Raw genomic sequence first — 69,864 nt, 5'->3', positions numbered from 1 at the left:
CCCAATCCTCATCAAGTAATCCAATCCCTAGCTTGCTTGTATATATAAAACACCAATCCCCAACTTGAGAAATAGCTAGACATACACCCATACTTGCATATTGTATAAAGCTCAATCTCTCTATCAAACTCTCTGTCAATTGTCATGGTTTGCCCGGCTCCTCAGCCTCTACTTCGTCCAATATCACCATCACCATCCTTAGAAACAATAGGTCATCACGATTCTATGAGAATAGGCATCCTTTTTTTAATCATTCTTATAGTCGTCATCGTCACATTATTTTGTTGTCAATGGAACATATTCCACATCTTGTCCTGCGTATCAAGTTTCATGATCGTGATCCAACTCATCTTCTTAGGCTCTTAGCTTGTTTCTCCGCTTAAAATCTTAGAGTTAAAACCTGCACCAATTTGTTTACCAGCTTTTTGATTTCTTGGTTTGTCTTAATTAAACCTTAAAATACATCTTCATCAATAATGAGAGACAACCAATCGTACTCCTCCATCCAGAGTACATCTTTATCCTATCTCACCTTCCCACCTTCCCACCTCTTAAACCTTTGTACCACAAATCTGTTCCTTTGGCAGAATCTTTCACTCTATTTTTCTCTGTTTTTAATTTCACTGCTGGGTTTATTAAAAGAAAAAATAACCACAGATGAAATTGTAATTGATTGGAGGGACATTTTGTATTGTTTCATGGGTCCTGAGCCACTTGATCCTCAAGAATTGCCTGTGGTTTGCAGGTATTATACCTTAGAATCTTGCATGATTTTAGCAATGGAAAAACTTGTGCGTAATGGGGTATATCCCTTTACTCTCATAATAAGTAGTTACATAACTAGTAACTAGTATGGAAGGTAATCTTCTGCCAGTAAGGGGTTATATCCTCGTTACACACAAATTTTTTTTATTTTTTTATTTGGAAATTAGAACTTGATTGATTCAAGTTGGTGGATGATTTTCTTATCGAATTAGCAGAGACATAACAATAGAATACTCTGACAAAGTTCAGAAACCAAAGTGTCACTTTGTTTGAAGTTTGACTGCTATCCGAGGCACTTGGGCTCAAATCTGACCACCTTATGGGCTTGGATTGTGCAAAGGGGCTTCTTCTAATTTCTCTTCCTCCGATATTCGCTCAGAATATTGACTTTTATTTTTCTGTTCATTCTCTTCTTTTTCTGGACGGGGCTGGAAAAAATGGAAGGGGATGTTGGGGATTCTGTGTATGGGGCATGGGAGCTGATGGTTTTATTTTTTATTTTATTTATTATTTATTCTTAAATTAAAATAATTTTTTATGAAGAAGATAAGAATTTTTTATTGTTTAGTAATTATCATTTTAAATATTTGAATGCATTTATTGTATGGGGTTAACAATAGTTCATTTAGAATACATGTGGCCTGTTTTGAAATAGGTAGTGAGCAAATTTGCTCTCTAAAATATATATATATATATATATATGCAAATGTAATTTATAAGGAAGATGATGAAAAGCTTGTTGAGATGAGGAGGTACTAATTTACTCATACATTTATTGGATTAAAAAGGATTTAGGTTAATTATAGATACCACACCAAACTATTTTCTTTTAACACTTTGCTCTTTAGATTAAATTTTTTGACACTTTAACTCCTAAACTCAACACCTTATACAGTTTATTGCAAAATCGTTAAAAATTTAATTTATTATTTAAATTTGTACACGTGTTTTTCTATTTGAGGGCATTTTCGTATTAATCATTAATTGAAGTTGAAGATGACATCATGCAGAAGGCCATGTGGTTCCATGTATGCATACATAAAGAAATTAATTTTTGAACGATAAAGTGATTTAACGGAAATAAATTTTGGGTTAAAGTGTGAAAAATATTTGTGTGGGGGACAAACCGTATCTGTAATTAGCCCAAAAAAACTGAATCCAATTTATTTGAGCCGAGCCCTTCTGGGCCACAAGGCCCACAACCTTTGACCCTTGTCCCATGGCCACGCATTGGCCAAGCAAACTAGCCAGCTAAGCTAGCTAGAGAGAGATTAATGTACAAATGAGAAGATTAATGTACATAGATAATTCATAAATATCTGGTTGTGTAGATACATAAATTGATAAATATCTGTTGTGCTTAATAGTGCTAGCTTCAATTATTAATCGGACAAGACTTTGACTCGGGTGAGCTTTCTCTGTAGTTGATCCTTGCAAATCAGACAAAGAAAATGGTGATCACAACTAGCGGAGTTGATCACGACTACCACCGCAAAAGTGAATTAAAAGCATTCGACGACACAAAAGCTGGTGTGAAGGGACTCCTCGATGCAGGCCTCACCAAAATCCCACGTATATTCTACTGCGGATCAAAACCAAGCATCGACCCGAGGGAGGAGAGACCAACTGATCATCATTATGCCAAATTCAACATTCCAATCATCGATATCAAAGGCATTCATGGCGACTCAGCTTCACGGGCTGGAGTGATCCAGAAAGTTCTATATGCACAAGTGGGGCTTCTTTCAGGTAGTGAACCATGGAATTCCTGGGGATGTTTTGGATGGAATGATCCGAGGAGTACGAGGGTTTCATGAGCAGGATAGTGAGGTTAAGAAACAATTTTATTCAAGAGATTTTGGGAATAAGAAGGTGTATTATATGTCCAATTATGATCTGTACCAATCTTCAGAAGCCAACTGGAGAGATACGTTTGTTTGTTGTGCGGCTCCTGATCCACCCAAACCAGAGGAATTACCTTCAGTCTGCAGGTATCATGCAATCTTGGCCCTTGCTTCATCTATTTAATAGCTCTATTGCTTATCTGCTTTAATTCATCAACCATCTCTGAGAGACTTTAAATTACACTTTAAGTACGTCCCCATTTTTTTTTTTTTTTTTGAGATTTTCGTTTTGACCCTTATAGTTTAAAGACCAACAACAATCATACTTTTGTAGTTTGCTTTCAGTTGCAATTAAATCTAAATTACTATAATTTGAGCCCTGAACAAATTCACACATGTTAATGGTGGGTCGGTGGTTTTAAAGGCATACGAAAGGACATAAAAACCCATCCCCATAGCAAGCAAATGGTTGACAAAGCTAACAATTGGTGTTCGATTGCAACCTAAAGTATGTTTGGTTTCAAAGAAAGTGACAAAGAAAATGTAAAGCAAGAGAAAACAAGAGAGAAACTGCTTTGTGATTTCTTGATTGATGAGCCAGTACAGAGTGAGCCTTATATAAGCTAACTGATAACAACCAAGCAAGAAATTATAGTGTGTCCGTAACACTACCACGTGACATGATGATTTGGTGTTACCAATCCACTTAAATTATAACATGTGTACAATAATTAATTTCTAAAACCCTAAACTCTAGGAAATACCCTTAAAATTGCACACGTGTTATAATCTAATATAACACGTATTCTGCCTCTGTTGATGACCTGGAGACAGTAGGCTGCTTCTTTGAACACCATGAGATTGGATTGGATCCCACAAATATAAGATAGCTGTTGTGGATTTCCTTTCTATGGGATCTCCTCCCCAATCAGCATCGCTATATGCTGTAAGATCCAAGGAACCTAGCCTGAACTGAATGCCAAAGTCCATAGACCTTTGAGATACTGAAAAGGTAATGTCTGGCCTGGTGAAGGTGAGATATTGAAGACCTCCAACCAAGCTTCGATAGAGAGAAGGATCTGAGAGAGGAATACCATCATCTTTGAAGAGAATGACATTATAAACTACAAAGGTATAATTGTAAACATTTAAATTCTAGACACAAATGAAAATCCAGCAAACTATAAGGACTATAGTGTAAGTTCACGTACTATATAACTGTAATGCCTCTTTCTAGGTAATCTTCTACTAGAGTAATATTCTTGTTCGATTTTAATTAGTTGCCAATCTAAAATGTTAGACTGTCTCATGTTTTTACTTTAATTCACAATAAATGTCATAGTTATTTGCATTTTCAGTCTTTTACCATAAGAGAGTTAGCTACTTTAACTTAATAAATGAACTTGATGAGTTGGAGTTGCAGAGAAATAGTGACCGAGTACACAGGGCAAGTGATGAAGTTGGGAATAGTATTGTTTGAGTTACTATCTGAGGCTCTTGGGCTTAATCCAAACCAACTTAAAGACATGAACTGCGCTGAGGGGCTTCTCCTTCTGGGTCACTACTACCCTGCATGTCCTGAACCAGAATTGACTTTGAGCACTAGCAAGCACACTGATGGCAGCTTCATCACCATTCTTTTACAAGACCAAGTGGGTGGTCTCCAAGTTTTATTTGAGAATCATTGGGTAAATGTTCCTCCCATGCATGGTCAGCTCTGGTTGTCAACATTGGAGACCTTATGCAGGCATGTACATATTTATTAGATCATTAATTATCTTAATTTAATATGGTATTTGCTTAACTTATAATAAACTTTTTTCTGTGCTGTTTTAATTTGTGCAGCTCATCACGAATGACAAGTTTATTAGCTTGGATCACAGAGTTATAGCGAAGAATGAAGGGCCAAGAACTTCTGTGGCAAGCTTTTTCAGACCATATCTTAAGGAAGGTAACGCAAAAGTTATTGGACCAATCAGGGAGTTGTTATCAGAAAAAAATCCCCAAATCTACCGAGAAACTGATGTTAGAGATTATATGAAGCACTACCTCTCCAAAGGGAAACTGTTCTGCCCATTAGAACATTTCAAGCTGTGAAGTTGATATGCCCATGAAATTTTTATTTAATTAATAAGCTTTGTTGGTCATCAAAGTGGTGGCGTTTCACTTTTTCAATGTACAAGTTATATAGATTTTCATTTATTTTTTCCGAATTTTATTTCATAAGGAGAAATACTTAATGTCCCAACTGTTTTATAATGCACCTCTGGTCACTTAAAAGTGTTTGTGATCAGAATTTAATCCCCTTTGTTATGTACTTACAAGTTCTTGTTTTTAACATAAGTAAAATCTTCAACTATCATATAATAGGTGTTAGGGTACTGATTCTGCAGAAAGGAAAACAGCAAACACAAGAGAGAAAAAGAAAAACTAAACTTTCATTTAATTCGATGATGGCTCTATTGGCCCACAGAATACACTTATATACTATCCTTCAGTAAAAATACTCAATAGCTCAACAAAAGAGCTGAAGTGGACCACTACGTAATAAAGACACATGTCAATGAGGCACTGGCTCAACTAACACAATCAGCAACTGACTAGTATACTAATAAAGAGAATAACAAATTAATAATGGGCTAACTCGGGTATCTCAACAACTCCACCCCTCTTAATAAAAACTAGCTACCCCTCAGCCTTTGAAGTCTGGATAACGGGCAAGAATCTGATCTGCTTCCTCCCAGGTTGCATCTTCAACAGAGGAATCATTCCACTGAATTAACCACTTAGTGACTGCCACGTTGTTCTGCTTAAACATGCCTCTATCTAAAATTGCAGCAGGATACCAATGAGGACTCAAGGGATCCTTCATTGGAGGAAGATGAGTGGAAGGCACAACACTTGAACCCAATTTCTTCTTAAGCAAGGATACATGGAATACTGGATGAATCTTAGCAGTGGGCGGCAATGCTAATTTGTATGCAACACTGCCAATCCTTTCTAACACCTTGAATGGACCATAATACTTTGGTGACAACTTGTGTGAAATTCTTCTCTCAACAGATTGCTGTCTATATGGTTGAAGCTTCAAATAAACCAAATCACCTTGCTCAAAACTTCTCTCAGTATGTTTTTTGTCATACATCACCTTCATCCGAGCTTAGGCCAACTGCAAGTTTTGTTTCAGCTCCCCAAGTAAAACATCTTGATCCCTCAGTTGCAAATCTACTTGGTGGACAGCAGTTGTACCAGGTAAATAGGCCTGTATTGGAGGAGGACTATAACCATAAAGAGCCTGAAATGGTGACATTTTAATAGCATAATGGTAGGTAGTATTATACCACCATTCTGCCCAAGGAAGAAGTGGAACCCAACTAGATGGTCGATCTCCAATAACACATCTGAGGTATTGCTCCAAAGTTTTGTTCAAGTTTTCAGTTTGACCATCTTTATGTGGGTGATATGCAGAGCTTTTACACAACTTAGTCCCTTGCAAGGTGAAGAAAGCTTCCCAAAAGTTACTGAGGAAAATAGGATTTCAATCGCTAATGATGCTTACGGGCATCCCATGCAATTTGAACACACTATGCACAAAAGTTTCTGCTACAGTCTTAGCAGTATAAGGATGAGATAATGGTAAAAAGTGTGCATACTTGGTAAATCTATCAACTACCACCAATATAACGGACCTCCCAGCTGAACTAGGAAGACCTTCAATGAAATCCATGGATATGTCCAGCCAAGCACGGAACTGGGTTTGGTTGCAACTTCCCCGGTGGAAGAATTGCCTCATAGTGGTTCTGCTGGCAGATGGTACATTCAGCCACAAAAGTCTTCTCATCTCTTTTGATACCAGGCCATAAAAAACTTATGGAAACTCTCTTATAAGTCCTAAGATAGCCTGAGTGACCTCTTGTAGGGCCCGAGTGAAATTCAGCCATAATCTTATTTCTCCAGTCATCAACAAGAGGTACAAAGACCCTATGCTTGTAATGCAGAATGTCATTATTGAAGGTGTAATTTTTAAGAGGACACTGTCCTTGTTTGACTTCCTCTACCAACTTTGGTGTCTCTCCATCACTAAGGGCAGCTTGCTTAAGTGCAGAGATATAGCTGCTTATGGGCCTGGAGATTCCCATTATTTGCTTAAACTCTCCTTGCCTGGATAAAGCATTTGGAACAGTGTTGTTGGATCCAGCTCGGTACTGTATGGAATAATCATATCCAATCAACTTTAAAAGCCACTTTTGTTGCGCTGGAGTAGTTATCCTTTGACTTAGGAAATGTTGGATTGTCCTATGGTCAGTGAGGATTTTAAAATGGTTTCCTAAGAGATATGGCCTCCATTGTTGCACTGCATAGACCACAGCTAGCATTTCCTTGTCATATACAGATAAAGCCAAATGTCGTTGTGCCAATGTCTTACTTAAGAATGCCACTGCATGTCCCTCCTGAGATAATACAGCCCCAATACATGTGCCTGAAGCATCACATTCCACTACAATATCTTTGGTGAAATCTGGTAAAGCTAGGACAGGTGTAGAGACCATAGCCATCTTCAAATTCCCAAAGGCCTGTTTAGCTGCCACACTCCATATAAATTGATCCTTCTTGAGCATGTTGGTGAGTGGTTTAGCTATAGTACCAAAGTTTTTTACAAACTTTCTATAGTAACCAGCTAAGCCAAGAAATCCCCTCAAAGCTTTCAATGTGTTGGGCTTAGGCCACTGGTGAATTGCAGCAATTTTAGAAGGATCTACTGCCACCCCAGCTTTGGAAATGACATGACCCAAATATTCCACACTAAGGGTTCCGAAACTACACTTACTCATCTTAACCTTTAGAGAATGTTGCTGCAGTAGTGAGAAGACCTATTTCAAATGACACAGATGATGTTCCATATAAGAACTATAAATGAGTATATCATCAAAAAAGACCAACACAAATTTTCTAAGAAAATCTCTGAAAATATCATTCATAAGCGATTGAAAAGTGGCTGGAGCATTTGTTAGCCCAAATGGCATTACAAGAAACTCAAAATGTCCATCATGGGTCCGAAATGCAGTTTTGTTTATATCAGCAGGATGCATCCTAATTTGGTGGTAACATGACCTTAAGTCCAGTTTAGTAAACACCACTGCCCCATGCAATTCATCTATAACAGGGATAGGATACTTATCTTTCACAGTAGCTGCGTTAAGTGCCCTGTAGTTTATGCACATGCGCCATGTACCATCCTTCTTTTTAACCAATAGTACTAGTGAAGAAAAATGACTGACACTTGGTCGAATAACGCCACTGTCAAGCAACTCTTGCACAATCTTTTCTATCTCAGTTTTTTGAAAGTGGGGATATGTATATGGACGAACACTGATGGGTGCAGTACCAGGGGCTAGGATAATTTTGTGATCTTGAGCTCGGTTAGGCGGTAGAGACTTCGGTGGTTCAAACAATTCTGAAAACTCAGTCAACAGTGCTTGAATGTCTGGATGAGTTGCAGGCAATACCCCAATATTAGGCAAAGGTTGTATCTGAATAAACATGGCTTCTTTCTCCTGATTCAAAAGCCTTGTCATTACTCTACAACTAACTAGCTCAGTTTGAGCAGCCAATATTCCCTGTAAGCTATGTTTCTGTCCCATGTACTGAAACTTCATCACCATGGTGTCAAAGTTCCATACAATATCTCCCAGTAATTTCAGCCACGCTGCCCCCAATACTACTTCACAACCTGTGATAGGTAGGAGATAAAAATCAGTTTGGAAATGGAACTGTTGAATACTCATTGCTAAACTAACAAGTCCCTTGGTCTTCATTCTTGTACCACTGGCTACCAAAACATTCAGGGAATGGAGAAGATTGATTTTGGTATGGGTGTGCTTAAGCAAACTAGGGTGTATGAAATTATGTGTAGCACCAGAATCCACCAGTACATGAACTTCCTTTCTCATAAAAATACCCTTAAGCTGCATAGTCTCAGGCTTGGTGGTCTCATTAGTCAACACATGCAATGACATTAAGGGTTCCTCCTGAACAGCTATAGCTGGCTCCAGCTCGCCACCCATGTCTAGTGTTATCTCGGACGGCTCCGACATCTCTTCTTAGGTAATACCTCCATCAATGAGTAAAGCCTTAGCCCCTCTTCAGCAATTATGGCCAGGTTTGTATTGTTCATCACAAAAAAACATTGGTTCTTGGCTCTTTTCTCCTAGTATTCAGCTTGAGTGAGTTTTTTGTTGGCCAATGTAAACCCACTTTCATTCATAATGTTTCGAGTCAGCCCCGGCATAGAATTGGTCACACCACTAGCAGTTCTTTGAGACAAGGGCACCACTACTGCTTGACTTCTATTGGTATTCATGGGTGGTCTTTGGACCACTGTTCTACTACTCATCTGATGGCCTAAATGTCTCTCCTCATAAACTTTGGCTAACTCATATGCAGCCAACAAATTGTGAGGGTTCATTGCCCTTACATCTACCCGTATGTCTTCCTTCAACCTTCCAATAAAACAGGCCAACAATAATTCTTGAGAAAAACCGGGGGCTCTACATGACAATTTGGTAAACTGAGATTTATAATCAGCTACCGACCCTGTCTGAGTGAGCTTAACCAAGGCAGCCTGATAATCCATCCGGTTAAATGATCCAAATTGTCTCATTAATAAATTAGCAAAGCCAGCCCAAGTTCTAGGTTGCTCATGTTGGAATAAATGCCAAAGATCAGCAGCTTCCTCAGTTAAATGCATGGCAGCAATAGTCACCTTTCTATTCTCTGGAATCTGATACAACTGAAAATATTGTTCATCCTTATTCAACCATTCAACAGGATCTCCACCGCCAAATGTACCAAAGTCAAGTCGCATTTGTTTCATGGTAGGAAGGTTAGGGTCTTGATGGTAATGAGGTTCAGGTAATTGGTATTGGTGGTGAGTCAAATGAGGGTACAACATTTGTTGCTGGTGAGCTAATGGAGGTAGGCAAGTTTGGGGTTGGGAGAAGTGTGGGTAGTGGGTAGGAATTTGGGAATAAGTAGGTGGTGCTGTATATGTTGAGTGAGAGGTATGAAGATTTCCTAAATAAGGAGATGAGTACGGGTGCTGATATGGTAATGGGTATGGTGGAATTGAATAGGCTTGGTGGTAATTGGAGTGTGATGGTGGAATTTGTGGGTGAATGGGTGTTGTAACTGGTGGGACAAAGGTCTGATGGGTATGAGAGGATCCAATTGGTTGTTCACCAGCCGTATGCAGCATGTGAGTGTCCTGCATGAAGATATAGGCCCAGTATAACCAAGAGAAAATGCAACAGGACCAGAGTTCACAAAAGGATGTGCAGTATAACCCAAGAATTGAGAACTATCAGAAGGCCTTACCATAGGATGAAATTCAGGAATAATAGGGTTAAGACTAACAGAACTCTTGGGAGATGGTGGAGGTGGTAAATCAACGATTCCCGATGGTGGAGTTGTAGAGATTGGTGGTGTTACTGAAATTGGTGGTGCTGGCAAAGATCCACCGACATTCCGATCGTCCTTGGACTTCCCACCCACACGGATTTGCCAAATTTCCTCCAATAAAGTGGCTTGTTCGCGAGAATAACGGACATCCAAGTTATCCATGGATTGTTGTAGTGCCTGGATCTTAGCTTCGTAAGCATCCCGCTGAGATTGGAGCTTAAGCTCAAAAGGATGGATCTCATGGTGAACCAGAGGCTACGAAATCGGTGGTGGCCGCTGACCCCCTTTTTTCGGTCCCATGACATAAGGGCTCTGATACCAGATGTTAGGGTACTGATTCTGCAGAAAGGAAAACAGCAAACACAAGAGAGAAAAAGAAAAACTCAACTTTCATTTAATTCGATGATGGCTCTATTGGCCCAGAGAATACACTTATATACTATCCTTCAGTAAAAATACTCAATAGCTCAACAAAAGAGCTGAAGTGGACCACTACGTAATAAAGACACATGTCAATGAGGCACTGGCTCAACTAACACAATCAGCAACTGACTAGTATACTAATAAAGAGAATAACAAATTAAGAATGGGCTAACTCGGGTATCTCAACAATAGGCTAACAACGATCTTGTTAGGACTAGAAATGTTACAAGGGTCATCTATTCCAATGTAACACAAACTATAAATTGTACATGAAATTTCTGGTATCAATTTTTTGTTTGTTTGGTATAATAGAGGCCCAAAAACAACAAAATTAACCAAGAACGGTCCTGGGCTTAGATAAGCCTAAACAAACAACCAATCTTAAGATGGCTCACAACCGGTGAGGGAAGGGAACCACACAAATGGTAACCTTTCTACAATTTCTGGTATCTATATTATGTTTTCTAAAATTAAGTTACTTAACAAAGACGGTCAAAATTTAGAGTCATTATTGGAATACAGCGTAAGAAAAATAGATTAATATTTCCTAAAATTTGGTACAAGATGAGAAATATACCTGGTTTGCCTTAACTTTCTTTGGAATCTTTTAATAATAGGAATTAATACCATTTTGCTCCCCCGACTATTACACTTGTATCAGTTTGCTCCCCAGATTTCTAATTTGGAAAATTAAGGACTCTGACTTTTTCAATTTTGCCAATTGAGGTTCTTTTGTCAATTTACACATTTTTTATCCAAATCTTTGAGGGCAAAATGGTCCCTTCCAATTAGATCTTATCATTTTTTCCTCATGCATCATTTTTCCTCTTTTATTTCTTGCTAAATTTTGCTTGATCATCTCGACATTTTAGATGAAAAATGTATAAATTGACGAAATAACCTTAATTGGCAAAATTGAAAAAGTCAGGGTCCTTAATTTTCCAAATTAGAAGTCTGGGGAGCAAACTGATACATGTGTAATAGTCTGGGGAGCAAAATGACATTAATCCCTTAATAATATGAAAATGACCAAGTTGCAGGGATATAGTGCTTGATTATTCGGACAAAAGTCAAGGCTTTAGGAGTCACGTTATTTGAATTGCTGTCTACACTTGGGCTCAAGCCCAACCACCTAAAGGACTTGGGCTGCGCAGAGGGGCTATTTTTCTGGGCCATTCCTACCCAGCATGGCCAGAACCAGAACTAACAATGGGCACAAGTCAACATTCTGACAGTAGCTTCCTCACAGTGCTCCTATAATTCCAAATTGGTGGCCTCCAAGTCCTCAGCACGTAAACAGAAGAATAAATGGAGGGAGATACCGAAGATTGTTGAATTTTCCTAGAAAAAAAGGAAGATTGTTGAATTTTCTTATAAAAAAAAGGAAGATTATTGATTTTTCTTAGAAAAAAAAAAAGGAAATCTTAGCAAAAAGAAAAGCATTGTTGAAATTTTCTTAGAAAAAACAAGATTGTTTAAGATTCTTAAGAAAAAAAAGAGATTGTTGAATTTTCTTACTCAATGAAAAATAATAAAAATAGATGCTAACATCTGATACCAACAGAACCTTCTGAAATGCCCAAGAAAACCAATCAGAATCAGCCAACTACTTAACAATTTAAGACACTAATTAATCTTTAATTATTCCAATAAACAGCCACTCTACAAGACTACAACTATATAACGTACAAGATCATTTTGTGAAGTCTGGTGTGTCCCAACTTGTGAATGCGTGTGTGTATCCCACTTTGTGAGAGTGATCTTTGTACTTTGTAACCTCCTTTTGTTAGTGAATTTGTTCCTACTGCTCCGTGGACGTAGGCATATTGCTGAACCTACATTTAATCGTGTGTACGTACTTATTTTCTTTCTCTATTCTTGCATCTTCCTGTTCTTGTTTCGGTACTCTAAGCACAATAGTACATTGATTCGTGCGTTTTTCTTGTGTACAAAGAAAATGGTGCTCACTACTGATCATCATGATGCCCAATTCAGCATTCCAATCATTGATCTCAAAGCCAGTCATGGCGACTCATCCAATTTACACGCTGGAGAGATCGAAAAAGTTCGGTATGCATGTGAGAAATGGGGGTTCTTTCAGGTAGTGAATCATGGAATCCCTGTGGATGTTTTGGATGGGATGCTCCGCGGAATACGTAGGTTCCATGAGCAGGATAGTGAGGTGAAGAAAAAGTTGAATTCAAGGGATTCTGAGAATAAGAAGATGTCTTATACATCCAATATTGATATGTACCAATATATAGAAACTAAGAAGAGGGATACATTTTCTTGTTATGTGGCTCCAGATCCACCCAAACCAGAACAAGTACCTTCTGTGTGCAGGTATATATGTGGTAATTAACATATATACATATGTTACGTAACCGTACATTTAGACATGATTTCGATCACCTGGTCAATCATTCTGATTCATGATCACAATCTAGTTAGTCATATATAACATGTCGTAATATCTAATATATAACTTCAATTTACACAAAATTTTCTCATGCATGGTATAAATTATTTGCACTTGTAAGTCTTATACCATCTGAAAGCTACTTTCACTTGATAAATTAATGAACTTGATGAGTTGGAATTGCAGGGAAATAGTGACTGAGTACTCAGAGCAAGTGATGAAGTTGGGATTTACTTTGTTTGAGTTACTATCTGAGGCTCTTGGGCTTAATCCAAACAAACTTAAAGACATGGGTTGCGCTGAGGGGCTTCTTCTTGTGGGTCACTACTACCCTGCATGCCCTGAACCAGAATTAACTTTGGGCACTGGCAAGCACACTGATGGCAGCTTCATCACCATACTTTTACAAGACCAAGTGGGTGGTCTCCAAGTTTTACAAGAGAATCAATGGATCAATGTTCCTCCCATGCATGGAGCTCTAATTGTCAACATAGGAGATTTAATGCAGGTAATTAAGTACTTTTCTTTACTATCATTCATTATAAGCTTAATTTGTAATAAGTTTCTTTTTCTGTGTGATTTATACTTTATTTTTGTGCAGCTCATCACCAATGACAAGTTTATTAGCGTGGATCACAGAGTTATAGCGAAGAATGTAGGGCCAAGAACTTCTGTGGCAAGCTTTTTCAGACCATATCTTAAGGAAGGGGATTCAAAAGTTTATGGACCAATCAAGGAGTTGTTATCAGAAAAAAATCCCCAAATCTATAGAGAAACTGATTTTAGAGATTATCTGAAGCACTACTTCTCGAAAGGGGAACTGATTCCCTCATTAGAACCTTTCAGTCTGTGAAGTTGATTCCCTTTTATGTAACAAATAAGCTTAGTTAGTCATGAAAATGGTGATGGTTCACTTTTTCAATCCTATGTATACTAAAGTTTAGCATAGAAGTATAGAACTATGTTAGTCAAAATAAAAAGGCCAAAATGACACTTTTGGTCCTTATACTTTTACGAAATTTTTACTTTAGTTCTTTACTTTTAGTTTTGATGATTTTAGTCTCGTACTTTTTATATGCTAACAATTAAGTCCAAATAGTTAACATCGTTTAAATTGTTGATGGAAAATCCAACGTGGAAGATGTCTGAAATGTCACTCACATACAATGCACGTTGAATTTTTCATCATCCATTTAAACGAAATTAAAGATTTGGACTTAATTGCTATCATATTGAAAGTACATGACTGAAATTGTCAAAATTAAAAGAACATGACGAAAGTGAAAATTTCATGAAAATACAGGAATCAAAAATATCATTTGACCAAATAGAAAATAAAGAACAATGTTGGGGTCTGTTCGGTATCCTTTCCGGATATTAATTTCTGTTTTCGTGTATGATATATATAGATAAAATAAAAAAGAAATCAAATTGTTGAAAATAATTACCAAGGCCCAAGTCAATTATGAATTTATGAGACTACGCAAAACTACAAGAGGGAATGCTTATTTCTTTGGTAAGTAGTGGGAACACTTTTCAATTGCAATGGGGGCATTGCCTCCTGTATGGTATACGTGTCTACAGTCTAATCCTTTCTTAATCTGCCCTTTATCATCTCTTAAATGAGAGGGACTTGCATGTGCTGGGAATACCAACTGTTGGTATCCCTCTCTCTATCTCTCTCTCTCTCCTCTCCTTCTTCTCTCTTTCTCTCTCTGCCGTGACACTAGCCGATAGGGACAGGCAAGTTATTTTCCTCTTCAATATATATATTGTTATCTTATAATTCTTCAGTCCAAAAGAGAAATATTGCAGAAAAAAAAAATGGTGGTCACAAGCTCCAAAGGCACTAATCAAGCGGGTGTTGAATCCCACTATGATAGAAAAAGTGAGTTAAAGGCTTTAGATGACTCAAAAGAAGGTGTTAAGGGACTTGTAGATGCTGGTTTGGCTAAGATCCCCCGGATTTTCATTCACGAGGAGCAACACAAGCAGCTCAGCAAAGAACCATTGAGTGCTGTTACTGAGGACAACAAGTCCAAGTTCAATATCCCAGTCATAAGCTTACAAGGCATCAACAAAGATGCAGGTCAACGTGCCCAGATTATTGATCAAATTCGATATGCTTGTGAGAGTTGGGGGTTTTTCCAGGTGGTGGATCATGGGATTCCAGTCCATGTTTTGGAGGAGATGATTGATGGGATAAGGAGGTTTCATGAACAAGACCCTTTGGTCAAGAAACAAGTGTATTCAAGAGACTACACCAAGAAGGTTTTGTATAATACCAATTTTGATCTTTATCAAGCACCTGCAGCTAATTGGAGGGATACCCTGTCCTGTGTTTTGGCTCCTCGTGCCCCTAACCATGAAGAGTTGCCTCAAGTTTGCAGGTATGTTTGACTGTTTGTGATTACAACTATTTGTTGAGGTCGGTTCTAAAGAGGTTGTTCCCAAATTTGTCGATTTGGTTTGAATGACTTTCCATTGTGAAACTGAAGTCCATTTGATTTGGCTTAAAAATGTCTTATTTTGTAATTAATTATGGCTCCAAATGGAATCCTCTTTCAAAGGTTGTTTTGGTTGCCTATTTGGTTTGATTTGAAAACATTTTGATTTCGAAATTATAGAATGAGTGAATGACGCGAAGTGAATCATTAGATTACAATAATGCTAGTTGTCCCACATTTTTTTTACCACATTTGTATCCCATCTGATGTGTCATTACTTTACTGGAAGGGTATTTTCTTTTTCTTTTTTAGATTTTATTTTTTAATTTTTAGTGTCCAATGTATGAATGCCATGTAAGATGGTATGAAATTGTGGTATAAAAATGTGGTAAGTGTAGCATTACTGATTAGATTAATATCTAGTTAGTAAAATGCTTTAGTTTGATCCGTAAAGTTGTGAAATATAGATTGTTAATCGCGTTATTACTTATAGAATAATGCTATACTTACCACATTTCTTATACCACATTCTTATACCATCTCACGTGTCATTACTTTATTGGATAGAGTTTTTTTTTTCTTTTTGGGTTTTATTTTTTATTTTTTAGTATCTAATGTATGAATGCCATGTAAGTTGCCACATAAGGTGGTATGAAATTATGGTATAAAAATGTGGTATATCTAGCACTACTGATTACTTATATTATATTATTATATTACCCTTACCTACCATTAACTTTCTTGGGAATCTTTTAATAATATGAAAATGACCAAGGTGCAGGGATATAGTGCTTGATTATTCGGACAAAGTCAAGGCTTTAGGAGTCACTTTATTTGAATTGCTGTCTGAAGCACTTGGGCTCAAGCCCAACCACTTAAAGGACTTGGGCTGTGCAGAAGGGCTATTTTTTGTGGGCCATTACTACCCAGCATGCCCAGAACCAGAACTAACAATGGGCACAAGTCAACATTCTGATAGTAGCTTCCTCACAGTGCTTCTACAAGACCAAATTGGTGGCCTCCAAGTCCTCCATGAAAATCAGTGGGTGGACGTCACCCCAATTCATGGAGCTCTAGTTATAAATCTCGGAGACATTTTACAGGCAAGTCATTGTCACATTGTAGTACATGTTCTAGTAATTATAATTAAATACATTGCAGAGTGCTGTTTTGTAGTTTTGAATACAGATTAATGCTGGAATTGAGTGCAGTTAAACTGACCCTTCTAATTAATTCATGTCTTAGTGCAGTTAATCTCAAACGACAAGTTCATAAGTGTCAATCACAGAGTGTTGGCCCAGAATGTAGGTCCAAGAATTTCGGTGGCATGTTTTTTAAGACAACATCTTCCACCAGAAAATTACTCTAGACTGTATGCACCGATCAAGGAGTTGACATCAGAAGAAAATCCCCCAATTTACCGGGAAACCACTGTGAAAGATTTTGTTGCCCACTACTACGCAAAAGGGCTCAATGGGGTCTCTGCACTAGAATATTTCAAGCTGTGAAGTTTGGCCTTGAAAATGTATGGCTAGCTCGATGGGGTCTTGTGTATCTACACTATATATTTGCTCAAGATGAAAGCTCCAGTATGTTTAATCATTAATAATGTCTCTCTCAGCTTCTTACATGGAAATTTCAAACTTGTAACTTCTGCATATATAATGGAGCGCATTCAACATCAATATACAAGGAATGCACCATCTAGGTTAATTCCGATTTTCATAAGAGCAATTTTCTCAATTTTATCTAGAAAGCAAGTATCAGATCGACCACACAATTGCCAACAAATTGTCATCCCCTTTCTCACTAAACAGAAGAATGGTGGGTGAGACCAAAGATTATTCAATTGTGTTAAGTGAATTATTAAGTACATGTAAATTTTAAAGTGCAGATGCTGCCATGCATTCTGCTTTTAAATTCCACATGTACATTATAAAAAGCGCATGTAAATTTCAGTCCTAACTCCTAAGCACATATAAAAAGCACAGGTAAATTTCAGTTACTGAAGCTTATCACAGCGACCACAATTGCCAACGAATTCTCAAACCCCCTTCTCAGCTGTAAACAGAAGAATAAATGGAGGGAGATACCGAAGATTGTTGAATTTTCTTAGCGAATAAAGGAAGATTGTTGAATTTTCTTAAGACAAAAAAGATTTTTGAATTTTCTTACTCAACAACCACTCTACAACTATATATATATAACAAGATCATTTTGTGAAGTCTGGTGTATCCCAAATTGTGAGTGTGTGCGTGTATCCCACTTTGTGAGAGTGATCTTTGAGAATTTCTTTGTACTTTGTAACCTCCTTTTGCCGAACCCACATTTAATCGTGTGACCTTATTTTCTTTCTCTATTCTTGCATCTTTTTGTTCTTATTTTGGTGCTTGATCTAAGCACAATAGTACATTGATTCGTGCGTTTTTCTTGCATACAAAGAAAATGGTGCTCACTACTGATCATCGTGATGCCCAATTCATGAGCATTCCAATCATTGATCTCAAAGCCAATCATGGCGACTCATCTAAGTTACTCGCTGGCGACATCGAGAAAGTTCGGTATGCATGTGAGAAATGGGGGTTCTTTCAGGTAGTGAATCATGGAATCCCTGTGGATGTTTTGGATGGGATGCTCCGCGGAATACGTAGGTTCCATGAGCAGGATAGTGAGGTGAAGAAAAAGTTGAATTCAAGGGATTTTGGGAATAAGAAGATGTCTTATACATCCAATATTGATATGTACCAATATATAGAAACTAAGAAGAGGGATACATTTTCTTGTTTTGTGGCTCCAGATCCACCCAAACCAGAACAAGTACCTTCTGTGTGCACTGTGCAGGTATATATTTGGTAACATACATACATATGTTACGTAACCGTACATTTAGGCATGATTTCACCTGGTCAATCATTCTGATTCGATCACAATCTAGTTAGTCATATATAACATGTCATAATATCTAATATATAACTTCAGTTTACACACAAAATTCTCCCATGCATGGTATAAATTATTTGCACTTGTAAATGTTATATATACCATCTGAAAGCTACTTTCACTTTATAAATTAATGAACTTGATGAGTTGGAATTGCAGGGAAATAGTGACTGAGTACTCAGAGCAAGTGATGAAGTTGGGATTTACTTTGTTTGAGTTACTATCTGAGGCTCTTGGGCTTAATCCAAACAAACTTAAAGACATGGGTTGCGCTGAGGGGCATTTTCTTGTGGGTCACTACTACCCTGCATGCCCTGAACCTGCAGAATTAACTTTGGCCACTGCCGAGCACGCTGATGCTTGCTTCATCACCATACTTTTACAAGACCAAGTGGGTGGTCTCCAAGTTTTACATGAGAATCAATGGGTCAATGTTCCTCCTATGCATGGAGCTCTAATTGTCAACATAGGAGATTTAATGCAGGGAAATTAAGTACTTTATTATCATTAATTACAAGCTTAATTTATTGTTGTATTTAGTATTTAATTAACTTATAATATCATCTGTTTTCTTTGCTGCATGCTTAATTTTTTGCAGCTCATCACAAACGACAAGTTTATTAGCGTGAATCACAGAGTTATAGCGAAGAATATTGTAGGGCCAAGAACTTCTGTGGGAAGCTTTTTCAGACCATATCTTAAGGAAGGGGATTCAAAAGTTTATGGACCAATGAAGGAGTTGTTATCAGAAGAAACTCCAGAAATTATAGAGAAACTGATGTTAGAGATTATCTGAAGCACTACTTCTCGAAAGGGGAACTGATCTCCTCATTACCATTTTTCAAGCTGTGAAGTTGATCCCTTTTTATGTCAACAAATGAGCTTTGTTGGTCATGAAAATATTGGTGATGAAGTTTAGCAAAGAACTATGTTTATTGAAATAGAAAAATAAAGAACAATGTTCAGGTCCATTTCTGGTGTGACTCGCATTGTGCATAATTACTTATTTCAGCTTGATCGGCACAAATATGAAATTTAGGCTCTCGGTGTTTATTTTTTATGCACTAGACATTTTCGAAAGGAACGACGAGACGAATCCAAAACACTGTCATACACAATGACAAAAGGCAGATTTTGGGCAAATAAAGATGTTTACTAGGCTAAATTAGTGTTTTAAGTTTTTCGAATTTTTGTGCAATTTTGTAATTATCATTTATTGCTTTCATTATTTTCTTTAGATGACGTATTTACCTTTTCTAGTCCCCTAGGCCTAGGGATCCACTTTCGAGTTTGGTTGGTATTTAAATAATGATTTGGAATTGTATTAGCAGTTTATGTTGAATTAATGAAAAAAGTGAGAACTTTTCTCAAACCCTTCTATCAAGATTGTATCCTACCAGATCAACGAGATTATAGAGCTCCTATTCTTGGTATTCTCAATCTAGAGGATCAACAGGTTTAGGGTTTTGTGTGTGTTCGTTTTGAGTAATCACTTATGCAGCGTCAATTTTGTATCCTTTTAAAATATTGTTTTTTGATTTCATGTATGATATTTATAGATGAAATAAATAAGAAATTAATGTTTGAATTGTGATCAAATCAAACAGGCCTTAATCCCCCAAAGAGCTGTGTTTCCCAAAGAGAAGTTCACTAAAGCAAATTTAGATTATTTTGACATTTGAGAAAATTGATGCTTAATTTGCTTCCCTATACCGCTCTTAGCTTATGTATATACAAGAATTAAGGTACATGAGGGAGAGCAAGGAAATTCGGCAACATATATTTTATTTGCCCCTATCATACTAAATTACAAATTTGATGTTTTTCCTTTGGCTATCAATTATCAATTTATTGGACTATTTGATGTTTTTCCTTTGGCTATCAATTATCAATTTTTTGGACTATTTGGGTTTCTCCTTCATATATATATATATATTAATTGTTGCCTAAATGATACTTTTGGTCTATGTACTTTCATAAAAAATTTCATTTTGATCATTTTTTCTTAATTTTGGCAATTTCAGTCATGTACATACTCCCAATACGAAAGTAATTAAGTTCAAATCGTTAGCCTCGTTCAAATTTCAATTATCTAACTTTTTTTCTTAATTATCCTCAAATTGAAAAAAAATATAACGACAGGATTGGAGATGCTCTTAAGGGTTAACATCATGGGACAACAATTTATACAAATACTTTGATAAAGTTTTTGAGCCATTAGATCTGAAAAATCTAATGGCTTTTAACAAACTCTTTTAATTTAAATGACATGTAGCCGATGTGGCATTATGTTTAATGAGAAAAAAGAAAAAGAAAAATTAAAAAGAGGGAGAAAATGGAGACGTCTTGCTGATGTAGAGGTAGAGAGATCCACATGCAATTGTAGCCTCGGTGCTTCTTCACTGTCGATCAAGACTTTTGGAGAAAAATTTTCCATGTCATAATCCATGATTATTCGACAATAGTGAAGAAGTAATTAATAGTCTTCTCCAACCCTTCCTAAGATTCAATGATAGTGATTAGATTTGAACATGCAAGTGACAAAAGGCAAGAAGAATATTGATTAGAAAATAGCAGAGATGGAATGAATTGCTTTATTTTTTCTTCACCAGAAAGCGGACAACTGCAACCAAATTGATAGTTAATAGGTCAGGACATAAAGTCAGATTTTGGTGAATGTGTTCAAATATAATGATCACTTGCATTGAATATTAAGTAAGGTTTGCCGGGGAGATTGGTACTTCTCCATTGTCTCCAACCCTCGGATTGTTGAGACCTGATGGCTCAAAAATTTTGTCTATTTGTATAAAATGTTGTTCCATGATCTTAATCCATTACGTAAATAGTGTTTCTTTTATCTTTCTGTGATAATTTAATAAAAATGCCCGGGATAGATATTTTTGAAGGTTAAAACTAAAAAATATGGAGTTTTTATGTCACCATATGGAGGATTCTACAATGTGAAAGTGAATCAACGGTTGAGTTTGACCACTAATCAGTATAAACCAAGAGCAGAGCATCACAATTAAGCCTGGTATGCAAGCTAATGGACAAGAGTTAGGAAGATAATTACAAAAGATCCCCTCAGGTGTAGAAACAGTAAGGAATTAGATTAGAAAAGTACACAAGCAGCTCAGAAAAGTACCAATTAGTCCTGGTTGTGAAACTAAACTTCATTTGATTTGGCTTGAAATCGAATCCCCTTCGAATTATCCTAAGGGGTTTTGGTAGCCCCATTGGTTTGACTTGAAACTTGAAAGCATTTTGAATCTTTGATTTGAAATTAAGGAATGACTTGAAACAGAACCTTGGAGTCAAACTAAACAGGCTTCAGTTTCGTCAGCAAATTTGTGAAATTTTACGCTCTTGATCGTGATTACTTATATTATTATTATTATTGTTATTATATGCAAATGAATACAAAAAAATTTACACACAATCCTAGTTTGAAGGCTCCTAAACCACGATTTGACTCTTTATTGGTTAAAATAACTTTGATCGGATGATATGGGGACAAAAATTAATTTAAAGTTTGAAGTTTAGTCATGAGAGTGAGGTTGAAGGTAAGTTTGGAAGGAAGGGATCGAGGTTGGGTATTATTAATAAGGGTATGATAGTAATTTAGATTGGATAAAATGAGAAAATATTAATTTCAAAAAAAATGATGGTTTGGGTAAATTGAGAAGTTGGGTAAAATAAGAAATTTTTTGGTGTTGTAAATATCATTAATTATGTGGTTGTCCATTATCATGTTCAATATTTATCTCATGTATTATCTAGAGTAATTGTATAGATAATTATGAGGAGTCCAATTCATTGTAAAATAGGAGATCTTAATGGTCTATCTCAGGTCATCCAAGAGCCTATAAATAGAGGCCTTATGTGAATGAGAAATATACTCTGATTCCTCCTCAATTCTCTCTTATGTTCTCTCTACATTTCTCTCTATTTTATAACACGTTATCAGCACGATAGTCTCTCTTATAAACTCTTCTAGATCTAAGAGTCATGTGGAGCAACTTAGTTGCTAATGTCCAATACTCTTGATCATAGGATTTAATTTTATTCATATGTTGGATTTAAATTAGACTCTTGTGTTTATTTATATTTGATGCAAACTCACGATAGTCTTGATGGTGATATTGTTTAATTCGGCTAAGCATTGGTTGGCAAAGATCTCTAATGTACCACCATCCCAAATTCCACATATGCTTGATTTATTCTGCTAAATTGGTATATATGTTTATATTGAATACTTTCAATATGCTGTGAATAGCACCATATTTATTGATTCTACTTATTGGGTGCATATGCCACTCGACTGTTTGGGATTCAAATCTTTTTATTTATTTATTGATTTTTGCACGTTTTTTGCAAATTGACATATATGTTTCCAGGTATGTTATATATACACGCTTCTATATACATATCAACCTTTTATATTATTATGTTATTTCATCTTATAATTTACGATCCTGATTTTCAATTTAGATTAAAAGGATTGGAGTTTGTTGCCTAGCTATATGCCGCATATGTCCTTATTCTCAACATTGAGATTTTGTTTTCATGAGTTTGTTAGTGATGATATACGATCAATATATCTATGATCTTATTGCATCTAATCTCCGGCTGGTATGCTTCCAGTTAGTTTGTGCTTTCGTATACATATATATGGCAATATTATATTATAATATTTATGGAGTTTTCTGGGCATATATATAAGTGAGATGCATGAACTATAAGTAAGGGCTATCATCTTTTACTTTATTCATGTGTTGTTTCCGGCACAACCAATATTGTGTGTTTCTAGTTTTATATTGCGACATATACAATATCCTTTGGTTAATTATGTTACTTATTTCCAGTTTTGGGAATTTGCTTATGAGATTATTGATTTATATTGATATATATATCTAAAATTAATTAAGGGCAAGAAGATCCTTAATTATCACAATTGTGATCAAGACCAGAAGTTCTTTGATCATTAAATTAAATTGAGGGCCTAATGAAATTAGATAAGGGCCAAAGTGCTTTAGTTTTTGTACAATCAAATGAGTGTTATAAGTTCCTTAAAAGGAGGGCCTGAAGTTCCTCAATTGCATGTTATACAATTAAATAAGATAAAGACCTGAAGTTCCTTATTACTTAACATACAAGGACCTGAAGTTCCTTGCTCATATACAAGGACCTGAAGTTCCTTGATCCATACAAAAGTCTTAAATTTCTAATACCTAGTTTGAGAACCATAGTTCTAATGGGTACCAAAATTTCGAACCCGAAGTTTCGAATATATCAAAACTGATGACCTACAATTTATAGATCATAATATTATGAACCTGAAGTTTCATAATTAATATGATTATATTATATGAATTTTCTTATGCAATTTTAATGTCAGTATTATTTTAATTGTGTTTATATTTCACTATCCATTCTATATTATTATGCACTGAATATATGATTATTCATACATAAATGAGATTAAGGCCTGAAGTTCCTTATCATACGATCCAATCGAAACCTGAAGTTTCATGACTCAATCGAAACCTGAAGTTTCATGATGATTGGTCAATATTGGAACAATATGCAATGAAGTACACGTTCGATGATAGTGCAAATATGACATATTCGATCATTGAGGTCTTGATATTGTTGAGCACTCAATTTTGCTTTATATATGATATGTACGACGATTATCACATATTATATTAGGACCTGAAGCTCCTTAATTTTGATTAATCATTTAATCATACAAAGACTCGAAGTTCTTCAATCTTTATCCAATCGTGTAATTAAATGAGAACCTGAAGTTTCTCAATCTCTATATACAAATCATGACCTGAAGTTTGTTGATTCATATTATTGGAACCAGAAGTTTCTATAGTCTATTTTAATGCAATGTTTTACGATTTCTGCTTTAATTTAATCGCTCTATTTATTTCCTTATTCTTAACTATGCATTTTTTTTTATGGACCTGTTGTCCTAAACATCGAACCTGAAGCTTCGAGTATAGATTTCTTTTTGAACTTGAAATTCTAATTAATACAGCCTCAACCTGAAGTTTTGAGCAAATCATTTTTGGCCTGAAGTTCAAAAATATATGAATCTTGTTAAGAACCAGAAGTTCTAACATAGTACAAACAATAGGAAAATAAGGACTTGAAGTCTAAATATGAACCTGAAGTTCAAAGCTCGAACATTTTAGACTCGGAAGTTTTTAAATTAAATTTAAGTCTATGTTTTGAATCTGGAACCTGAAGTTTCAGAAAGATGTTAAAATAGACATGATGTTCATGTTATGACTTTTGAGGAGCAAATATTTAGAACTCGAAGTTCTAACCTACTCCAAATTTGAGGTTTTGGGAATACATGAGAACATATTATTTGTATTTAATTTGCCAATATTGATTGAACCAGAAGTTCAGATCTATCAATTTAGATGTTGTACATTGGTAATTAATCTTTTTCATTATGTACACTAGTTGGCTATATCATTTTCTTTATATAGAACCTGAAGTTCTAAATCTTTGATCTATACTGTATTTATGCCTCCTATCACGGAATGGAGAGATTAAACTTAAAGAAATTGATATTCTAACACATACAACGTCAAGTTCCTTATTCCTTGGTTTTACTCAAAACCTGAGAAATTTAAAGTTCTCGAAAAATATGATCAGAACATGTAGTTCTACATTAAACAGTCAAACAAGAACCTGAAGTTTTTTGACATTTTGTTTCTTTATCAGAAGTGGATGAAATTTGGAGATGCGATAAAACCTAATGTTCTTATGATTGATTAAAATTTGTAGTTCAATGTGCATTACTTAATCAAGTTAGAACCTGAAGTTCCTTGATCTGCATGCCCTATGTTATAGAATCAAATTGAACCAGAAGTTCTTTGATCTATCATTCCATGATTTAGAACTCAAATTTTTCATAACTCCATAATTTTTCTTATGAACCTGAAGTTCTTGATTAAGTTTAGATTAAGCAGAAAGCTTTTATTCATATGAGCTTGTAGTTCTATACTTTAACAAGATTTAAGAACCCGAAGTTCTGCTTATATTTTGTATAGAACCTTGAAGTTTCATGGCTTTTAATGAGCTTGAAAATTTCATAGCTTCAATTTAGAACATATATGGCGTATATGTTCATAGTTATTCATAATTAATTTATTGATTCTTATTATAACCTGAAGTTAGATGCTGAAGAATTATTTGAAACCAGAAGTTTCATATACCTACATGTGCATTGCAAACCTGATTATGTTTCGTCTTTATATAACCTGAAGTTATATAAACATTTGAGTTTGTATAACTACTCACTCTATTAATTTTTATATATGCACTTATGAAAATTTTCCCGCCGTTAGGGGGAGAAATGACCGTTCCTGAAGAACGGCGTGAAAATAGTATGCATATACTAGTCTTTTTCATACCATTCAATATGGGAATGAGATATGAATGATAATGTAAATCTAGTGAATGTATTTATTTGGAAGCTAGATGCATATATATACAACGAAACTGCAAAGTCACATATAGAAGTTTTATATATGTCAACATGAATTGATGTCCTAACATGGTAATCCATCAATTTGGCGGAAAATGGTTTATTGCACGCCTGAAGCGTGACAAATCTATAGGTTCCAAAGTTTAGCTCCCCAGAAGTGGAGAGTATATGAAATGGTCCACACAAACCTAATTAATTAAATTTAAAGATCCACATTCTGTACACAAATCATCCTAGAAGAGATGACAGTCCCTGAAGAGACTATAAAAGCCCCTGAAGAGGCATGTGTACCTATTACAAAGATATATATTTATATCTAATGCATGCAAATGAGAATTGTGAGACGTTGATATAATGATGATATATTTTGTTTATAGTAGTTACTAAAATCCATCATGGGCTATAATAATGTGGAACCACGTTTATTATAGATGTCGACAAAATTAAATGATTGGCCAAACTGGAAAGAGGCAATTCCAGTATAATTGAATATCATTATAAACGTGGAATAATGAGAACTTATAGTTCAGACACCAAAGATGTTAACCCTGAAGGTTATAGAGTGTTTGAAATAAAGTGAATAAAATCACTATTTATAATGGCACAAGGTTTCTCTAAAGAAACATAGGATTGTGGTTATATATTCTCCTGTTATAGATGCAACCACATTCTAACAAATTTAGTAAATTTAGTAAATTTAATGTGTTCATTGCATATGGAGAAAACCTTTAGAGATTATGAAATGCCTAAAGCATATCGCCAGAAGCGATTTCCTATAAGATATAGGACAAATTACTAAGTCAAATCCTAAATTGAAAGTGCCATGAAATATTATGTGCTTGAAGCAAATCCTTGAAGGATTGAAAGAGCCTGAAGCTCAAAGTATGTACTCAACTTTAACACTATGAATATGGTCAAAAATTGCCTTATTAAGTACTTTGATTAGAACCCGAATTCGGAAATTGTTGCAACATTTTCAAACTTTTGAAAGAAGTTATGAATTAATTTAGGCTCCTGAAGAGCTCGTAAGATTATTGAATGCTTGAATATTGGATTTGCTATAAATGACCTTGGGAAATGAAAATAGTGTCTCGAGCTGCAGATCGAGTACAGTAATAGTGAAATTCTTATTCAATCTATTGGCACTAAGAATGATTACTTGCTTCCTAAGGAAGGTGTAAGAAAGATCTTTGGTCCAGAAGCACCATATCTTAATGTGCCTTATTCAACTTAAACACAATGCAGTAGACCGAATATAGCATCGGTGATTGTGTCATATAATTTTTCCAATACTCAAAGTATTTTCATCTCTTTTAGAGATAATTGTTTCTAACCACTTTATTTAGTGGAATTATATTTTGTTTGTATTGCTTCAATCTCAACAGGATTTCAACATATGATGACAAACATATATCCCCTGATAGTATGGAAGCCATGTTCATACAGGCATTGTCAAACTCCACTCTTTAGAAGATGAGATGTGAGATATCATTATTTGCTGGATTATTAAGCCAATCAAATTAAAGCTTGTTGTTATCAGGGGGAGCATCCAACCATTTTGCGTGTTGTACTCTTTTCCCTTCGACTAGGTTTTTGTCCCATCGGGTTTTTCCTAGCAAGGTTTTAATGAGGCAAAGCGCATCCAATATTGTAGTAGTGATATTGCAAAAGTTGCACTCTTTTTCCTTCGCTTTGGTTTTGTCCCATTGGGTTTTTCAAAGCAAGGTTTTAACGAGACAACATTCACTGATTGGAGAAATATATCAACATCAGGGGGAGCGTGCCATCAAACATTGTACTCTTTTTCCTTCGTCCAAGGTTTTTGTCCCATTGGGTTTTCCTGGCAAGGTTTTAATGAGGCAGTGTCGTGCGCCCATCATATCTATCAGAAACACATGAAGATTGTACTATTTTCCTTAGCTAGTCTTTTTCCCATAAGGTTTTGACTAGTAAGGTTTTTAATGAGGCAACTATCATATTCAATGGACATCCAAGGGGGAGTGTTGTAAATATCATTAATTATGTGGTTGTCCATTATCATGTTCAATATTTATCTCATGTATTATCTAGAGTAATTGTATAGATAATTATGAGGAGTCCAATTCATTGTAAAATAGGAGACCTTAATGGTCTATCTCAGGTCATCCAAGAGCCTATAAATAGAGGCCTTATGTGAATGAGAAATATACTCTGATTCCTCCTCAATTCTCTCTTATGTTCTCTCTACATTTCTCTCTATTTTATAACATTTGAGTATATATAAAATTGCCCTACATGCAAATGAGCAAGTTGCAGGGAAATAGTGCTTTGATTACTCGGAGTCTCGGAGAAAGTGAAGGCTTTAGGAGCCACTTTATTTGAATTGTTGTCTGAAGCACTTGGGCTAAACCCCAACCACCTAAAGGACTTGGGCTGTGCAGAAGGGCTATTTTTTCTGGGCCATAACTAGCCAGCATGCCCAGAACCAGAATTGACAATGGGCACAAGTCAACATTCTGTTAGTAGCTTCCTCACAGAGCTCCTACAAGCCAAATTGGTGGCCTCCAAGTTCTCCATGAAAATCATTGGGTTGATGTTACCCCAATTCATGGAGCTCTAGTTATAATTCTCGTAGACTTGTTACAGGCAAGTCATTGTCACATTGTACTACATCTACATGTGCTAGTAATTATAAACATTGCAGAGTGCTGTTTTGTAGTTTCTAATGCAGATCAATGCCGGAATTGAGTACTCACTCACACTTTAACAAATACCGGTACATTAAACTGACCCTTCTAGTTAATGCATGCCTTAGTGCAGTTTATCTCAAACGACAAGTTCATAATTAGCGTCAATCACAGAGTGTTGGACCAAAATGTAGGTCCAAGAATGGTGGCATGTTTTTTCAGACAACATCTTCCACCAGAAAATTCGTCTAGACTGTATGTGCCAATCAGGGAGTTGACATGGGAAGAAAATCCTCCAATTTATTGGGAAACCACTGTGAAAGATTTTGTTTAATTCCCACTACTACACAAAAGGGCTCAATGGGAACTCTGCACTGGAATATTTGAAGCCTGGGAAGTTTGACCATGTACAATATTGTAGGGCTCAATGGGGTCTTGTGTATCCCATACATATATTTGCTCGAGATGAATGCTCTAGTATGTTTAATCATTTATAAAGCCTCTACCTCTCAGCTTCTTACATGGAAATTTCAAATTTGTAACTTCTGCATCATGGAACACATTCAGCATCAATGATATATAAGGAATGCACCATCTAATTCTAATTGTCATGAGAGCAATTTTCTCACTAGACAATTGACAACATATATACAAGTCAACCCTTTACTCACTAGACAAAAATGGTGGGTCAAGGGCTTTTGACGACATACAAGTCAACAGCTAAAGGCTTGACGCTGAGCCAGGTCTCTGCACTAGACTCTTTGAAGCTGGGAAGTTAGGCTATGAAAATGTATGCTCTACTTTATCAATAATAACCGATTAGTCTTTTTTATGTGTCACATATATGTGTGATTAATATGAAGGCTTTTGATTTCTGATCCTCGCAGCTTCTTACATGGATGTTTGTTGTACTGCTGTAAAAGCAGAGGACTCTCAAGTAATATAATGCAGTCCAGTTTCCTTATGGATCACAATATTAATTAATTCTTGCACTCTGGAAAATTTAAACGTTTTGTTGGAATTTTGGGGAGACAGAGAATGTTAAAAGTAATTATCATGCTCCCCTTATAAATCACACATAATCTCCTTTAATATCAGTAATCGCTAGCCACATGCCGCCACTTCATCTGGAATCCAAACATCTGAGAGGTCATTATACAAATTTTTCCTAAGCTTTTCAAAAATACTATAAAAAAATTATATGCATAGAGTGACATGTGGGTTGGGTGCCAGGCCCACGTCTAGCTCCGCCCATGATATTTTTCATGGCACAATTTGGGTTAGCATGCATGGATTACACGTTAACACTTTGGGTGCGGTACATGGCACCATTCGGGTTGGCATGGATATATAACACCTGACACAACTTGGGTTAGCATGAAGAACAGATAGCACAATTTGCGTGCAGTAATAAACTTGCACTGGTATATATAAAGATGCTAAGCAAGCTCTCTGCATTTTGAACTCCTAAACTAAACAAGTACAAGAAAATGGCCTCTGAGAATGCAAGAAACCAAGACCGTCTGGAACAGCTAAAGGCTTTTGACGAATCCAAAGCAGGTGTCAAAGGGCTCGTTGATGCCGGCATCACCAAAATCCCACCAATTTTCGTCCGGCCGCCGGGAGAGCCCACCGACGCAAATCCCAGAAACCCAACCCAAACCCAATTCAGTGTCCCAGTCGTCGACCTTGCTGACACTCGCAGAAGGCGTGCGGTTGTGATCGACGGAGTCCGGCAGGCCGCAGAGACCTTGGGGTTCTTCCAGGTAGTGAATCACGGGATACCCAAGAGGGTGTTGGAAGAGATGTTGGAGGCAACGCGTGGTTTCCACGAGCTGCCGAGGGAGGTGAAGGCTGAATACTATAATAGCGAGCAGACGAGGAAGGTCATGTTCTTAAGTAACTTTCAATTGTATGGGTCAAGGTTCGCTACTTGGAGGGACAGTTTGTCTTGCATCATGGATCCTGCTCTTGATCCTCAAGAATTGCCTCTACTTTGCAGGTATTTGTGATTCTTTATAAATGGGGCCATGCATGCATTAATTGGTTTTTGAAAACTTGAAATTTGGTATGATTTTCTTGTCTAATTTACAGAGACATAATTATGGAGTACACTGAGAAAATGCAGAAGCTAAGTGTCACTTTGTTTGAATTGCTATCCGAAGCACTTGGGATCAAATCTGACCACCTTCTAGGCTTGGGTTGTGCAAAGGGGTTTCTTCTTGTGAATAACTACTATCCGCCGTGCCCGGAGCCTGAACTGACTATGGGCGCTGAAAAGCACTCAGATCCTTTTTTCCTCACCATCCTACTTCAAGACCATATTGGTGGACTCCAAGTTTTGTGTGAAAACCAGTGGATTGATGTTCCTCATGTGCCTGAAGCTCTGGTGGTTAACATTGGAGATCTCTTGCAGGCAACCCCTCTTTTTGTTTCAAATTAAATGGATATTGGACAGAATTGTTTTGTAGTTTCTAATGTGTGTCTTGGTGCAGCTAATCTCAAACGACAAATTCGTTAGCGTCAATCACAGGGTATTGGCCCAAAAGAATGGTCCAAGAATTTCTGTAGCTTGTTTTCTTGGATTTCATTCGCCAGAAAATTCCTCCAGAATTTATGGGCCAATTAAGGAGTTGACATCAGAAGAAAATCCCCCAATTTACCAAGGAACCACTGTAAAAGATTTTACCACTCACTACTATAAGAAAGGTGTCAGCAGTGGGGTCTCTGCACTAGAATGTTTGAAGCTGTGATATTTGGAATGGTCTAGTTTATGCAATAATAATGGAACTATGTCTCTTATATATGCGTGCTTAAGATGAAAGCTCACTGGATTCTTGTATACAATTAAGTAATAAAATGCAGTCCAGATAGTTCTGAATATGAAGTGTTTTCCTCTGGAAATCTAAACTTTATTTGGTATCCTTTATGGTGTGTTTGGAGGAAGAAAAAAAACTTGGAATTTAAACAAAAGTCAACATTTAAGAAATTACATACTCTAATTTCTTTGTTTAGGTCTATAAATATAAAATTTCGTAAATTCTATGTGGAAAAAAACTTGGGATTTGAAGGCTGTAAATTCTAAGTTTAAATTCCACCCAAATTGATGTCATTTTCAAAATTCTAATTTTTATAAAATAAAAAAGTCATGTCCACCCATCACCTTTCCAATTAATTACAATACCACCACCACTACCACCATGCCGCCGCTACCACCACCACCATCGTCACCACCACTGCCACCGCCGCCACCACCACTACGACCACCACCGCCATCACCGTCACCACCACCACCACCGCCATCACCGTCACCACCACCACCACCACCACTGACACCACCACCACCACTACCATTGCCCGCTGACACCACCATCGACACCACCTCTGCTGCTATCACCACAGCCGCCACTATTGCCACTACCGTCGTAGCCACCGTCACCACCACTGACACCGCCACCACCACCACCACCGACACTGACACCGTTGCCGCCGCCTCCATCACCAGTGTCATCACCACCACCATTGCCGTTGCCGTCGCCACCACCATCACCATCACCGCCAATGTCACTGTTGCCGCCACCTCCAATACCCCAATTTTTGCCACCACCATTTCTCCCACCGCCCGTGAGCCATCACTCCTACTACCATCATCAACTTACCACAAACATCATTTTTATTGTTGCCACCATCACCATCACTCTTTTATAAAACTACTATAAATTTCGTAATTAAATTCCATTATGATTACATTTATCCAAACAAGAGATTTTATAAATTCTAGAATTTTAAATCACGTCATTTTTAATTCCGTCATTTGTGAATTCCTTAGTAGTTTCAAATTACTTCATTCAAACGCACCATTAGGGAAATTGTTATCATCATCTCAATTAATATAAATAATTACGAGGCTTGCAAAAACCGGCCAAGCCTGATGAACCGACTCTAGTTTGGCCTTATTTTTAGGGCTATAGATTGGCTCGGCCAAATGTTATGGAACTTATGGGTATGCCTATTTTAGCCCAGCCCAAATTACAAATTATAGTTGGAAAACAAAATTAATATTTTTTTTTAATATATTAGGATGAATTAAAGTATTTAACTCAACTAGTATAATGGTCAAAAAAAAAAAAAAAAACAAAACTCAACTAGTAGAATGATAAATCTGTGACTCCAATAGATATTTGGTTCAAATACGATCTAAGTCAAGTTAAATTTTTTAATTAAATAAATAGATAAATGGGTCTAGTCCTCTGGCCTCCCCAGAGACCTAAGGCCTCGTTTGTTTCACAGGACTGTTTTGGCATGGACTAGCTATAGGGACTGGCATGGATTGGCTTGGCATGGACTAAGCTAGTTAAGAACTGTCTTTATGTTTGGTACAGTGCAGGACTAACAAGTTGGATAATACTGTCTTAAAAAATTAGAAAAGTATTTCTAAATAATTTTCTTTAATGAAACTATATATTTTACACTTGGCTCAAATTAAAAATAAAACTAAGAAGTTAAATAAAAATTAATCAACCAATACCCCACCCAAGAAAAAGAACAAAAAGAAACGCAAAAAAAAAAAAAAAAAAAAAAAAACAGCAAGTGAAAATAAGGTCTGAATTTCATACACCAAGTGAGCTTTTGGGCAATCTTTGCCTTGAATACAGTTGACCCACATAATATCATTTCCTGTATCAACTTGTACATAGTAGTCCTTTGGAGGTGTTCCAATTCCAATTTTAGCATAGTATAGCCTACAAATGAAAATAATTACCCAAATTCAAAAACAACAAAAAACAAACACACAAACACAACAGAAAATGCAGAAATTGTATATAAATAATTGGGAAGCGGTGAACACTTGCCTGACGGCATCGGGGAGGTCGGAGCTACCAAGACGGAGATCGATGCTGGTGTATTTGTACTTGACGCTCGAGACGGCGTTGTTGAAAGCGACAGCGGTGGTGATTTTGGTTGAAATCAAGAGTAGGAATAAGAGAGCAAGGATGTCCCCGCATGAGCTTCTGAGAGTGATCATCACTACCTTCATGATCGACATGGTGGTTGAAGTTGAAGCCATTTTTTTCTTTTTGGGGGCTTTGGCTGCCAATGCCATGGAACAAGAAAAGAGAGAAAGAAGACAAGAGACAAGAGAAAGGGCCGGGTGGAGGGTGCGATGGGGCCGGAGCTGGGTGGGCGGAGTGCGGCTGGGCTAGGTGGGGGGGTGCGACGGGGCTGGGGGTGGGGCGGGGATGGGCTGGGTTGGGGGGGAGGAGCAAGGGACGGGCTGAGGATGGATGCAATCAGGTGGGGTGTGTCTTAGGTAGTACAAGCCAGGAGGTTCTTAGTTAGGCCTCCACTTTTTCATGGGTTTCACTAAGCCTACCTAAGAAGGTTCATTTAAGTTAGAGAGGATTTACTAAGCCCCATTTTTTTTAATCTCAAGCTCACCAAACATGGGATTAGAGTCTTAACTAAGCCAATCCCTGTTAAGAAGGTGAAACAAACAGGCCCTTACGAAGGGCCTAGGCCTAGCCTATTGGAAATAGGGTTGGCCTGACCCAACTCGCGGAATGAGCTCTATGGTAATGTCATACCTATGCTCATTCCAGCATGATCATATTGAATAATTCCAGTAACAAAAATCAAACTATTTTCCAATGAAATCCTCATAATGGGTGTAATTTGGTAATAAACACCCACAATAAATGTTTTTCCAAGTGATGGGAATTTCAAACTCAAAGGGGCTCAAAGGTTTTGAATACCCCCTTTCATGGGTATCTCATTCTCATATAAAATGTAACGCATTTTCATAATTGTGCTTACCGATCATTGAAATGAAATATCATACTCATTCCAAAGCCTAAATTCGCAAACTAAACAAACCATTAGGGCCAAAAAAATCTAGGACCAAATAGGTTTTCGGCCCTCCTTTAATTGGGGTAGACCACATGCCCATAATCTCAATTTATGTAAAAAGATAAATCCTTATTTTTTGTGGCTTTGGTTCTTAGGAAGATAATCTATAGTGGTTGCGGTGTATGGTAGCAATTTGCAAACTTTTCAATAATTCCCACTTGAGTCCGCTAGCTTTTTTTTTCAATTCTATGACCCACATCTTTTCCACATTACATACTTTAAGTTCATTCTGTCAAATTTTAATTGGGGCAGGTGCCTCAGAATATGTAAACGCGACTCATTGATGGAATCGACTTGAGCATATAATGTGCAAAAGATCGTGGACCATATAATTGAAAAACAAGTTTACAAACTCAGGTGGGAATTACGATAAAGTTCGCCAACTGTTGCTATTATTAAGCTTTTTAAACTTAATAAAAGCTGGTAGCTTTTTTTTAAGGGTATATTTGGAAAATACAAATTTAACCATTTTTCTTTTCTCTACACATCCTTTACTCTTACACACTTCATACACCTTTTTATTTTTTTTTTTATAATTTCTCAATAAACACCCCCAATATTACCAACACCCTCACCTAAAAAAAAAAAAAAAAAACTTACAGCCAACCTCACCCCTACGCACAGCCACTGACTTTGCCGTTGCCGGAGCATGTCCTCCTCCTTTCTTTCTCTTCCTTTCTCTCTCTTTCTCTTTCTTCTTCACTTTATCTTCCTCTTTCTCTTCCTCTAACTTTCTCTTCCTCCCACTTTCTCTTCCTCTTTCGTCGACCTCTAGATCAAAGGTCAGAGACGTCCGATTTGGAGGCCGTGTCCGGCAAGGGGGTGCGAAAGAGAAAGAAAGAGGGAGAGAAAGACAAAGACAAAGATAAAGATAAAAGAGAAAGAGAAAGAGAGGGCACCGCTGGAGACAAGATTGGTGGCAAGTGGCTGGAGGCGGAGAGCTGAGGATGTTCCAGGTTTTTTGCTTTTTTTTTTTTTTTTTTGATCATTTAGAATTTTTTTGTTGTCTTATATGGTCTTTTGTTGTTGGGTTTTGATTGTCATTTCACATATCGAATAAAAGGGGTGTGTAGTGAAAAAAATTTAGGCGTGCAAATAGTTAAGTTTTCTTTGGTGTAGCTACTAAGCCTACTATACATGCGTCAGTTAAAGGATGAAAACAGTAATAAATATCCCAATTAACATGTTTGTTAACAAGTAATGAAAAGAGAACCTTACTTCTAGGCAAGGAATAAAATTTCGGGTTTCGAGGAAATTTCGATGGAAATTTCGATGGAAATTTCGACGGAAATTTCGAAGATTTTTAAATTTCGACAAAAATTAGACGGAAACGATGGAAATTGCTATCAAAGACGGAAATTTTGAATGAAATTTTACCATATATTTATTTAACATATTATCTACTATATTGATAAAAAACATTGAAGAAACCAAATTATATGGTAGATTTCATGTGATATGTGATAAATATAATGCGCGCTGGAGGTAAATACTGTTAAATAAAATTAATATAATGAATAAATAAAATTATTATATTTTTTATACTCTATAATCTATACACTAAACCCAATACTTTATATGTCATAATATTACATTAAACCCCATACACTCTATATTTTTTAAGATATGATATAAAATATTAAGATTTATGCCCTTTAGAGTTTTTAATTATTTTTTATATAAAAATGTATTATGATTTAGGGTTTAAAGATAACTAAACGAAATCCCAAAACAATCAAACGAAACTCCAAATTTTTATTTTTTTTCCAATTGCCCAAAGATTTCAAATCCTAATTGACCCTAAACTTTTTTTTTTCTCTTTTTTTCTTTTCTTTTTTTTTTCTTTTCTTTTTTTTTTCTTTTTTTTTTCTTTTTTTTTCTTTTTCTTTCCTTTTTTTTCCTTTTCTTTTTTTCTTCTTTCCTTCCTAATCCTACTTCCACTTCTCCACGTGATGGATGGCGTGAGCATTGAGCATAACTGCATAAGTTGTGCTGTTGTGCAGAACCTTTTTCTTCCTTTTTGACTTTTCCAGTTTTCCTTCCTTTTTCTTTTTTTTCTTTTTCTTTCCTTTTCTTTCCCTCCTGGCTTCCATCTTCTTCGCTTCATTTCTTTTCTCCCAGCCGCCGCGACTCACTCAGCAAGTCAGCATATGGTATAATATCAAACCTCCTTCTCTTCTCTCTCCTCCTGTCCTCCCTCTCCAGCGCCACTCTCTCTCTCCCAAGTCCCTCCCTCCCCTGATCTGATTTTCTTCCTCCCCACTCTCTTCTCTCTTCTTTCTCCTTCCTCCCCAATCACGTAGTGGCTGACTTTGTAACTGGCAAGGAGAAGACAGACATAAAAATGGTGGGTTTGTTGCTCGAAACGAAATTTCGCCGAAATTTTGACAAATTTCGGCGAAAAATTCATGAACTAGTGTTAAAATTTCCATACCCTCAAAAAACGAAATTTTCGACGAAATTTCGCCGAAAATTTCGAAATTTAACTCCTTGCTTCTAGGGATGACAAAATTCCCTGCCTCCGAAAATCTTCGGGGGGACCTACTTTGATTAAGCAAGTATGATAATATTATTTTCATCCCCACCCTGTCCCGTTCCGCCTCATTTCATATATCTGTTTAATAAAAATTCATATACCAGTTTAATAAAAAAATTTATATTATATAATTATATTTTTATTTTTGTTGTCTTTAAAATTTAATGGTATTATTTTTATGATTTAGTATTATTGTAATGTAATATAATAAACTTAAATGTATTTTATTTATATTATATTATGTGTTTATGTTGAGTTGGTATGTTATGTTATTAATAAAAAAATAATATTGGCACCGAATACCCAATGAAGACCCGATTACCCAGCAGGATTGGTACTGTATAGGCGAACCCGACCCGATGCCATAATTTACTTACAAGAACTGAGGCAAGTATGGTCCATAAAAGATATCCTGCATTTTCAGTAAGAGATTTGCATATTGAAGCTTAAAAGTTGCCAGGTTTTGACATTTTGTCCAAAAACAAGTATAAGAAAATGGTCCCCGGCAATGCAAGGAACCAAGACCGCCTGCAACAGCTAAAGGCCTTCGATGAATCAAAATCAGGTGTCAAAGGGATCGTCGACGCCGGCATCACCAAAATCCCACCAATTTTCGTCCGGCCGCCGGGAGACCCCACCGGCGACGATCCAAGTTCCGGCCTACCAACCCAAACCCAATTTAGTATCCCAGTTGTCGACCTTGCTGACACTGCCGGAAGGCGTACCGATGTGGTCGACGGCGTTCGGCGGGCCGCAGAGACTCTGGGGTTCTTCCAGGTGGTGAACCATGGGATACCCAATAGAGTGTTGGAGGATATGCTGAAGGCGGCACGTGGGTTCCACGAGCTGCCGACGGAGGAGAAGGCTGAGTACTATACTAGGGAGCTGATGAAGAAGGTCAAGTTTGGAAGTAACTTTGATTTGTATCAGTCAAGATTTGCTAATTGGAGGGATAGTTTGTTTTGTGTCATGGGTCCTGAGCTTCTTGATCCTCAAGAATTGCCTGTGGTTTGCAGGTATGATTCTTTATGAATGGGGGGCATTGATTTTTCAAAGGTTTGTTGTTGGTATTTGGTTCTAGTGAAACATATGACAAATGAATCTCATCCTAGTTGGTGTTTGGTTTTTTTGTTATCTAATTTGCAGAGATATAACTATGGAGTACTCTGAGAAAGTTCAGGAATTAGGGGTCACTTTGTTTGAATTGCTATCCGAGGCACTTGGGCTCAAATCTGACCATCTTATAGGCTTGGATTGTGCAAAGGGGCATCTTATTCTCAGTCACTACTATCCACCATGCCCTGAGCCTGAACTGACAATGGGCACTAGCAAACACTCAGATCCTGATTTTCTCACAATTCTACTTCAAGACCATGTTGGTGGACTCCAAATTCTGTATGAAAACCAGTGGATTGATGTCCCTCCTGTGCCTGGAGCTCTAGTAGTGAACATTGGAGATTTCTTGCAGGCAAGTCCTCTATACGTTTCCTGAAATGCTTTTCACTATTCATTCATTGCAAGAGTTGCTAATAGGCAAGCATTTCCTGAAATGGATTTCTATAATATACCTTTTGAGTTGCCATCGTCATTAGTCATATTATGTATCTGTTCAGGAGTCATTGCACCGCTATTGAATTTTCAGATTCCCCTCATATATGTATCTATAATATAACTTCAGACAGGGTAGACCAAGCATTCTTGTTTTTACATTGGGATAGTGAATTATTAGTGATCACATGACAATCATCTGATCACTTGAGTAGTTGAGTGGTTGAGTGATGCAAGTACAAATAAGAACTTAATTGCAATGACTTGAACAGAACTATGGTATGTGATCACTAGTTCAATAGGATGCATTTTTGTGCACATACTTAATTGCATTTTGGGAGCCAGAGCTGTTTTTGAGCTAAGTCAGGAAATTTTGTCTTCTCCTCCCCCAATACTGATACAGATTGTGAAAACATATATTTTTACAATTGCTATCGAATTTCTTGAAAAGATTGCTTCTGTTGTATTCTTGCAGCTTATATCCAATGACAGATTTAAGAGCGTGGAGCATCAGGTGCTTGCCAACCAAGCAGGACCAAGAGTATCTGTGGCATGCTTCTTTACCCTGCATCTTTACCCATCAACAAGGTTGTACGGTCCGATAACTGAACTGTTGTCAGAAGATCATCCCCCTGTATACAGGGAAACCTCACTGCAAGACTTCATTGCTTATTATGACAGAAAAGGGCTTGATGGGAACTCTGCACTAACGCATTTCAAGTTGCAAAGGCAACAATGAATTATGGCACCAGATTCGATTTGTGGCTCTTAACATAAGTACATAAGCCCAGATGAAGTAGAGATGTTATAAGCTTTGTGACCCTTGATGTCAGCTCTTTCTAAGTGAGACCGAACTTCATCAGTCAGATTACCTATGGCATAAGAAAGTCTTGATTTTTGTTCCTTGGTCAGTTGCCTTGAAAAGAAAAAGATTGCAATACAAAGGCTCAATAAGCAGGGATTGGACGCAAATGGACTCTTGTATACAAGTAATACAATGCAGTCCAGATAGTTCTGAATAGTGAATATGAAGTCTTGTGTCGGGAAATCTAAACTTTGTTTGGTATCCTTTTGGGAAATTTTTTATATCATCTCAATTAATATAAATAGTTACTAGGCCTGATGAACCGACTCTAATTCGGCCTTATTTTTAGGGCTTTGGGTTGGCCCGACCAAATATTATGGGTAGGCCTATTCCGGCCAAGCCCAAATTACGAATTATAGTTGGAAAAAAAATTAATTTTTTTGATATATTAGAATTAAGTAAAGTCTTTAATTCAATTGGTGTAATGATAAAATGTGACTCTAAGTCATGTTAATTTTTTAATTAAATAAATAGATAAATGGGCCCAACCCTATGGCCTACTCAAAGGCCTAAAGATTTTTAGGCCCTTGAGTAGGGCCTAGGCCTAGCCTATTAGAAATAGGCTGGCCCGACTCGGCTCGCGGAATGAGTTCTTTGGTAATGTTATACCTATGCTAGCTCATTCCTGCAGGATCTGAATGAATAATTCTAGCAACAAGAATCAAAACTATTTTCCAGTGATTTCCTCATAGTGAGGGTAATTTAGTAATAAATACTCACAATAAATATTTTCTTAAGTGATAGAAATTGCAAACCTAAAGGGGTTCAAGGGTTTCTAATTTCCCCCCTTTATCTCATTCTCTAATAAAATGTAATGCATTCCTATAATTGTGGTTACCAAACATAAAAAAAAAAAAATTTCATACATATTCCGAGTTCTAAATTCGCGAACTAAACAAACCTTTAGGGCCAAAAAAGTCTAGGACCACTATAGATTACCCACCTTTAATAGGGCCAAGCTACATGCTCATAATCTTAATTTATGCAAAAAAAGATAAATCCTTATTAAACCTACTATTTTTTTTTTTTTTGTTGCTTTGGTTCTTAGGTAGGTAATCTATAGTGGTTGCGGTGTAATTGTTGTAATTTATGAAAGGCTTCATTATAGTAACAATCCGCAAACTTTACCATAATTCCCACTTGAGTCCGCAAGCTTTTTTCTTCGATTCTAATGCCCTCAACTTTTCCACTTACATACTTAAGTCCATTTCATTAATTTTTTTAAGGGTGCCACAATATGCATACGTGACTTATTGACTGAATCAACTTAAACATGTAACGTACAAAAGTTTATGGATCATATTATCAAGAAAAAAGTTCACAAACTCAAGTGTTTTTTTTAAGAGCAAATTATAATTTACACCCTTCAAGTTTGGAATGTTTCACAACTTACATCCTATAGTTTCAATTTTTTCAATTTAGTACCTAACGTTTTGATTTACTTACAGTTAACTATTGTCATATTTTTTATTGTCTAATTTTACGTTAATTGATGATTTGATAGTTGCGAATCCACATTTTTGCCAACCTATAAGGCCGAATGACCTATGTGTGTGTGCATTTTCAATACATCAAGTTTGATGGATTTTGGGAGGTCGTTCAAAAACCAAAAATTCATATCAAATTGTTGAAAAACTTATTATGGGGCGGTCTGGGAGGTTGTTCGGACATACAAGCCAACAGTATGTGGGACCTGCAACTGCCACGTCATCAATTAACGTCTGATTAGACAGTCAGACAGGCGACAGTAGTCAATTGTAAGTAAATCAAAATGTTAGGTACCAAATTGAAAAAATTGAAATGTAGAGTGCAAGTTGTAATTTACTCTTTTTTAAGGTTATATTTGAAAAATACTAATTTAAGTTTTCACAAAAATGAAATTCTTAGTTTTAACTTTTAAGTATAGCTATTATACACGCGTCAATTAAAGGATGAAAAAAGTAACGTAAAGATAAACATTACTTTCAACCAGGACCAAGGAATAAAATTTCGGGTTTCGAGGAAATTTCGATGGAAATTTCCACGGAAATTTCGAAGATTTTAAAATTTCGACAAAAATTCGACGGAAATTTTGAATGAAACTTTACCATATGTTTATTTAACATATTATCTACTACTTTGATAAAAAACATTGAAAAAACCAAATTATAGGGTAGATTTCATGTGATATGTGATGAATATAATGCGCGCTGGAGGCAAATACTGTTAAAAAAATGCTTCACTAATTAATAATTACTTCAATAACACCTCAATTTTATTTTTACTACAATATTGCCACGTGAATTACAAAAGTAATCATTACCACATAAAGTTTCTAGGAGGTTCAAAATTTCCGCTGTCTTCAGTATCATCGTGTCCAGAGTAGATGTAATGCGAAGAATAATCATCCCAAGATACTTCTCCAACATAATTTTGCATGTAATTGCCAACATGCCAACCATATGGATCAGGAACCTGTTGTGGTTGAATTTTCCCATAAGCATACTCATTTGAAGAATTTGTCTCTTGTTGTGCCAATGAGTTACTATCAGACTCAACCAAATAAGGCAGATGTGGTAGGTAGAATATTGGAGGGTTTTGCCCATAATTGTAATTGTCACTTCATATCATATTCATATTACCAATTGGCAATTCCATATTACTAATTTGTAATTTCATATCATATCACCAATTTCATTTCCATATTACTAATTTAATATTAATTATTAATTTATTACCAACTCCATATTAATTTCACTAATTCTAAATTACCAATTCGGCAATTCCATACATGATACATATTAGATACTATTAAGTATTAACAAATCATACAAATTCCATATTAATTATTAACAAATCATACCAATTCCAATTTCATATCATATCATCACTTTCAACTTCCATATCAATATTTATATATCATACAAATTACACAAATCATACAAATCAAAATCAACCTAAAATTATACAATCAATTCCAAAATTATACAATTAAAGATTCAAAATTAACCCAACATCATACAAATTATACAAATCAAAATCAACCCAAAATCATACAACTAATTCCAAATCTATATAAATCAACCCAAGATCAATATAATTTATCTTATATAAATCAAGTAATCAACCCAAGATCAATCAGCCAAACTTTATTGTAAATTGTAATAAGTTAATAAATTTAGAGCCATATTTGTTACCCCCCAACAGTTTTGTAGAAATTATCAATTAGTAAGGAATTAAATGATACAAACAAAAAAGTTCTCTTATTTACCACATATTTTCTACTTTTATATCCTTAGATCCATGCACGAATATGACAGACCAATTTTGGCCCATTATTGACGAAGTCAAAGGCCAACTTGTAGATGCAATTGATTGCTTTACTAGGATGGCCATTATTCAAAGATGGCTCTAAGATCTAAGTAGGTTAATAACACATTAACACAAAAAAAAAAAAAAAAAAAACTCAACAATCAGCCACAGTCCGAGACTTCGAGGTGAAATCACTGTTGTGTTTGGCACTTTGGCTGTATACTCACAGTGAGAGAGAAAGGCCGGAGACTTCGAGGTGGCCGGAGTTGCTGCGAAGATGGCCGGAGTCCGAGAACAGAAACAGAGATCGGCGCTGCTGCAAGCCGAGAAGACGGAGGAGAGAGGCAAGATAGAGAGAAGAGAGAGAGGCGACTAGCAAGCCGAGAGAGGCGGTGCTGCAGATTGGGTTTCAGTCTTTCAGATCGAGAAAGGTGTGCGATGCTTCAGGTGAGGCGTGCGTGACTGCGTGAGGGTTAGGCTGTTAGCTGGGTAGCCTGGGTGCATGGGTATTTGAGCAAAATTTCACTCAAATTCAAAAAAATTTGAGTTTACCCTATTCGAAATTTTGGTCGAAATTTTGAATATTTCGCCAAAATTTTCTGAAATTTTGTCGAATTCGTGTTAAAATTTCAGACCCCCTGAAAATCAAAATTTTCGAGAAAATTTCACTGAAAACTTCGAAATTAAAACCCTTGACCAAGACTGACACTGAGGCAAGTAGCGTCTATGAAAAGATAATTTTGCATTTTGAGTGTAGAGATTCTGCATATTGGTCTTAAAAGTTGCTAGATTTTGGCATTTGTCCATGTTATCATTGTGGAGACAAAGTCATTTGGCAGGCAGGGTGGAGCTAGAAAATTTGATTGTGGGGCCAAATCATAAAATGCAAAGCTTGATTTTTCTTTTTTAACATGTATGATAACCTATTAATTGTATTAGATTACTAAACATTTATAACTTTATGAAAAGAAGGTTTTTTACGGTAGTGCATGTTATGCAATTTTATTATTATTGACGTTGGAATGCAATTTTTTATCATCATATATTATATATAAGAGTTGAATAGGGTGGGGTCCCAAAGCTTAATTATATCCATTTTTATATCTATGAGTAGACTTATACAAAAAATAGTAAAAATATTGAAATAAGTTGGGGGGGGAAGACTCATGTGGCCTATTGCAAAGCTCCGCCACATGTGATTGACAAGTTGGAATTGTTGAAATTCTATCCATTTCCAGAAGGCCGATGCATGCACCCATTGTCAAATGTGTCAGGCAGTGGACCAGTGGTGATTGGAGCTTGACAAAATGGCCTCCTCCCAAGGCCATAATAATTAAGCAAGCCACTCATCTGAGGGAGAGCTAGTGATTCGAGCGAGTTCTACTCTGATTTCCTCCCACGTGGTAGGGCCCACGCAATTGAAGCTCTCAGCAATTGAAGCTCTCAACTTTTTTTCATCTCACCCTTAACTCTGAGGCCTTCCACTATGCTGCCGGATTGTGTGACCCAAAACCCTTTTTGGGCCATAAATGGGTCACACCTTAACACTATAGGCCGGAAAATGTGACCCAAAATGGGGTGTAACCTAAAGTGTAACCCAAAAGAGGGTTTCAGTGTGACCCATTTTGTGGTGTGATCCAAATCCACTTTATCAGCCCATGTGAAGAGAGAGAAACCGGAGCTGGGTGAAGAGAGAGGTGGGCCCCGCGCCTGTGAGAGCTGACAAGCGGCTGCTGTTGCTAACGCAGGTGTCGGCTGACGCAAGCAAACTCGGTTGCAGCGCCTGGCTTCCTCGGCGCTTGACGCGTGGCTGGCTGGTTGACTCACCAACGGTCCAGATGAGATGACCGTTGGTGATCAACGGCTGCTGCGTTTTGCCATTTTTTTTTTTTTTTTAGATGGGCCGGAAATGGATCAAAGGCTGAGATTAATGGACCGTTGATAATCAACGGTCCAGATCGGCCATATCCTTTTTTTTTAACAAATATTTAATAAATCATTTAAAATAGATATAATATCCGAAAAATTGCCAAAAAATTTCAAAAAAATTTTAAAAAATTCCCCAAACCCTCCAACAGCTATATTTTCAAATGGGTCTATATATATCACACAACACTCATATGGTTTCATCACAATTTACAACCTTTGTTTACCAAATTTACACAAAATTTTTTTTTCTTTGTCATGGCTCCAAGAGGAAGTGCTTGGGTGGTAGCTGAAGATGAAGCCCTAGTGATGGCATACCTAGAGAGGTCTCCCGACGGTTGTCTTGGTGCCCAAATTAGAGCCGCCATGCTTTGGGAACAAATTTATGAAATTTTCAAGCGTAACATGGGGGGTGAAACAATTCGTAAGGTTGGCGGTGTTAAAGCACGATTCAAAGATATTGCGCGTGATTGCAACAAATTTTATGCTTGCTTATTGGAGGCCGAGCGAATGCGTGCAAGCGGTGCAAATGATGCCAATGTGGTAAGTTTTTATGCATTTATATATTTGCATGATTATTTTTCGTTTTATCCAATTATCAAGCATATTTATATATTTGTATAATTATTACATGTTTTGTTTATAAATGAAGCATATTTATATAATGGTATTACTATTTTATTGTTTTGTATATGTATCAAACATATTTATATATTTGTATGATTATTTTTTGTTGTGTTTATAAATGTAGCATATTTATATAATGATATTATTATATTGTATTTTGTTTATCTATCAAGCATATTTATATATTTGTATGATTATGGTTTTTGTTTTGTTTATAAATGTAGCAAATTTACTATTTATTTAAGTTATGTTTGCATTTCCACAAGAAAATTTATATATTTTAATTTTTATTTTATTATTGTAGTTTACGCAAGCACTTGAAGGCTTTCGAAACAAGACTGGATTCAAGTTTCCATGGGTGCACATTTGGGGAAAAATAAAGGAAAGTGCAAAGTATGCTGCGGTTCATGCTCCTGTTCGGGTTAGTGATTCAGAGACCCCCGCCACCGACGATGCCGACACTCCCGCCGATGATGATCCCGAGGAGACCGATCCAGTCATACCACTTGGCGAGGACGAAAACCCACCACCATTCCAACCAATAGGTTCCTCGCGGCCAAGGCCACCAGGGAGAAACCATGCAAAACGGGCCAAGGCAGCCGAGCCCGTCCAAACTCATATGGTTGAGGCAGTAGATCATTATAATGAAAATTCAAGAATTTTCATACAAACGAGAGTTGACAGAGAGCGTGCAAGGAGTGAAAGGGACGCCGCAAAGGAAGCAAGAGAAAGGATGAGGATCGAGAGGCAGCTAGAATGGGAAGAACAAAATATTATGGGCCAAGACCTCTCCAAAATGAATGATGTGCAACGGATGTATTGGGAGCAAAAGATGGCTGAAGTCATTGCAAGAAGGCAAATGCGTGCTAACCACCATTCGGAGTGCACTCCATCTGGATACTACCCGGATCTTTCCAACCTCACTCACTCAAACCAGGGGTACCCGCCTAATAATTAGAATTAGACCTTGCTCTTTAATTATGTTTTTTAGTTTGAATGTTAATCTTGTTTTAAATTATGTTTGCTCTTTAATTGTATCCTTTAATTTGATCGTCAATCTTGTTTTAAGTCATGGTTTGCTATTTATTCAATACATGTTTGCATTTCCATCCAACATTGGATTCTCCCTTATTAACCACAGACTGATGCATGCTTTACAGTAGACAAGACTGATGCATGCTTTACAGTAGACAAGACTGATGCATGCTTCACAGTAGACAAGACTGATGCATGAAATGACTACACCATCATAAAGCAAATGAATGTGGACCATTCATTCCTTATCTCAAATGCAAGTGGTTTCAGTATAAATACCACTATATTTACCATGTTACACTCAATCTTATCCCTCCGGCCCACTGTAGATCATTTTAGAACTTCTCTTAACTCTCATACACGCTCACTCTCAAACTCACCCTCACTGCTGTGGAAGGCCTTAAGTGAGTGAGTGAGAGTTGAGTGCGCTCTCCTCCTTGTAAATCCTTCTCAGATTAGTGATTGTGTGTGCTCAAGTGGATGTAGGCAGTTTAGCCGAAGCACTCTAAATCTGTGTGTTCATTTTTGTGCGTGGTTGTGTGTGTTGATTGTGTTTGCAGTGTGAATGAGTTTAACAGCCAGATAGAAATCCAAACAGTCCAAAAACAAGTACAACAAAATGTTCTCCGGCATTAATGCAATGAACCAAGACCGCCTGCAACAGCTAAAGGCCTTCGATGAATCAAAATCAGGTGTCAAAGGGATCGTCGACGCCGGCATCACCAAAATCCCACCAATTTTCGTCCGGCCGCCGGGAGACCCCACCGGCGATGACCAAAGTTCCGGCCTACCAACCAAAACCCAATTTAGTATCCCAGTTGTCGACCTTGCTGACACTGTCGGAAGGCGTGCCGATGTGGTCGACGGAGTCCGGCGGGCCGCAGAGACCCTGGGGTTCTTCCAGGTGGTGAACCATGGGATACCCATTAGGGTGTTGGAGGATATGCTGAAGGCGGCACGTGGGTTCTTCGAGCTGCCGACAGAGGAGAAGGCTGAGTACTATACTAGGGAGCGGATGAAGAAGGTCAAGTTTAGGAGTAACTTTGATTTGTATCAGTCAAGATTTGCTAATTGGAGGGATAGTTTGAATTGTGTCATGGGTCCTGAACGTCTTGATCCTCAAGAATTGCCTGTGGTTTGCAGGTATGGTTCTTTATGAATGGGGGACATTGATTTTTCAAAGGTTTGTTGTTGGTATTTGGTTTTAGTGAAACATATGACAAATGAATCTCATCCTAGTTGGTGTTTGGTTTTTTTGTTATCTAATTTGCAGAGATATAACTATGGAGTACTCTGAGAAAGTTCAGAAATTAGGGGTCACTTTGTTTGAATTGCTATCCGAGGCACTTGGGCTCAAATCTGACCATCTTATAGGCTTGGATTGTGCAAAGGGGCATCTTATTATCAGTCACTACTATCCACCATGCCCTGAGCCTGAACTGACAATGGGCGCTAGCAAACACTCAGATCCTGATTTTCTCACAATTCTACTTCAAGACCATATCGGTGGACTCCAAGTTCTGTATGAAAACCAGTGGATTGATGTCCCTCCTGTGCCTGGAGCTCTAGTAGTGAACATTGGAGATCTCTTGCAGGCAAGTCCTCTATACGTTTCCTGAAATGCTTTTCACTATTCATTCACTACAAGAGTTGCTAATAGGCAAGCATTTCCTGAAATGCATTTCTATAATATACCTTTTGAGTTGCCATCTTCATTAGTCATATTATGTATCTGTTCAGGAGTCATTGCACCGCTATTAATTTTTCAGATTCCCCTTATATGTATCTATAATATAACTTCAGACAGAGTAGACCAAGTATTCTTGTTTTTACGTTGGGATAGTGAATTATTAGTGATCACATGACAATCATCTGATCACTTGAGTAGTTGAGTGGTTGAGTGATGCAATTACAAATAAGAACTTAATTGCAATGACTTGAACAGAACTGTGGTCTGTGATCACTAGTTCAATATGATGCATTTTTGTGCACATACTTAATTGCATTTTGGGAGCTAGAGGTGTTTTTGAGCTAATTCAGGAAATTTTGTCTTCTCCTCCCCCAATACTGATACAGATTGTGAAAACATATATTTGTTACAATTGCTATTGAATTTCTTGAAAAGATTGTTTCTGTTGTATTCTTGCAGCTTATATCCAATGACAGATTTAAGAGCGTGGAGCATCAGGTGCTTGCCAACCAAGCAGGACCAAGAGTATCTGTGGCATGCTTCTTTACCCTGCATCTTTACCCATCAACAAGGTTGTACGGCCCGATAACTGAACTGTTGTCAGAAGATCATCCCCCTGTATACAGGGAAACCTCACTGCAAGACTTCATTGCTTACTACTTCAAAAAAGGGCTGGATGGGAACTCTGCACTAACACATTTCAAGTGCTAAAGGCAATGAAATATGGCACCAGATTCGATTTGTGATCTTAACATATGTTCCTTCAATTTTTTTTTATTTTTTGTTTTTTTTTTTTATGGCATGTAAGCCCAGATGAAGTAGAGATGTTATAAGCTTGGAGACCCTTGATGTCAGCTCTTTCTAAGTGAGACCGAACTTCATCAGTCAGATTGATTAGGCATAACTCATAAGAAAGTCTTGCTTTTTTTTCTTTGGTCAGTAGGACTTGCATTGAGAAGAAAAAGATTGCAATACAAAAGCCCAATAAGCAGGGATTGGATGCAAATGGGCCGGAGTCCACATCCTCAACCCATTATTATCGGGTCAAACGACAAACAAACCTAAAATCAAACTACAAATGCACACTAACAACGGACCTGGATCCTCTGCCAGGCAAATTATACCAGATTGGTACCAGGCTTTTAATCCAAGCCCTTCAGTTTTCTTTAATAACTGAGATGTTGCCACATCACCCAACTTCTTATTTTCAGATTGGTACACTGCCCAGACCCACCCCACGGCCACCTCCCTCCCCTCCTTTCCTCCTCTCCCACAGTCCCCAATTCCCCACCTCCTCCCATTTTTTCCCTCTTCCCTTCTCTCTCCTCAACTCTCTCGGCATGATGACGGTGGTGTAAGCAAAGCCTCCAAGTCTGAAACTCACTTCTTCCCATACTCACCCTCTTGAATCACATCCAGAATTTTTGTGGGCATGGTGTGATGGTGAACCTTCAACAAGAAAGAAGCCCAAGCCGCAGGAGTGGGTGGTGCTGTGGGTGCGATGTGCTGATGGTGGTTTGTTTGTTTTTTTTTTTTTAATCTTTTCAATATTATTTTGGCCTATTATTTTATGAAAAAAGAGGATTTTTTGATATGACAAAATCTCAGCCATCAACTTGAATCAAGGGCTGAGATTAAAAATTAGGTACCAGTCTGGTATATTTTACCTGGCAGAGAATCCAGGTCCACTAACAACATCACAAAAACAGAGAAATAGAGAAATAAACAAAACATAAGGCCCAAGCTTAGGTCCAATCCCAAAAAGACAACCATTAATAAAGTGAAGACCATACACTGCCTATAGACTTGTTTGGCCGTTTTTCAACTCTTTTACATGAGTTTTCTTGCTAAAATGAATTAAATATCATAACAACCCTTCCCTGAGATATTCAAAACATGCATCCGTTGACCATGCAATCATCCAAACATGCTTCTGTTGACCATGCACATTGCTGATTGATTTGCTTCACCATTTTCTTTAAGATAAGCTTGTTTTTTCTTTCCTTCAAATCTTAAGAAAACCAGTTTGACTAAACTACTGTTGGTTCTAATTAAAAAAAATTTCATAGTCCAGCAAATGCGTCATTGCCTTCCAAAACATGCTTCAATTGACCATATTGCAGACTGCTTACAGATTTGCTTAACCATTTTCTTAAGATAATCTTATTCATCTTCCCTTTCCTTGAATAAGATTATAGAACTATATAGATAGCTCATAAATGAGACTGGTGGTAGGAATGGAGCCGTAAAGGCTTTTCAAGCTACTTGGCTGAGCATAAGCCACCTCATCAGTTTCTTATTACCTTTGGACAAACTAACAAGTCATCATTTTCACCTTGCATATTTTCATATTACGAGTGACAGACTGACAGCCAGGGACGAAGCTACATACAAGTTGGGGTGGGCTATAGCCCAGGGCAAAATTTTATAATATATATATATATATATATATATATATATATGTTTCTGACTTTCTAAGCCTAGACCACCTATTTTTCAAACATTTGGCCCAACTCAAGCAAGCAGTCCATTTAGTCTATTTCTGATAGCCCACTCTAGTTGACATACACACTCACACACACAAAACTAGTCTAAACTAAACTAAAACACTGGGGTGTATCAGAGAGACTCTTCGGTGAGGCGTGCCCCAGTGCGGCAGCTCTCACATGAGGTGGGACCCACAACTCATGTGAGAGCTGCCGCACTGGGGCATGCCCCATACAAGATTTAGTCGGTGTATCACGCAGTCGTATGCTGAGTCGCAGAACAGTGGCGGCTGGGAGAGAGAGAAATGAAAGGGAGGAACTGAAAAAGAAAGGTCACGGGATGGAAGCCAGGAGGGAAAGAAAAAAAAAAGGAAAGAAAAAGAAAAAAAAGAAAAAGGAAGAAGAAAGGTCACGCTTACGCCGTCACGTGGAGAAGTGGAAGCCAGGATTAGGAAGAAAAGAAGAAAAAAAGAAAAGGAAAGAAAAAGAAAAAATAAAGAAAAAAAAATTTATGGTTGATTAGGGTTTGAGATCTTTGGGCAATTGGAAAAAAAAAAAAAAAAAGTTTGGGGTTTCGTTTGATTCTTTTGGAATTTCGTTTAGTTATCTTTAAACCTTAAATCATAATACATTTCTATATAAAAAATAATTAAAAATACTCTAAATGGCATAAATCCTAATATTTTATATCATATCTTAAAAAATATAGAGTATATAGGGTTTAATGTAATATTATGGCATATAAAGTATAAGGTTTAGTGTATAGATTATAGAATATAAAAAATATAGTAATTTTATTTATTCATTATATTAATTTTATTTAACAGTATTTGCCTCCAGCGCGCATTATATTCATTACATATCACATGAAAGCTACTATATAATTTGGTTTCTTCAATGTTTTTTTATCAATGTAGTAGATAATATGTTAAATAAGCATATGGTAAAGTTTCATTCAAAATTTCCGTATTTTGATAAAATTTATGTCATTTCCGTCTAATTTTTGTCGAAATTTAAAAATCGTCGAAATTTTCTCGAAACCCGAAATTTTATTCTTTGATTAGAATTAGGTAAAGTCTTTAATTCAATTGGTGTAATGATAAAATGTGACTCTAAGTTATGTTAATTTTTTAATTAAATAAAAAGATAAATGGGCCCAACCCTATGGCCTGCCCGAAGGCCTAAAGATTTTTAGGCCCTTGAGTAGGGCCTAGGCCTAGCCTATTAGAAATAGGCTGGCCCGACTCAGCTCGCGAAATGAGTTCTTTGGTAATGTTATACCTATGCTAGCTCATCTAAATGAATAATTCTAGCAACAAGAATCAAAACTATTTTCCAATAATATCCTCATAGTGAGGGTAATTTAGTAATAAATACGCACATAAATATTTTCTCAAGTGATAGAAATTGCAAACCTAAAGGGGTTCAAGGGTTTCTAATTTCCCCCCTTTATCTCATTCTCTAATAAAATGTAATGCATTCCTATAATTGTGGTTACCAAACATAAAAATAAAATTTCATACATATTCCGAGTTCTAAATTCGCGAACCAAACAAACCTTTAGAGCCAAAAAAGTCTAGGACCAAATAGGGGTTGGGCCAACCTTTAATAGGGCCAAGCTACATGCTCATAATCTCAATTTATGCAAAAAAAGATAAATCCTTATTAAACCTACTTCTTTTTTTTTTTTTTGGTGGCTTTGGTTCTTAGGAAGGTAATCTATAGTGGTTGCGGTATAATTGTTGTAATTTATGAAAGGCTTCATTATAGTAACAATCCGCAAACTTTACCATAATTCCCACTTGAGTCCGCAAGCTTTTTTCTTCGATTCTAATGCCCTCAACTTTTCCACTTACACACTTAAGTCCATTCCATTAATTTTTTTTAGGGTGCCACAATATGCATACGTGACTTATTGACAGAATTAACTTAAACATGTAACATACAAAAGTTTGTGGATCATATTATCAGGAAAAAAGTTCACAAACTCATGTGGGAATTATAGTAAAGTTCGCGGACCATATACTTAATGAAAGCTGGTACTGTTTTTTTAAGAGCAAATTATAATTTACACCCCTCAGGTTTGGGGTGTTTCATAACTTACATCCTATAGTTTCAATTTTTTCAATTTAGTACCTAACGTTTTGATTTACTTACAGTTCACTATTGCCATATTTTTTATTATCTAATTATACGTTAATTGATGATTTGACAATTGCGAATCCACATTTTTGCTAACCTATAAGGCCGAATGACCTATGTGTGTGTGCATTTTCAATACATCAAATTTGATAGATTTTGGGAGGTAGTTCAAAAACCAAAAATCCATATCAAACTGTTGAAAAACTTCTTATAGGGCGGTCTGGGAGGTTGTTCGGCCATACAAGCCAACAGTATGTGGGACTTGCAACTGCCACGTCATCAATTAACGTCTGATTAGACAGTCAGACAGACGACAGTAGTCAATTGTAAGTAAATCAAAACGTTAGATACCAAATTGAAAAAATTCAAATGTTGAGTGCAAGTTGTAATTTACTCTTTTTTAAGGCTATATTTGAAAAATACTAATTTGTTGTAAAATATGTAGAGATTAGGGTTTGTGGAAAAGAGGAGGCAGAGAGAAATATATCAGTCGTCATCTTATTCATCTTATAAATATCCTTATATAGAGGTAGGGTTTACTAGGTTTAGAATATTTACTAGTATGCCCCTACAACTAATTACAGGAATAGCCACACATAATAATATATTTACAACACTCCCCCTTGGATATTCCATGTCATTAGTGTTGTCTCTGCTATGCGCTTCTAAGTTGTCTCGTTAAAACCTTGCCAAGTAATAAAAACCCTGTGGGAACAAAAACAACCCTGGTCGAAGGAAAAAGAGTGCAACGCGCGTGAGTGTGGAGTAGTCGCATCAGAACCTCGAAAGTAGGTGAAGTCATATCTTCTGGATCATAAGCAGATAGTATGTCAATGGGAGCGGGGTGCATTAGAGTTGCTACACCAAAACCTTGCCCGGTAAACCCAATGGGAAAAACCCGTGGTCGAAGGGAAAAGATGAGCAAATGTATATATATCAGATCAACACATCTTCAGGATGTACTATGAGTAGGGTGACCATGCCAAGATGTGCCTCATTAAAACCTTGCCAGGTAACAAAACCCAGTGGGACAAAATAACCCTGGACGAAGGACAAAAGAGTACACGATGGTCAAACGAGTATGCTTCGGGATACTCCCCCTGAAGACTACATACTAGGTAAATCATCCAATCTACGCAAACCAATACTTCGAACATGCATCAAGAACGTGGACTTTGGCAGTGACTTGGTGAAGAGGTCTGCATGGTTGTCTTGAGATCGGATCTGCTTGACTTCAATCATCTGATGCTCTTGTTGCTGTTGATCGAAGAAGAACTTCGGAACAATATGCTTGGTGTTGTCTCCTTTGATGAAATCTGTCTTCATCTGCTGGATGCAAGCGGCATTATTCTCATAGATAATCGTTGGTTCATCAGTGGTGGAATTCAGCCCACACGTAGTTCGAACATGCTTGGAAACTGCTCTTAGCCATATACATTCACGAACTGCTTCGTGAAGGGCTAGAATCTCAGCATGATTCGAAGAGGTAGCAACAAAAGGTCTGTTTCGTAGACCTCCAAGATATTGTTGTATTCTCAATGGTAAAGACATAACCAGTTTGAGAACGCGCCTTGTGCGGGTTTGATAGATACCCTACGTCAGCATATCCAACAAGGCGGGCATCGTTCCGAGGATCAAGGGGGTTCGATCCATTCCTTGATGGATAGGGATAGAATAAGCCCATATCCGTCGTACCTCTAAGGTAGCGGAAAATGTCTTTTATGTCATTCCAATGGCGGCGTGTTGGCGCAGAGCTACATCTAATGAGATGTCTGGTCTAGTACATTGAGACAAGTACAATAATGCGCCTATTGCACTTAGATATGGGACTTCTGGTACCAATATCTCTTCGTTATCATCTGTGGGACGAAACGGATCTTTCTTAGGATCTAGACTACGGACGATCATGGGCGTGCTAGAAGGCTTCGCTTTATCCTCATTAAAGCGCCTTAACATCTTCTGGATGTAATTCGATTGATGGACCAAAATTCCATCTGCACGGTGCTCGAGCTCCAGGCCGAGACAGAAGTTCGTTCTCCCAAGATCTTTCATCTCGAATTCCAACTTCAGGTGTTTAGTTGTTTCCTTGATCTCTTCAGGAATACCAATTAGATTCATGTCATCGGCATAAACAATTACAATAGCAAAGCCGGAACTTGTTCTTAATAAACACGCAAGGGCATAAAACATTATTCACATATCCCATCCCGATCAAATACTCAATTAGATGGTTATACCACCTCCGTCCGGATTGTTTCAATCCATAAAGTGAACGCCTCAAACTAATGGAGAGCGTGTTCCGTGGTCTGGAACTATTTGCATCGAGTGTCTTAAGTCCTACGAGAACTTTCATATATATCTCTGTATCAAGATCCCCATAGAGATAAGCAGTGACCACATCCATAAGCTACATACTCAGTTTTTCGGAAACTACCAAACTGATAAGGTAGCGGAACGTTATGACATCCATTACGGGGGAATACACTTCCTCGTAATCAATCCCAGGGTGTTGAGAAAATCCTTGCGCCACTAGACGAGCCTTGTATCTCACAATCTCGTTTTTCTCATTACGCTTCCTTACAAATACTCATTTAAATTCTACAGGTTTAACATGGGTAAGGTGTAGGAACGACAGGCCCAAACACCTTTCTCTTTGTCAAGGAATCTAATTCGACCTGGATTGCTTCTTTCCATTTTGGCCAGTCGTCTCGACGTTGACATTCATCAACGCAGTGAGGTTCGATGTCATCGCTAGTTATGATTTCGGTAGCTACCGCGAATACAAATATATCATCGATGATAATCTCGTTTCGATTCCAGAGCTCACTTAAGCATGCATAATTTATAGATATCTCTATGTTATCGGGAGTGGGTTCTAACGTTGGAGCGTCCCCCAACGCCGTCTCTTCTGGGACGGACCCATAATCCGGAACTATTTCGTGAGATGGATCGATTGAGATCGCGATGTCAAGGGGACTCATTTGTGCCAAATGTATCCTCTTCCGGGAATAAGAGTCCATCGAACCTAGTGGTCAACCTCACTTCTGGGTAGGGACATATGACTGGTTAGCCACTATTGTTGTACCTCGTCCATCTGGGACGACACGTCCTCCTAGGACGGATATCCTTGCAGGCACATTTGCAGCAGGTATATGTGATCTCATCACTTTAGCTAGATCAGAGAATGCGTCTGGCATATTATGAGTTATACTCTGTAGATCTAGAATTCTCCGCACTTCACTATCACATTGTGCGGTTTGGGGATCGAGATGAGACATAGTGGGGACATTCCACGTCAATTCACGTCGTTCTTCAGGAACGGTGACGTTCTTATCTCCCCCTAACGGCGGGAAGACTGTCTCATCAAAGTGACAATCCGCAAATCTAGCGGTAAAGAGATCACCTGTCAAGGGCTCTAAAAAGCGTACAATGGATGGCGATTCATAATCGACATATACGACCATCGTTCGTTGAGGACCCATTTTGGTACGTTGTAGCGGCGCAACTGGCACGTAAACTGCATCCCAAAAACGCGTAAGTACGAAACGTCAGGTTCGTACCCAGTCACCAGCTGTAACGCGGAGTAAGGTTGGGTAGCAGTGGGCCTCAACCGGACCAACATGGCTGCATGCAAGATTGCATAATCCCACGCAGAAATTGGAAGCTTGGTGCGCATAACCAAGGTTCGTGCGATCATTTGTAATCTTTTAATAAACGCTTTTGCGAGACCATTCTGGGTGTGAACATGGGGAACTCGATGTTCAACATTAATCCCAAGGGACATGCAATAATCATCGAAAGTTTTCGATGTAAACTCTCCGGCATTATCAAGTCTTCTGGACTTTATAGGATAATCCGTGTGGTGAGCCTTCTGGGCGAGAAGTTTAGCAAAAGCAGCGTTTCTTGTGGACAATAATGTAACATGTGATCACTTTGTCGATGCGTCAACCAAAACCATGAAATATTTAAATGGTCCGCATGGTGGTTGGATAGGTCCACAAATATTCCCTTGTATCTTTTGCAGGAAAAAGATAGAGTCTTTACTAGTCTTTGCATATGATGGTCTAGTATTTAATTTTCTGAGTGAGCAATTTTGGCATAGTGTTTCACTAAACACAAGATCCTTATTAGTAAGGGGATGCCCGTGTGAAGAATTGAGGAAACGGCGCATCATACTTTGACCTGGGTATCCCAACCGGACATGCCATAGAAAGAAACTGCTCGAATTGGTTAACTTCTGGTTAACTATGTGATTTGCCTCAATCGATCTAATGGTGGTCATATAGAGACCGCTCGATAGACATTTCAATTTCTCCAATGTACGCTTATGGCCATACAAATTGGAGGCTATGCAAAGATATTCCACTCCATTTTCCTCAGTGGTTTCAACGTGATAACCGTTGGCTCGAATATTCTTAAAACTCAACAATGTTTTTCTGGAACTTGGAGAATATAAGGCCTCATTAATGGTAATTCAGTACCATTGGACAACATAAAAATGGGCTTTGCCATGGCCCTCTATCAGGTTGGATTAGCCTGATATGGTTGTCACAGAGGTATGAGTAAGCAATAAGTTTGAAAAATACTTCCGATCTTGAAGTATGGTGTGCATAGTAGCATTATCTGCCAGACAACAAACTTCCCCACTAAATATGCTTATTCATAAATTTAATTCAATGGATCACATGTATGAAAATAACTTGATTGAATTAAATCATATTCGAACATAACCAAATTTCCAAAACAAATAATCCAAGTCATAAATCACCAAAATAAACCGAATAAGAAAAACATTATCTAGAAAATAAATACGGCACAAGTGCCGATCATATCCATGTCATCGAGTTTCTAGTCCTCGAAGTGTCCGAATTCAGTCTGGAAATCAGTGACCTCTAAGGTGGTATCCATAGTACATGATCCCTCAATGAGGTTGGTCTCTCGAGTTCCGCGACTGGCGTGATACTCATTTACAGCTTGCGCTGATGCACGGCAGGTGCGAGACCAGTGATCAGTTCCTCCACATCGGTAACAGAGATCATTTTGATTCTGATTCTGGTGGCGACGAGCCGGACCAGTGTTCCTCTCATTTCGAGTTCTTGAGGCCGAGAGACCGTGGTTCCTACCACGTTGGCCTCGGTCATATGGGTCATTCTTCTGAGAACATTTCTTTCCATATCTCGGGCAGTCGGACTTTTCGTCCTTTCCATGATCTCGGTATCCTTTTTCGCGGTTTGAATCGCGATGAGAGGCAATAGTGCTACTTTAGTACCGACTGGTCGGGCTTGATCATTTCTCATTAATAAGTTGTTCTTTTCAGCGAACAATAAATTAGTGATCAATGCCGAGAACTTGATAAAATTTATCTCCCTGTATTGTTACTGTAGGACCAAACAGGAGGTAGGGAAGGTGGAGAAAGGCTTCTCCAATAGGTCAGTTTCGGTGAGCTCCTCTCCACCAAATTTGAGGAGTGACTGGATCCGGCAGATCTCCGAATTATACTCATTCACGGATTTGAAATCCTGGAGACGGATGTTCTGCCAATCATGTCTTGCTTCAGGCAAGAAAATAATATTTTGATGGTTAAACCGCTCTTCCAGAGCAACCCAAAGAGCTCGTGGATCCTCTTCAGCGAGGTACTCAACTTGGAGTGCTTCCTTCATATATTTCCTAATGAAGATCATGGCACTTGCCTTAAGGGACTCTGCAACAACATTGTCAGCATTAATTGTCGACCTCATCTTATTGGCAGTCAAATGAAGCTTAACATCTTTAGTCCACTTTAGATAGTTTCTTCCGGAAACTTCCAAGGCGACAAAATTAAGCTTGTTGAGATTTGACATTCTTTGGTTGAAAGGAACAAATAATCATAATTAGTGCTTCGGACAATAACATCCATAAACAATAAATAAGAACTTCAAGTTCTATAACATGGTATAGACATGTAAAATCTACTGGTTTTGTCATGTATGGTGAATTTATAAAGGAAACTTCAGGTTCCTTATATAGCATTATTGAAGCTACAGGTTCAATATTTATGTATGAACTACTGGTTCATTAATTACCTGCAATTTCTACACATATACTCTAGTGCAAAAATTTAAACAAGTAAAATATTCATATACCCAAGTAAAACAGAAAAATATCACAAAATTATTTGAATAAAAGTTTCTGACATTTAGAGTATATATATTAATTGGTTTGCATACTAACAATAAACTATCAACAGCACAGTGGTTAAGGTGCACTCTTGGTACCCAAGAGATCCTGGGTTCAAACCCCAGGCATGACAAGAATTAACACAGCTTGGTGGCGTATGCGTGGAGCTGACGTGGCAGCTTGGTGGCTGCCTGCGTGGCGTCCGCGTGGCAGCTGACGTGGCGCATGCGTGGCGTCCATGTGGCAGCGGCGTGGTGGCGCTGACATGGCACCTGCGTGGCTGCTGACGTGGCAGCCGCATGGCGGGCCTGCTGGGCTGGCAGCATGGGAGTGGGCCTGCGAGGCGCTGCTGGCCTGGTGGGCTGCTACTGGGCCTGCATGGGCAGCAAAGCTGCTGCTGCTGGCAACGAGGGGATTGCAGCGATGAGCAAGGCAGCGTGCAGCGAGGTGCTGGCAGCAAGGTGTGGCAGCGAGGCGCGCTGCTGCTTGATGCGACAAGGGCTGCTGCAGGCAGCAAAGCTAGGTGCACGAGGCAGCAGAGAGGCTGCTGCTGGCAGCGTGCGTGGGTGAGGGGGCTGGCGGCTGCTGGCCGCGCGGGGTGGTTTCCGATCACCCCAATAAATTTCCTTTTTTTATTATTTAATCATTCAATCCAAATACATGTATAAAATATATGTAATCCCAAATAAATCAATCACATAGATTTAGGGTTCATGCTTCATGGAGAATTTTTCAATCAATCAAGGTTTTAAAACATGAACATAAAATTGTTTTATAAAACCTACTTGGTTGAAGAACGGATTGAATGATGATTCTCTTTTGTTTGGCGATCCACAATCCAAAGAGCTTTTTGTGCTGATAACGTGTTGTAAAATATGTAGAGATTAGGGTTTGTGGAAAAAAGGAGGCAGAGAGAAATATATCAGTCGTCATCTTATTCATCTTATAAATATCCTTATATAGACGTAGGGTTTACTAGGTTTAGAATATTTACTAGTATGCCCCTACAACTAATTACAGGAATAACCACACATAATAATATATTTACAACATAATTTAAGTTTTCAAAAAAATGAAATTCTTAGTTTTAACTTTTAAGTGTAGCTATTATACACGCGTCAATTAAAGGATGAAAAAGTAACGTAAAGATAAACATTACTTTCAACCAGGACTGACACTGAGGCAAGTAGCGTCTATGAAAAGATAATTTTGCATTTTGAGTGCAGAGATTCTGCATATTGGTCTTAAAAGTTGCTAGATTTTGGCATTTGTCCATGTTATCATTGTGGAGACAAAGTCATTTGGCAGGCATGGTGGAGCTAGAAAATTTTATTGTGGGGCCAAATCATAAAATGCAAAGATTGATTTTTCTTTTTTGACATGTATGATAACCTATTAATTGTATTAGATTACTAAACATTTATAACTTTATGAAAAGAAGGTTTTTTACGGTAGTGCATGTTATGCAATTTTATTATTATTCACGTTGCAATGCAATTTTTTATCATCATATATTATATATAAGAGTTGAATGGGGTGGGGTCCCAAAGCTTAATTATATCCATTTTTATATTTATGAGTAGACTTATACAAAAAATAGTAAAAAGACTGAAATAAGTGAGTGGGTGGGTGGGTGGGGGCCAAGACTCATGTGAGAAGTTGATTGACAAGTTGGAATTGTTGAAATTCCTATCCATTTCCAGAAGGTCGGTGCATGCACCCATTGTCAAATGTGTCAGGCAGTGGACCAGTGGTGATTGGAGCCTTGACAAAATGGCCTCCTCCCAAGGCCAAAATAATTAAGCAAGCCACTCATCTGAGGGAGAGCTAGTGATTCGAGCGAGTTCTACTCTAATAAGTCTCTAAATCCTTCTTGTGAAATAAGTGAGTGAGTGAGAGTTGAGTGTGCAGAGCGCCACTCCTCCTTCTTGTAAATCCTTCTCAGATTAGTGAATGTGTGTGCTCAAGTGGATGTAGGCAGTTTAGCCGAAGCACTCTAAATCTGTGTGTTCATTTTTGTGCGTGGTTGTGTGTGTTGAATGTTGATTGTGTTTGCAGTGTGAATGAGTTTAACAGCCAGATAGAAATCCAAACAGTCCAAAAACAAGTACAACAAAATGTTCTCCGGCATTAATGCAATGAACCAAGACCGCCTGCAACAGCTAAAGGCCTTCGATGAATCAAAATCAGGTGTCAAAGGGATCGTCGACGCCGGCATCACCAAAATCCCACCAATTTTCGTCCGGCCGCCGGGAGACCCCACCGGCGACGACCCAAGTTCCGGCCTACCAACCAAAACCCAATTTAGTATCCCAGTTGTCGACCTTGCTGACACTGCCGGAAGGCGTGCCGATGTGGTCGACGGAGTCCGGCGGGCCGCAGAGACCCTGGGGTTCTTCCTGGTGGTGAACCATGGGATACCCATTAGAGTGTTGCAGGATATGCTGAAGGCGGCACGTGGGTTCCACGAGCTGCCGACAGAGGAGAAGGCTGAGTACTATACTAGGGAGCGGATGAAGAAGGTCAAGTTTAGGAGTAACTTTGATTTGTATCAGTCAAGATTTGCTAATTGGAGGGATACTTTGAATTGTGTCATGGGTCCTGAACGTCTTGATCCTCAAGAATTGCCTGTGGTTTGCAGGTATGGTTCTTTATGAATGGGGGACATTGATTTTTCAAAGGTTTGTTGTTGGTATTTGGTTTTAGTGAAACATATGACAAATGGATCTCATCCTAGTTGGTGTTTGGTTTTTTTGTTATCTAATTTGCAGAGACATAACTATGGAGTACTCTGAGAAAGTTCAGAAATTAGGGGTCACTTTGTTTGAATTGCTATCCGAGGCACTTGGGCTCAAATCTGACCATCTTATAGGCTTGGATTGTGCAAAGGGGCATCTTATTAACAGTCACTACTATCCACCATGCCCTGAGCCTGAACTGACAATGGGCGCTAGCAAACACTCAGATCCTGATTTTCTCACAATTCTACTTCAAGACCATATCGGTGGACTCCAAGTTCTGTGTGAAAACCAGTGGATTGATGTCCCTCCTGTGCCTGGAGCTCTAGTAGTGAACATTGGAGATCTCTTGCAGGCAAGTCCTCTATACGTTTCCTGAAATGCTTTTCACTATTCATTCATTGCAAGAGTTGCTAATAGGCAAGCATTTCCTGAAATGCATTTCTATAATATACCTTTTGAGTTGCCATCTTCATTAGTCATATTATGTATCTGTTCAGGAGACATTGCACCGCTATTAATTTTTCAGATTCCCCTCATATGTATCTATAATATAACTTCAGACAGAGTAGACCAAGTATTCTTGTTTTTACGTTGGGATAGTGAATTATTAGTGATCACATGACAATCATCTGATCACTTGAGTAGTTGAGTGGTTGAGTGATGCAATTACAAATAAGAACTTAATTGCAATGACTTGAACAGAACTGTGGTCTGTGATCACTAGTTCAATATGATGCATTTTTGTGCACATACTTAATTGCATTTTGGGAGCTAGAGGTGTTTTTGAGCTAATTCAGGAAATTTTGTCTTCTCCTCCCCCAATACCGATACAGATTGTGAAAAATATATTTGTTACAATTGCTATTGAATTTCTTGAAAAGATTGTTTCTGTTGTATTCTTGCAGCTTATATCCAATGACAGATTTAAGAGCGTCGAGCATCAGGTGCTTGCCAACCAAGCAGGACCAAGAGTATCTGTGGCATGCTTCTTTACCCTGCATCTTTACCCATCAACAAGGTTGTACGGTCCGATAACTGAACTGTTGTCAGAAGATCATCCCCCTGTATACAGGGAAACCTCACTGCAAGACTTCATTGCTTACTACGTCAGAAAAGGGCTGGATGGGAACTCTGCACTAACACATTTCAAGTGCTAAGGGCAATGAAATATGGCACCAGATTCGATTTGTGATCTTAACATATGTTCCTTCAATTTTTTTTGTTTTGTTTTTTTTTTAATGGCATGTAAGCCCAGATGAAGTAGAGATGTTATAAGCTTGGAGACCCTTGATGTCAGCTCTTTCTAAGTGAGACCGAACTTCATCAGTCAGATTGATTAGGCATAACTCATAAGAAAGTCTTGCCTTTTTTTCTTTGGTCAGTAGGACTTGCATTGAGAAGAAAAAGATTGCAATACAAAAGCCCAATAAGCAGGGATTGGATGTAAATGGGCCGAAGTCCACATCCTCAACCCATTCTTATCGGGTCAAACGACAAACAAACCTAAAATCAAACTACAAATGCACTTCCCAACACTAACAATATCACAGAAACAGAGAAGTAGAGAAATTAACAAAACATAAGGCCCAAGCTTAGGTCCAATCCCAAAAAGACAACCATTAATAAAGTGAAGACCATACGCTGCCTATAGACTTGTTTGGCCGTTTTTCAACTCTTTTACATGAGTTTTCTTGTTTAAATGAGTCTATCATAGATTCATAACAACCCTTCCATGAGATATTCAAAACATGCATCTGTTGACCATGCAATCATCCAAACATGCTTCTGTTGACCATGCACATTGCTGATTGATTTGCTTCACCATTTTCTTTAAGATAAGCTTGTTTTTTCTTTCCTTCAAATCTTAAGAAAACCAGTTTGACTAAACTACTGTTGGTTCTAATTAAAAAAATTTCATAGTCCAGCAAATGCGTCATTGCCTTCCAAAACATGCTTCCATTGACCATATTGCAGACTGCTTACAGATTTGCTTAACCATTTTCTTAAGATAATCTTATTCATCTTCCCTTTCCTTGAATAAGATTATAAAACTATATAGATAGCTCATAAATGAGACTGGTGGTAGGAATGGAGCCGTAAAGGCTTTTCAAGCTCACTTGGCTGAACATAAGCCACCTCATCAGTTTCTTATTACCTTTGGACAAACTAATAAGTCATCATTTTCGCCTTGCATGTTTTCAAATTACGAGTGACAGACTGACAGCCAGGGACGAAGCTACATACAAGTTGGGGTGGGCTATAGCCCAGGGCAAAATTTTGCTAATATCATGGATGCTATCTCAGGTGTTGGGCATGAAGATCAGTACGACCGAGCCAAAGCGGTAAAGGCTTTTGATGACACAAAGGCTGGTGTCAAAGGCCTAGTGGATGCTGGCATACTTAAAGTCCCAAATATCTTCATAGGACCGCCCAACAAAGACCTCACTCATGATCAGTTTCCCACTTGCCAGCAAACCCATTTGCAAGTTCCTGTCATAGATCTTCATGGCATCAATGGTGATCGCCACAAGCAGGTTGTCGATGAAGTCCAGACTGCGTCGGAGACTTGGGGCTTCTTCCAAGTGGTCAATCATGGAATACCAGTGAGTGTGCTCGAGAGTATGATCCAAGGAGTGTGCAGGTTCAATGAGCAAGATCTTGAGGTGAAGAAAGAGTTCTACACGCGTGATCTGACAAGAACAGTCAGATTCAATAGCAACTATGATTTGTACCAATCTCGAACAGCTAATTGGAGGGACACATTGGCTTTTACCGGGGCTGCTGTTGATCATGACCCTAAAGCACTCCCTGCAATTTGTAGGTACTTTGCTCAATAACCCTGTCAATTTTGTCGCTTGGTGATCTAATTTGGTCAGATTTGGTGGTTTTACTGGTGATCTTTACACTATTTTGAGCTCATGTTATTCTGTCAATGAAAGCACAAGGAATCATATGATTATATTTTGTGCACTTTTAATATACACATGATTTCTAAATCAACAAGAATTGTGGGGCTTGTCTCAATAACTAAGAAAATTGCTCCCTCTGATAACTCTGTTCAAATGTGTTCTCACATATATAGTTTTCTCTTTGTTAGACCACTATTGAACCCAAAAAAGTCAAACTTCAAGAATAAGCCTACAATGTTTATCATGTTAATTACGCCCTTCCTAATAGATGAAGACAAGAAAAAAAAAAACATATAGGTGCAGCCTCTCCAAACACCTTACAAACCCTTCCTAACTAGAGTTCTGATACCATGTTACACAACCATATCAAACTAATACTCTTAGCATACTCTTCTACTAACAATGATTTATGTTGTTCATATCTTTTGAGTCACCTAACCTAACTGTTTAGATAACTTTTTACTTGTTTGTTCACTCAAACATGCAGAGATACAACACTTGAATACACAAAGCATGTCACAAAGTTGGGAGAACAACTTTTTGGGTTATTATCAGAGGCTCTTGAGCTCAAACCTGACTACCTGATAAGGGAAATGGAATGTGCTCAAGGATATACCTTTGTGTGCCACTATTATCCAGCATGCCCAGAACCAGAACTAACTTTGGGAAGTAGCAAGCACTCAGATCCTTCTTTCCTCACCATTCTTCTTCAGGACCAAATTGGTGGCCTTCAAGTCCTCCATGACAATCAATGGGTTAACATTAACCCCATTTCAGGAGCCTTAGTAGTAAACATAGGAGACTTCCTCCAGGTTTGTTACCAATCACATTATTGCTCCTAGCTCTTATTATGTAGTTTGTGTATTTTCACCAACTTTTCTAAGGTGTCCTAAAACTGTCCAGGCCATATCAAATGACAAGCTCAAGAGTGTTCAACACAGAGTGTTGGCAAACCGTGTCGGTCCAAGAGTTTCCATAGCATGCTTTTTCTCAGGACAGACTGGTGCACCTGCTAAGTCCTATGGTCCAATCAAAGAGATTATATCAGAAGAAAACCCTCCTCTGTATAGAGATTTTTTGATAAGTGAATATTATGGCAAGTTCTTTTCTCAAGGACTTGAAGAGAAGTCTGGCCTCGACCATTTCAAGATATAAAGCCAACAATTCCCACTGGATGAAAGCTTCAATAATGTAATATCCATGGCTGAATAAAGTGGCCTATCCACAACATGTAATATTAGCCAAATTAATTAGAAATAATTACTCTATACTACACTTTACTTATTGTTTGTAACATGTAACACACATATTTATAATATTTTACAGTCAAGTCACTTTGAGAGTGTATTGGTTACCTATTTCTTGGTACCAATTGGTACAAGCTTTCTATCTTAGCCATCCAAGCAATCCAATGGTTGCTAATTTTTTAATTTTTTCAAAACTCTCTTAAACTCTCTCACGTGTCTCTCTCTCCCTCATTTCTGAAATTTATCTTCTCTTTCATCACTCTCTTTCTCTCTCCCCAAGCACTCTCTTTGTGTTCTCTCTTGCTCTCCCTCGCTGCAACTTTCTTCGACGACATGTGTGTGCATCCGGCCATGGATGGCGACGAGAGGACCACCCCTGAGTTCCTATTTCTTCCCTCTTCATCCCTGTGAGCTCGGAACACCCAGCAACCCCCAGACCCGATCGGAGCCTCGATGTTGACTCTGATCCTGGCCTTGTCGCGACGTTGCCGAAGAACAAGCCAAGTTCCTCACTATAACAACGCCTAGAAAGTTATTGGGGAAGCCAACTCCACCCTCATGCCTTCCTTATCAGTAGTAGGTTCTTGATATTTTTTGTTTAGTTCAGTTTTTGAAACTGCAAGTGAACTGAAACTACAAAAACTGCAGTTTATTGGAGTTGCAGGCTTGCAGTTTCAGTTTCCGTTCTTTTGGTGATGCGTTGATGCTGATATTTTGGAAGGTGTCTGCATGCTATGTTTTTGTTATGTTTATTTTCGTCAAAACAATGAGCGGGGTAGATGGGGTTTTTGTGGCGCGGAGATCTAGTGGTGGTGTGGTGTCCGCAAATGAAGAATGAGTTTGTGGTAGTTAGCCCGCAAAGGAAGAATGAGGCTTTAAGTGATTTTGGTTAATAAAATTAGATGTCAATACCTGTATATTAACGGATTCAATTAATTAAGTCAGAGTACTTAGCAACCACACCTACACTTATGTTACAATTGTAACCAAGATAATTTAAGATAATATAGTTGGCTCTAGTTATTGTTCATTGTGTTAATTTAGTTGAGCAGCCTTTCCTATCCATCTTAGCTAATTTCAATACCGAAACAGAGTCTGTGTCTAAAGCAGTCTCTTTTGGGTATTTATTGCTTGGTACTGGTCTATGGCAAATCTACAACAATTTTTGAGCTCATTTGTACTCTAAACAAGAAAATATTGACAACTACTTATTCACCTCTCAGTGAATTACACGTTTAAAAGTGCGGAGCAAAGGGTTTGTGCCACTGCCAACCACATTGGACTGAGAATTTCTCTTGCATATGCTTTTTCAAAGGATGTTACTATCAAAAACCTATTCTTTGGTCCAATCAACGAACTGATATAAATTGTGCATCACCAAAGTGCATCTTTTGAAAGTTTGAAAAAGACAAAGACAGTATAGTTTTTGAGTAATACAAGAAGCATCAAATGGTATCTCAATATTTAATCACGACTAACATGTTGTCATCAACATTTTATTTTCATTTAAATTTATTGAATTTTCACAAAAAGAGGAAATTACAAATTTAGTCAACTTATTTTATATCTAGTTTAATTTTGGTCTACGATTTTTTTTAAGTTCAATTTTAGTCCACTTATTTTATATCTAATTCAATTTTGGTTCACGATTTTTTTTAAATAATGATTTTAAATCATTTTGGTTATGTTTTCTTCAATTATAATTGAATCATAAGTTATAATTCATCATTTTTTAATCATAGGAACCAATTTGGAGTATTAGAATCAAAGATAATTGAAGTTTGTTAAAGTTTAAAAAATCTAAAAATTTTCTAGGAAAAATTGGTAGTTTCGAGTACTTTATTTTTGGGTCAATTATCTTGAGTTTTAGAACTCCGATTTTAATGATCTTTATATGGTTGTAAAGAGAAAATGCATAGCTTTGAAACAAGTATATGTTTGCTGAATTTGGTTGAGATTTAATAGGGCAAAAGGCGAGACAAATTTGAGAAAATAAATCTGGATTTTTATTGAACAAGTGAAATAATTAGTGAACCAAAACATAACTTAAAAATATCATAGACCAAAATTGAACTAGGTATAAAATAAGTGAACCAAATCTGTAATTTTCTCAAAAGAAATATCTTGAAATTTTGTTTTCCATTAAACTGGTCATTCATGAAATTTAAACTCATGACTTATTCTAGTAAAGAAAGACTAGATGTTATTCACTAAATCCAAAAATCACTAGCAGTGCATTGATTTACTTCAATAAACAATGCTACAGCCCAACTTCTTTTTCTCCTCATTTACAAGAAATGTTCACATTAGACTTTAGACATTGTTTATTGTTTTCAATACAATAATAATGTATAATAATGTAGTATGTCTTATCAAGTGTCAATGTGTCACGTATTGAAAAAAAAAAAAAAAAAAGGGTAAAGATAAATGGGATTTTTTATAGTTCAACAGTCATATAACCTTGGCCTCCAGGCCCTCCAGCATTGTCACTGCTATTCATTGACTAATCCAATGAATTTCTATTTGTTTTTTTAGGTTTCCTCGTAAGTTGTAACCAAGGGTTTAAATTTCGAAATTTTCGGTGAAATTTCGCCGAAAATTTTGATTTTTAGGGGTATCGAAATCGAAACCTATATTTGTTAAATTTTCGGGATAATTTCGGCGAAATTTTCGCTGTGAACTGGTTTTGGATTTCTGGGTTTTTAGAGAGGAGGCTGGGTTGGAGAGGAGGCTGGGTTTTTGGAGAGGAGGCTGGGTTTTGGAAGAAAAATGGGGCAGCGGCAGGGGCAAGATGGAGGGAGAAAGAGGAGGGGCGGCGGCAGGGGGCGGCAGGGGGAGATCGACAGAGAAAGAGGGGGCGGCAGGGGGGAGAAAGATCCGGCAGGGGGGCGACGGCAGGGGGCGGCAGGGGGGAGAAAGAGGCCGGCAGGGGGGGCGACAAGGGTGGCGACGGCAGGGGGCGACAAGGGTGGCGACGGCAGGGGGAGTCTCGGGGAGAGAGATGGTGGATTGGTGATGGATTGGAGAGAGAGAGAGAGAGAGAGAGATGAAGAAAAAAGAAGAAATGAGACAGTGGAGGCGTGGAGGCGTGGAGCTGGAGACTCGGGGGAAAAGAAAGCAGAGGGAAGGAAAGAAAGAAAAAGAAGAAAAAAAAAAGAAAGGAAAAAAAGAAAAAGAAGGAAAGAAAAAAAGAAAAGAAAAGAAAAAAAGAAAAGAAAAGAAAAAAAGAAAAAAAAAGTAAAAAGAGAAAAAAAATAAAAGATTTAGGGTTGATTGAGATTTGGGGCCTTTGGTCAATTGTAAAGAAAAAAAATAGTTTGAGTTTTCGTTTGGCCATTTTGGAGTTTTGTTTAGTTGTTTTTAAACCCTAAATCAGTAAACTATGATATATTTTTATATAAAAAATAATTTAAAATACTCTAAAGGGCTAAACCCTAATATCATATACCATATCCTAGTTTGAGGTTTTTGGGCAATTGAAAAAAAAAATGATTTGGGATTTCGTTTGGCCATTTTGAGGTTTCGTTTAATTGTTTTTAAACCCTAAACCAATAAACTCTAATACATTCTTATATAAAAAATAATTAAAAATATCCTAAAAGACCTAAACCCTAATATCCTATATGATATCTTAAGCAATATAGAGTATAGATTATAAAGTATATATGATTTAGTATATATATTATAGAGTATAAAGAATATATTAATTTTATTTATTTATTATACTAATTTTATTTCACAGTATTTACCTTCAGCGCGCATTATATTCATTTTATATCACATGAAACTTACTATATAATTTAGTTTATTCAATGTTTTTGATCAATGTAGTAGATAATATGTTAAATAAACATATAGTAAAGTTTCATTCAAAATTTTCGTATTTTGGTAGTAATTTCCATTATTTCCATCTAATTTATGTCGAAATTTAAAAATCTTCGAAATTTCCGTCGAAATTTCTTCGAAACCCGAAATTTTATTCCTTGGTTGTAACATTAACAACTATATGTACATTTAAAGTAGATTGAGATCAATGGCCAAAAAAAAATAGCAGATCGAGATCAATCCATCGAGTCAAAGCCCAAGCTATGCCCAAAGTCAGCTCAACCATGCTCAATATTTCTAAAATAAGTACTGTAGAGTGTTGGGCTTGGGCCTAACCTTTGTGACCTGATCCCATCCCAATCCGAACCAATATTCCAATTTTTAATTGTTTTTTTCCGTGTAATTTTGTATTGTTCTTGTCATGTACTCATGTGTAAGAATAATAAATAAATTGATTA

General features: G+C 37.5%; 8 protein-coding genes and 3 pseudogenes across 10 annotated transcripts; 10 read left to right on the top strand and 1 right to left on the bottom strand.

The window, feature by feature from the left end:
- The first annotated feature begins 2,129 nt into the window (after positions 1-2,129).
- On the top strand, positions 2,130-4,818 carry LOC147293883 (1-aminocyclopropane-1-carboxylate oxidase homolog 1-like; annotated as a pseudogene). The gene is made up of 3 exons (XR_015120402.1): positions 2,130-2,756; positions 4,033-4,356; positions 4,455-4,818. The product of XR_015120402.1 is annotated as a 1-aminocyclopropane-1-carboxylate oxidase homolog 1-like (transcript).
- Positions 4,819-5,301: 483 nt separating this feature from the next.
- Positions 5,302-5,754, bottom strand: LOC147293882 (uncharacterized). The gene has a single exon (XM_086231141.1). The coding sequence runs from the start codon at positions 5,752-5,754 to the stop codon at positions 5,302-5,304; it is 453 nt and encodes a 150-aa protein (XP_086087267.1).
- A 6,708-nt stretch (positions 5,755-12,462) lies between these two features.
- Positions 12,463-13,762, top strand: LOC147293881 (1-aminocyclopropane-1-carboxylate oxidase homolog 1-like). The gene is made up of 3 exons (XM_086230664.1): positions 12,463-12,833; positions 13,096-13,417; positions 13,511-13,762. The coding sequence occupies exons 1-3, from the start codon at positions 12,631-12,633 to the stop codon at positions 13,760-13,762; spliced, it is 777 nt and encodes a 258-aa protein (XP_086086790.1). The 5' UTR covers positions 12,463-12,630.
- Positions 13,763-14,695: 933 nt separating this feature from the next.
- Positions 14,696-17,086, top strand: LOC147293880 (1-aminocyclopropane-1-carboxylate oxidase homolog 1-like). 2 transcript variants are annotated; one of them, XM_086230315.1, is made up of 3 exons: positions 14,696-15,299; positions 16,132-16,459; positions 16,607-17,086. In XM_086230315.1, exons 1-3 carry the CDS (start codon positions 14,734-14,736, stop codon positions 16,862-16,864), a joined length of 1,152 nt encoding a protein of 383 aa, XP_086086441.1. In that variant the 5' UTR covers positions 14,696-14,733; the 3' UTR covers positions 16,865-17,086. The 2 variants fall into 2 exon arrangements, with proteins under 2 accessions (XP_086086441.1, XP_086086442.1); XM_086230316.1 differs by having other exon boundaries at positions 14,697-15,299; positions 16,138-16,459.
- Positions 17,087-17,837: 751 nt separating this feature from the next.
- LOC147293879 (1-aminocyclopropane-1-carboxylate oxidase homolog 1-like) lies at positions 17,838-19,148 on the top strand (annotated as a pseudogene).
- A 7,494-nt stretch (positions 19,149-26,642) lies between these two features.
- On the top strand, positions 26,643-28,972 carry LOC147293878 (1-aminocyclopropane-1-carboxylate oxidase homolog 1 pseudogene; annotated as a pseudogene).
- A 993-nt stretch (positions 28,973-29,965) lies between these two features.
- LOC147293877 (1-aminocyclopropane-1-carboxylate oxidase homolog 1-like) lies at positions 29,966-31,228 on the top strand. The gene is made up of 3 exons (XM_086230317.1): positions 29,966-30,477; positions 30,570-30,891; positions 30,971-31,228. The coding sequence occupies exons 1-3, from the start codon at positions 29,966-29,968 to the stop codon at positions 31,226-31,228; spliced, it is 1,092 nt and encodes a 363-aa protein (XP_086086443.1).
- Positions 31,229-37,336: 6,108 nt separating this feature from the next.
- On the top strand, positions 37,337-39,586 carry LOC147293876 (1-aminocyclopropane-1-carboxylate oxidase homolog 1-like). Its single transcript, XM_086231445.1, has 3 exons — positions 37,337-37,934; positions 38,065-38,386; positions 38,942-39,586. Exons 1-3 carry the CDS (start codon positions 37,414-37,416, stop codon positions 39,203-39,205), a joined length of 1,107 nt encoding a protein of 368 aa, XP_086087571.1. The 5' UTR covers positions 37,337-37,413; the 3' UTR covers positions 39,206-39,586.
- Positions 39,587-46,525: 6,939 nt separating this feature from the next.
- LOC147293875 (1-aminocyclopropane-1-carboxylate oxidase homolog 1-like) lies at positions 46,526-48,784 on the top strand. Its single transcript, XM_086232417.1, has 3 exons — positions 46,526-47,353; positions 47,484-47,805; positions 48,360-48,784. Exons 1-3 carry the CDS (start codon positions 46,830-46,832, stop codon positions 48,609-48,611), a joined length of 1,098 nt encoding a protein of 365 aa, XP_086088543.1. The 5' UTR covers positions 46,526-46,829; the 3' UTR covers positions 48,612-48,784.
- Positions 48,785-60,769: 11,985 nt separating this feature from the next.
- LOC147293874 (1-aminocyclopropane-1-carboxylate oxidase homolog 1-like) lies at positions 60,770-62,777 on the top strand. Its single transcript, XM_086231435.1, has 3 exons — positions 60,770-61,325; positions 61,456-61,777; positions 62,331-62,777. Exons 1-3 carry the CDS (start codon positions 60,802-60,804, stop codon positions 62,580-62,582), a joined length of 1,098 nt encoding a protein of 365 aa, XP_086087561.1. The 5' UTR covers positions 60,770-60,801; the 3' UTR covers positions 62,583-62,777.
- Positions 62,778-63,413: 636 nt separating this feature from the next.
- On the top strand, positions 63,414-65,692 carry LOC147293873 (1-aminocyclopropane-1-carboxylate oxidase homolog 1-like). The gene is made up of 3 exons (XM_086231434.1): positions 63,414-64,246; positions 64,822-65,146; positions 65,238-65,692. The coding sequence occupies exons 1-3, from the start codon at positions 63,714-63,716 to the stop codon at positions 65,487-65,489; spliced, it is 1,110 nt and encodes a 369-aa protein (XP_086087560.1). The 5' UTR covers positions 63,414-63,713; the 3' UTR covers positions 65,490-65,692.
- Positions 65,693-69,864: the final 4,172 nt, after the last annotated feature.

The sequence above is a fragment of the Dryas octopetala genome, chromosome 2, assembly GCF_963921425.1.
Source record: "Dryas octopetala chromosome 2, drDryOcto1.1, whole genome shotgun sequence".
Classification (NCBI taxonomy): domain Eukaryota; kingdom Viridiplantae; phylum Streptophyta; class Magnoliopsida; order Rosales; family Rosaceae; genus Dryas; species Dryas octopetala.
Note: the sequence above shows the minus strand (reverse complement) of the source record. Positions and strands in the feature narration are given on the sequence as shown.

What these genes read in the sequence shown, in the direction of transcription:
- LOC147293880 (XM_086230315.1), top strand. Translation starts at nt 14,734, where the DNA reads ATGGTGGTCACAAGCTCCAAAGGCACTAATCAAGCGGGTGTTGAATCC. An exon ending in GAGTTGCCTCAAGTTTGCAG is followed by an intron (nt 15,300 to 16,131) that starts GTATGTTTGACT and finishes AAAATGACCAAG; the next exon opens with GTGCAGGGATATAGTGCTTG. An exon ending in ATCTCGGAGACATTTTACAG is followed by an intron (nt 16,460 to 16,606) that starts GCAAGTCATTGT and finishes GTCTTAGTGCAG; the next exon opens with TTAATCTCAAACGACAAGTT.
- LOC147293882 (XM_086231141.1), bottom strand. Translation starts at nt 5,754, where the DNA reads ATGTATGACAAAAAACATACTGAGAGAAGTTTTGAGCAAGGTGATTTG.
- LOC147293873 (XM_086231434.1), top strand. Translation starts at nt 63,714, where the DNA reads ATGGATGCTATCTCAGGTGTTGGGCATGAAGATCAGTACGACCGAGCC. An exon ending in GCACTCCCTGCAATTTGTAG is followed by an intron (nt 64,247 to 64,821) that starts GTACTTTGCTCA and finishes TCAAACATGCAG; the next exon opens with AGATACAACACTTGAATACA. An exon ending in ACATAGGAGACTTCCTCCAG is followed by an intron (nt 65,147 to 65,237) that starts GTTTGTTACCAA and finishes AAAACTGTCCAG; the next exon opens with GCCATATCAAATGACAAGCT.
- LOC147293874 (XM_086231435.1), top strand. Translation starts at nt 60,802, where the DNA reads ATGTTCTCCGGCATTAATGCAATGAACCAAGACCGCCTGCAACAGCTA. An exon ending in GAATTGCCTGTGGTTTGCAG is followed by an intron (nt 61,326 to 61,455) that starts GTATGGTTCTTT and finishes TCTAATTTGCAG; the next exon opens with AGACATAACTATGGAGTACT. An exon ending in ACATTGGAGATCTCTTGCAG is followed by an intron (nt 61,778 to 62,330) that starts GCAAGTCCTCTA and finishes GTATTCTTGCAG; the next exon opens with CTTATATCCAATGACAGATT.
- LOC147293875 (XM_086232417.1), top strand. Translation starts at nt 46,830, where the DNA reads ATGTTCTCCGGCATTAATGCAATGAACCAAGACCGCCTGCAACAGCTA. An exon ending in GAATTGCCTGTGGTTTGCAG is followed by an intron (nt 47,354 to 47,483) that starts GTATGGTTCTTT and finishes TCTAATTTGCAG; the next exon opens with AGATATAACTATGGAGTACT. An exon ending in ACATTGGAGATCTCTTGCAG is followed by an intron (nt 47,806 to 48,359) that starts GCAAGTCCTCTA and finishes GTATTCTTGCAG; the next exon opens with CTTATATCCAATGACAGATT.
- LOC147293877 (XM_086230317.1), top strand. Translation starts at nt 29,966, where the DNA reads ATGGCCTCTGAGAATGCAAGAAACCAAGACCGTCTGGAACAGCTAAAG. An exon ending in GAATTGCCTCTACTTTGCAG is followed by an intron (nt 30,478 to 30,569) that starts GTATTTGTGATT and finishes TCTAATTTACAG; the next exon opens with AGACATAATTATGGAGTACA. An exon ending in ACATTGGAGATCTCTTGCAG is followed by an intron (nt 30,892 to 30,970) that starts GCAACCCCTCTT and finishes GTCTTGGTGCAG; the next exon opens with CTAATCTCAAACGACAAATT.
- LOC147293876 (XM_086231445.1), top strand. Translation starts at nt 37,414, where the DNA reads ATGGTCCCCGGCAATGCAAGGAACCAAGACCGCCTGCAACAGCTAAAG. An exon ending in GAATTGCCTGTGGTTTGCAG is followed by an intron (nt 37,935 to 38,064) that starts GTATGATTCTTT and finishes TCTAATTTGCAG; the next exon opens with AGATATAACTATGGAGTACT. An exon ending in ACATTGGAGATTTCTTGCAG is followed by an intron (nt 38,387 to 38,941) that starts GCAAGTCCTCTA and finishes GTATTCTTGCAG; the next exon opens with CTTATATCCAATGACAGATT.
- LOC147293881 (XM_086230664.1), top strand. Translation starts at nt 12,631, where the DNA reads ATGCTCCGCGGAATACGTAGGTTCCATGAGCAGGATAGTGAGGTGAAG. An exon ending in CAAGTACCTTCTGTGTGCAG is followed by an intron (nt 12,834 to 13,095) that starts GTATATATGTGG and finishes TTGGAATTGCAG; the next exon opens with GGAAATAGTGACTGAGTACT. An exon ending in ACATAGGAGATTTAATGCAG is followed by an intron (nt 13,418 to 13,510) that starts GTAATTAAGTAC and finishes ATTTTTGTGCAG; the next exon opens with CTCATCACCAATGACAAGTT.